We start from the raw sequence: 72089 nt of genomic DNA, 5'->3' as shown, positions 1-72089 counted from the left end.
AACGGCAAAAAAATACCACATATAGGTAGATATAGTGGACTCATGTGGCAAAACTAGCTTAAAGGTTTTTGGATGCACAAGTAGTGATCATACTTAGTGCAAAATGAAGGCTAGCAAAAGATTGAGAAGCGACCAACCAAGAAACGAATAATCCCATAAGCAAGCATTAAGCATAATTAACACCGAATAATGCACCACAAGTAGGATATAATTTCATTGCATAATTATTGACTTTCGTGCTTGCATAGGGAATCACAAACCTTAACACCAATATTCTTACTAAAGCATAATTACTCATCAAGTTGACTCACATATCACATCATCATATCTCAAAACTATTCTAAGAATCAAGTTTATTTCATCCAATGATCTTCATGAAAGTTTTTATTATATCCTTCTTGGATATCTATCACTTTGGAACTAATTTTCATGTGTTTCTTTTGATAAGCTCAAACAAATATAAGTGAAGATCATGAGCATAATATTACTTTCTTTCTCTCAAATTAGTTTATGTGAAGCAAGAGAGAATTTCTTGAAAATTTTACTAACTCTCAAATAAATCTAAGTGAAGCAAGAGAGCATTTCTTCAAAAATACCAAAGCACACTGTGCTCAGAAAGATATAAGTGAAGCACTAGAGCAAGTCCATAGCTCATAAAAATTTAAGTGAAGCATAGAGAGCAATTCTAACAAGTCATGACATAATTTTGGCTCTCTCAAATAGGTGTGTCCAGCAAGGAATCAAGACTTAAAACACAAAATAAAACAAGCAAAGACTCATATCATACAAGACGCTCCAAGCAAAACACATAGTATGTGTCAAATAAAAATATAGTTTCGAGTAAAATACTGATGGTCGTTAGAAGAAAGAGGGGATGCCACTCGGGGCATCCCCAAGCTTAGTTGCTTGCTCTCTTTTGGATAATAGCTTGGGATGCCGGGGCATCCCCAAGCTTAGGTTCTTCTTACTCCTTATTCCTTCATCCATCATAAGATAACCCAAAACTTGAAAACTTCAATCACACAAAACTCAACAAAACCTTCATGAGATCCGTTAGTAAAAGAAAGCAAATCACTACTATAAGTACTATATCAAACCAATTCATATTTTGTTTTTGCATTATATCTACTATATTCCAACTTTTCCATGGGAAAAACTCATCAAAGAAAACCATAGAGCCATCAAAACAAGCACACAACGCAAAGAAAATAGAATCTGTCAAAACAAAACAGTCTGTAGCAATCTGACTATTTCGAATACTTTTGAAACTCTATATATTCTGAAAATTAGGACGACCTGAGCAATTTGTATATTAACCCACTGCAAAAAGAATTGGCATTTTAGCACGCTCTGGTAAAAAATGAGAATTGTTTTCGTGAGAGCAAAAGTTTCTGTTTTCACAAAGATCAAACAACTATCACCCAAGAAGATCCTAAAGGCTTTACTTGGTACAAACACTAATTAAAACACAAAAAACACAATCATAATAGTAGCATAATTGTGCTAACACTCAAGAACAGAAAGCAAAAAGCAAAAAATACATTTTATTCATTGGGTTGCCTCCCTACATGCGCTATAGTTTTACGCCCTTAGCTAGGCATAAAATTTCAACGATGCTCACACGAAACATAATAATTGAGATACAAAGAGAGAGCATCATGAAACATATGAAAAAACACATTTAAGTCTAAAATACTTCCTATGCATAGGAATTTTATAGGAAAACAAATTATCAAGACAAGCAAAAACTAGCATATGCAAGGAAGAAAGAAACAATAGCAATCTCATCATAATGAGAGGTAATTTAGTAACATGAAAATTTCTACAACCATATTTTCCTCTCTCATAATAATTACATGTAGGATCATAATCAAATTCAACAATATAACTATCATGTAAAATATTCTCTTCATGATCCACATGCATGCAAAGTTGACACTCTTCCAAAATAGTGTGATTATCATCAAATAAAGTCATGACCTCTCCGAACCCACTTTCATGAAAAATTTCATAAGATTGAACACTCTCCAAATATGTGGGATTATTTTTACCTAAAGTTGACGCTCTTCCAAACACACTTTCAATATTATTGCAATCATATTCATCACGAGGATTAAATAAACTTTCAAGATCATAAGAGTCATTATCACCCCAATCATGATCATTGCAACAAGTAGTGGAGATGGCAAAATTAGCATCCCCAAGCTTGGGGTTTTGCATATTATTAGCACAATTGACATTAATAGAATTTATTGTAAAATCATTGCAATCATGCTTTTCATTCAAGGAGCTATCATGAATCACTTCATAATTTTCTTCAACACAATTTTTAGATTCACGAATCTCAAGCAAAACCTCATAAAGATAATCTAGTGCACTCAACTCACTAGCAATTGGTTCATCATGATTGGATCTTTTAAAAAGATTAGCAAGTGGATGGGGATCCATATCAATAGATTTTTAGCAAGCGAAGATGCAAGCAAATAGAAGGCACATGACAACATATATAAGCAAACGAAAGATCAAACGAGAAAAGGGCAAACGAAAAAGAGAGCGAATAAAAATGCAGATTTTTGTGAAGTGGGGGGAGGAAAACGGGAGGCAAATGGCAAATAATGTAAATTGCGGGGAGATGAGATTTGTGATTAGGAACCTGGTAGATGTTGATGATCCTCCCCGGCAACGGCGCCAGAAACTGGCACGTGGCCGGGAGACTATCTTGACTTGATCCTCCCCGGCAACAACACCAAAAATTCCTTTTGATGCGGCTTGAAGCTACGTCGGTATTTCGCCAAAGAGGAAGGGATGATGCAGCACATCAGCGGTAGGTATTTCCCTCAGTTGAGACCAAGGTTATCGAACCAGTAGGAGAACCAAGCAACACAACGTAAACAACACCTACACATAAATAACAACTACTCGCAACCCGACGTGTAAAAAGGGTTGTCAATCCATTTCGGGTAGCGGCGCCCCAGATGGCAAATGGACGTGAGATAAAATTGTAGTAGATTGATAGATCGAACACCAAATAAAATAAATAATAATAAAACGCAGCAAGGTATTTTTGTATTTTTTTGTTTAACAGATCTGAAAATAAAAGCAAAGGAAAAGTAGATTGCAAAGGCAAATAATACGAGAAAGAGACCCGGGAGCCGTAGGTTTCACTAGTGGCTTCTCTCGATAAAAATAGCAAACAGTGGGTAAACAAATTACTGTTGGGCAATTGATAGAACTTCAAATAGTCATGACGATATCCAGGCAATGATCATTACATAGGCATCACATCCAAGATTAGTAGACCGACTCCTACCTGCATCTACTACTATTACTCCACACATCGACCGCTATCCAGCATGCATCTAGTGTATTAAGTTCATGGAGAAACGGAGTAATGCAATACGAATGATAACATGATGTAGACAAGATCTATCTATGTAGAGATAGGCCCCCATCTGTGATGGTATCTAGATTGGATCTGGTGGTTCTGGACTCTGCGGCAGCTGGAATTGATTTTCGTTGACTCCCCTAGGGTTTCTGGAATATTGGGGTATTTATAGAGCAAAGAGGCAGTCCGGGGGGCACCCGAGGTGGGCACAACCCACTAGGGCGCGCCTAGGCCTCCTGGCGCACCCTGGTGGGTTGTGCTCTCCTCGGAGCACCCCCAGGCGCAGCCTTGGCCCATTAGGTGTCTTCTGGTCCAAAAAAATCTCCATAAAGTTTCGTTGCATTTGGACTCCGTTTGGTATTGATTTCCTGCGATGTAAAAAACATGCAGAAAACAGCAACTGGCACTTGGCACTATGTCAATAGGTTAGTACCAAAAATTATATAAAATGACTATAAAATGATTATAAAGCATCCAAGATTGATAATATAACAGCATGGAACAATCAAGAATTATAGATACGTTGGAGACGTATCAGGGGCGTGGCCGCCGGGTGGATTCATCATCCCCACGCGAGCCGCCTCGGCTTGTTCGGCCGAGCGCTCTGCCTGCTCCGCCACTGATACGTCCATTTTGCATCATGCTTTTATATCGATATTTATTGCATTATGGGTTGTTATTACACATTATGTCACAATACTTATGCCTTTTCTTTCTTATTTTACAAGTTTACATGAAGAGGGAGAATGCCGGCAGCTGGAATTCTGGGCTGGAAAAGGAGCAAATATTAGAGACCTATTCTGCACAACTCCAAAAGTCCTGAAACTCCACGAAAGCCAGTTTTGGAATATATTAAAATATTGGGTGAAGAAAGCACCAGAGGGGGGCCACCCACTGTCCACGAGGGTGGAGGGCGCGCCCTACCCCCTGGGCGCGCCCCCTGCCTCGTGGGCCACCTGGAAGCCCCCCGATGCCCATCTTCTGGTATAAGGTGTCTTTTGCCCTGGAAAAAATCATAAGGAAGCTTTCGGGACGAAGCGCCGCCTCTCGAGGCGGAACCTGGTGAAACCAATCTAGGGCTCCGGCGGAGCTGTTCTGCCGGGGAAACATCTCTCCGGGAGGGGGAAATCATCACCATCGTCATCAACATCGATCCTCTCATCGGGAGGGGGTCAATCTCCATCAACATCTTCACCATCACCATCTCCTCTCAAACCCTAGTTCATCTCTTGTACCCGATCTTTGTCTCAAAACCATAAATTGGTACCTCTGGGTTGCTAGTAGTGTTGATTACTCCTTGTAGTTGATGCTAGTTGGTTTATTCGGTGGAAGTTTATATGTTCAGATCCTTTATGCACATTAATACCCCTCTGATTATGAACATGAATATGATTTGTGAGTAGTTACGTTTGTTCCTGAGGACATGGGAGAAGTCTTGTTATAAGTAGTCATGTGAATTTGGTATTCGTTCGATATTTTGATGAGATGTATGTTGTCTTTCCTCTAGTGGTGTTATGTGAACGTCGACTACATGAAACTTCACCATTGTTTGGGCCTAGGGGAAGGCATTGGGAAGTAATAAGTAGATGATGGGTTACTAGAGTGACAGAAGCTTAAACCCTAGTTTATGCATTGCTTCGTAAGGGGCTGATTTGGATCCATATATTTCATGTTATGGTTAGGTTTACCTAAATTCTTCTTTCGTAGTTGCGGATGCTTGCGAGGGGGGTTAATCATAAGTGGGATGCTTTTCCAAGTAAGGGCAGTACCCAAGCATCGGTCCACCGACATATCAAATTATCAAAGTAACGAACGTGAATCATATGAGCATGATGAAAACTAGCTTGACGGTAATTCCCATGTGTCCTCGGGAGCGCTTTCCTTTATACAAGAGTTTGTCCAGGCTTGACCTTTGCTACAAAAAGGATTGGGCCACCTTGCTGCACCTTGTTTACTTTTTTTACTTGTTACCCTTACGAATTACCTTATCTAAAACTATCTGTTACCGATAATTTCAGTGCTTGCAGAGAATACCTTACTGAAAACTGCTTGTCATTTCCTTCTACTCCTCGTTGGATTCGACACTCTTACTTATCGAAAGAACTATGATAGATCCCCTATACTTGTGGGTCATCAAGACTCTTTTCTGGCGCCGTTGTCGGGGAGTGAAGTGCCTTTGGTAGGTGGAATTTGGTAGGAAAAATTATATAGTGTGCTGAAATTTACTGTCACTTGTTACTATGGAAAATAATCCTTTGAGGGGCTTGTTCGGGGTATCTTCACCCCGACCAGTAGAGCAAAGATTTGCTCCTCAACCTACTGAAAATGTTTACTTGGAAATTCCTTCGGGTATGATAGAGAAACTGCTAGCTAATCCTTTTACAGGAGATGGAACATTACATCCCGATATGCACCTAATCTATGTGGATGAAGTTTGTGGATTATTTAAGCTTGCAGGTATGCCCAAGGATGTTATGAAGAAGAAGTTCTTCCCCTTATCTTTGAAGGGAAAGGCATTGACATGGTTTAGGCTATGTGATGATATTGGATCATGGAACTACAACTGATTGAAATTGGAATTTCATCAGAAGTTTTACCCTATGTGTCGTGGATTTGTCACGGTAGATGTCCTAGTGTGAGGACTTAGTCGTGAGGCCAACGCATCTATGTGGTAGCTTGAGATGGGTTGATCGGGATGAGATACGCGAGACGGATCAACACACAAGACAAGGGTTTAGACAGCTTCGGGCCCCGGGAAACATAATCCGGTAACAACCCTACATGCTATTTGTGGCTAGGTCTCATTATCATCACGAGGAGTCACCGTAAACCGGCTCTCCTAGTTATGTCTAGCCTTAAGATTATTCCTCTCCCCTCTTGGGGTGCCCTGCTCCTCCTTATATAAGTTGAAGGGGCGGGTTACATGTAGAGTCCATCTCGGACTAAGACTTAAACTATTCTGACTTCTCTTCATGGGCTTCTTAACATCTTGGGCTTCTTAATGTCTCGGGCTTATTAATCCCAGGCGACTCTGTCTGCTGGGTTATGACTGTCTGCCGGGTTACCATCTGACTTACCATCTGGCTTATCATCTGCCGGGTTATGATCTGACTTAACATCTGCCGGGTTATGATCTGACTTAACATCTGCCGGGTTATGATCTGACTTAACATCTTCCTTATCATGTGCCGGGTTATGATCTGACTTAACATCTACCGGGTTATGATCTGACTTAACATCTGCCAGGTTATGATCTGACTTAACTATCCCAGCCGGGTCATAACTCCGGCCGGGTCATACTGCAGGGTATATCCCCGACACTATGCATCTGGTTCATCATGATCGTAATTATATATATAATTTTTGGCCTCGCGAAGGAGAAAGTATCGCTCAAGCTTGGGGGAGGCTTAAGTCAATGTTATATTCATGCCCCAATCATGAGCTCTCAAGAGAAATTATTATTCAAAAATTTTAAGCTCGGCTTTCTCTCAATAATCGCTCCATGCTCGATACTTCTTGTACTGGTTCTTTTATGATGAAGACTATTGAATTCAAATTGGATTTATTGGAAAGAATTAAATGCAACTTTGAAGATTGGGAACTCGACGAAGGTAAGGAGTCAGGTATAACACCTAAGTTTGATTGTGTTAAATCTTTTATGGATACCGATGCTTTTCGTGAATTTAGGACTAAATATGGACTTGACTCTGAGATAGTAGCTTCTTTTTGTGAATCATTTGCTACTCATGTTGATCTCCCTAAGGAGAAGTGGTTTAAATATCATCCTCCCATTGAAGTAAAAGTAGTTGACATATTAAAGTTGAAGAAAAGACTATCACTTAAATGTTGATCCTATTGTTCCTACCGCTTATATTGAGAAACCACCTTTCCCTGTTAGTATAAAGGATCATGCTAAAGCTTCAACTATGATTCGTAAGAGTAATGCTAGAACACCTACATCCCCTGAGCAAATTAAAGTTGAACCTATTATTGCTATGTTTAAAGATCTCTTGGTCGATAATATTGATGGGCATGTTATTTACTTCTGTAATGAAGCTGCTAGAATTGCTAGACCTGATACTAAAAATAAACTTAGACTTGTTGTAGCATGCCTGTTATTTCTGTTAAAATGGGAGATCATTGCTATCATGGCTTATGTGATATGGGTGCTAGTGCGAGTGCAATACCTCATTCCTTATACGAAGAAATTATGCATGATATTACACCTGCCGAGATAGAAGGTATTGATGTTACAATTCAGCTTGCCAATCGAGATACTATTTCACCAATTGAGATTGTTAGAGATGTTGAAGTCTTGTGTGGGAAAGTTAAATATCCTACTGATTTTCTTGTTCTTGGTTCCCCACAAGATGACTTTTGTCCCATTATATTTGGTAGACCCTTCTTGAATACTGTTAATGCTAAGATAGACTGCGAAAAGGATATTGTTACTGTTGGTTTAGGGGATATGTCTCATGATTTTAATTTTGCTAAATTTCGTAGACAACCCCATGATAAAGAATTGCCTAGTAAAGATGAAATTATTGGTCTTGCTTCTATTGCCATGCCTCCTAATGATCCTTTAGAACAGTATTTGCTAGACCATGAAAATGATATGTTTATGAATGAAAGAAGGGAAATAGATGAAGTATTCTTTAAACACGGACCTATTTTGAAACACAACTTGCCTGTTGAAATTTTAGGGGATCCTCCTCCACCTAAGGGTGATCCCGTGTTTGAGCTTAAACCATTACCTGGTACTCTTAAATATGCTTATCTTGATGAAAAGAAGATATATCCTGTTATTATTAGTGCTAGCCTTTCAGAGCAGGAAGAAGAGAAATTATTGAAAACTCTGAATAAGCACCGTGCTGCTATTGGATATACTCTCGGTGATCTTAAGGGCATTAGTCCCACTCCATGGCAGCACAAAATAAAATTGGAGAAATACGCTAAACCGGTTGTTGATCACCAACGACGGTTAAATCCTAAGATGAAAGAAGTGGTAAGAAATGAAATACTAAAGCTTCTGGAGGCAGGTATAATTTATCCCGTTGTTGATAGTCAGTGGGTAAGTCATGTCCATTGCGTCCCTAAGAAGGGAGGTGTTACTGTTGTTCCTAATAATAAAGATGAATTGATCCCACAAAGAATTGTTACAGGTTATAGAATGGCAATTGACTTCCGCAAATTAAATAAAGCTACTAGAAAGGATCATTACCCTTTACCTTTTATTGATCAAATGCTAGAAAGATTATCCAAACATACGCATTTTTTCTTTCTAGACGGTTATTCTGGTTTCTCTCAAATACCTGTGTCAAAAGAGGATCAGGAAAAGACCACTTTTACTTGCCCTTTCGGTACCTTTGCTTATAGACGTATGCCTTTTGGTTTATGTAATGCACCTTCTACCTTTCAAAGATGTATGACTGCTATATTCTTTGACTTTTGTGAAAAGATTGTTGAGGTTTTCATGGATGATTTCTCCGTGTATGGAACTTCTTTTGATGATTGCTTAAGCAACCTTGATCGAGTTTTGCAGAGATGTGAAGAAACTAATATTGTCTTGAATTGGGAGAAGTTCCACTTTATGGTTAATGAAGGTATTGTCTTGGGGATAAAAATTTATGAAAGAGGAATTGAAGTTGATAAAGCTAAAGTTGATGCTATTGAAAAGATGTCGTGTCCTAAAGACATTAAAAGTATAAGAAGTTTCCTTGGTCATGCCGGTTTTTCTAGGAGGTTCATTAAAGACTTCTCAAAAATTTCTAGGCCTCTAACTAATCTCTTACAAAAAGATGTTCCTTTTGTCTTTGATGATGATTGTGTAGAAGCATTTGAAATACTTAAGAAAGCCTTGATTTCTGCACCTATTGTTTAGCCACCTGATTGGAACTTACCCTTTGAAATTATGTGTGATGCTAGTGATTATGCTGTAGGTGATGTTCTAGGACAAAGAGTTGATAAGAAATTAAATGTTATCCAATATGCTAGTAAAACTCTAGACAGTGCCCAGAGAAATTATGCTACTACTGAAAAAGAATTTTTAGCAGTTGTTTTTGCTTGTGATAAGTTCAGACCTTATATAGTTGATTCTAAAGTAACTGTTCACACTGATCATGCTGCTATTAAATATCTTATGGAAAAGAAAGATGCTAAACCTAGACTTATTAGATGGGTTCTCTTGCTACAAGAATTTGATTTGCATATTATTGATAGAAAGGTAGCTGAGAACCCTGTTACAGACAACTTATCTAGGTTAGAGAATGTTCTTGATGACCCACTACCTATTGATGATAGCTTTCCTGATGAACAATTAGCTGTCATAAATGCTTCTCGTACTGCTCCATGGTATGCTGATTATGCTAATTACATTGTTGCTAAATTTATACAACCTAGTTTCACATACCAGCAAAAGAAAACGTTTTTCTATGATTTAAGACATTACTTCTGGGATGACCCACACCTTTATAAAGAAGGAGTAGATGGTATTATTAGACGTTGTGTACCTTAGCATGAACAGGAACAAATGCTACGCAAGTGTCACTCCGAGGCTTATGGAGGACACTACGCTGGTGATAGAACTGCACATAAGGTATTGCAATCCGGTTTTATTGGCCTACTCATTTTAAAGATGCCCGTAAGTTTGTCTTGTCTTGTGATGAATGTCAAAGCATTGGTAATATTAGTAGACGTCAAGAAATGCCTATGAACTATTCACTTGCTATTGAACAATTTGATGTTTGGGGCTTTGATTATATGGGACCGTTTCCTTCCTCTAATGGATATACGCATATTTTAGTTCCCGTTGATTACATTACTAAGTAGGTAGAAGCTATTCCAACTAGTAGTGCTGATCATAACACCTCTATTAAGATGCTTAAAGAAGTTATTTTTCCGAGGTTTGGAGTCCCTAGATACTTAATGACTGATGGTGGTTCACATTTTATTCATGGTGCTTTTCGTAAAATGCTTGCCAAGTATGATGTTAATCATAGAATTGCATCTCCATACCACCCACAGTCTAGTGGTCAAGTATAACTGAGTAATAGGGAGGTTAAATAAATTTTGCAAAAGACTATTAATAGATCTAGAAAGAATTGGTCCAAGAAACTTGATGATGCATTATGGGCCTCTAGCATTGCATATAAAAATGCTATGGGTATGTCTCCGTATAAAATGGTTTATGGAAAATCATCTCACTTACCTCTCGAACTAGAACATAAGGCATATTGGGCCATTAAAGAGCTCAATTATGATTTCAAACTTGCCAGTGAGAAGAGACTATTTAACATTAGCTCACTTGATGACTGGAGAACCCATGCCTATGAGAATGCCAAACTGTTTAAAGAAAAAGTTAAAAGATGGCATGACAAAAGGATACAAAAGCGTGAGTTTAATGTAGCTGATTATGTTTTGTTATACAACTCTCGTTTAAGATTTTTTGCAGGAAAACTCCTCTCTAAATGGGAAGGTCCTTACGTTATCGAGGAGGTCTATCATTCCGGTGCCTGATATGTCTCCAACGTATCTATAATTTTTTATTGTTCCATGCTATTATATTATCCATCTAAGATGTTTTATATGCATTTATATGCTATTTTATATGATTTTTTGGGACTAACCTATTAACCTAGAGCCCAGTGCCAGTTTCTGTTTTTTCCTTGTTTTTGAGTTTTACAGAAAAGGAATACCGAACGGAGTCCAATTGACGTGCCAATTTTTGATGATTTTTGATGGACCAAAAGAAGCCCCGGGAGTAAAAGAGTTGGGCCAAAATAGTCCCGGGCTGCCCACGAGGGTGGGGGCGCGCCCTACCACCCTGGGCGCGCCCCCCTATCTCGTGGACGGCTCGGAGACCCCCTGACGTGAGACCTACGCCAAAAATTCCTATAAATACAGAAACCTCCAGAAAATAACCTAGATCGGGAGTTCTACCGCCGCGAGCCTCTGTAGCCACTAAAAACCAATCGGGGCCCTGTTCCGGCACCCTGCCGGAGGGGGGGTCCCTCACCGGTGGCCATCTTCATCATCCCGGTGCTCTCCATGACGAGGAGGGAGTAGTTCACCCTCGGGGCTGAGGGTATGTACTTGTAGCTATGTGTTTGATCTCTCTCTCTCTCTCGCTCTCTCTCTCTCTCTCGTGTTCTTGATTTGGCACGATCTTGATGTATCGCGAGCTTTGCTATTATAGTTGGATCTTATGATGTTTCTCCCCCTCTACTCTCTTATAATGGATTGAGTTTTCCCTTTGAAGTTATCTTATCGGATTGAGTCTTTAAGGATTTGAGAACACTTGATGTATGTCTTGCATGTGCTTATCTGTGGTGACAATGGGATATTCACGTGATCTACTTCATGTATGTTTTGGTGATCAACTTGCGGGTTCAGTGACCTTGTGAACTTATGCATAGGGGTTGGCACACGTTTTCGTCTTGACTCTCCGGTAGAAACTTTGGGGCACTCTTTGAAGTTCTTTGTGTTGGTTGAATAGATGAATCTGAGATTGTGTGATGCATATCGTATAATCATACCCACGGATACTTTAGGTGACATTGGAGTATCTAGGTGACATTAGGGTTTTGGTTGATTTGTGTCTTAAGGTGTTATTCTAGTACGAACTCTATGATAGATCGAACAGAAAGAATAGCTTTGTGTTATTTTACTACGGACTCTTGAATAGATCGATCAGAAAGGATAACTTTGAGGTGGTTTCGTACCCTACAATAATCACTTCGTTTGTTCTCCGCTATTAGTGACTTTGGAGTGACTCTTTGTTGCATGTTGAGGGATAGTTATATGATCCAATTATGTTATTATTGTTGAGAGAACTTGCACTAGTGAAAGTATGAAACCTAGGCCTTGTTTCGAAGCACTGCAATCCATTTTTGCTCACTTTTGTTACTATTTACCTTGCTGTTTTTATATTTTCAGATTACAGAAACCTATATCTACCATCCATATTACACTTGTATCACCATCTCTTTGCCAAACTAGTGCACCTATACAATTTACCATTGTATTGGGTGTGTTGGGGACACAAGAGACTCTTTGTTATTTGGTTGCAGGGTTGTTTGAGAGAGACCATCTTCATCCTACGCCTCCCACGGATTGATAAACCTTAGGTCATCCACTTGAGGGAAATTTGCTACAGTCCTACAAACCTCTGCACTTGGAGGCCCAACAACGTCTACAAGAAGAAGGTTGCGTAGTGGACATCAAGCAGTTTCTGGCGCCGTTGCCGGGGAGGTGAGTGCTTGAAGGTATATCTTTAGATCTTGCAACCGAATCTTTTAGTTTCTTGTTTTATCACTAGTTTAGTTTATAAAAGAAAACTAAAAAATATGGAATTAAGGTTGCCTCATTTGCTTCATGTTTTTAATGTCTTTCGTGAAAATGATGGAAAGGAAAATTGTGCTCAAGTACTAGAAGAAGAATTACATAGAATGCTTGGCATAAAATATGTGAATGGTGAGCATGATTGCAATGTTGTTAGTATGAATTCTTTGAATACCCATGATGCTAATGATATGCAATGCCACAAGCTTGGGGATGCTATGTTTGATGAAGATGATATGTTTTGTCCCCCAAGTTTTGATGAGCAAATTTATTATGATGAAAGCATGCCTCCTATTTATGATGATTATTGTGATGACACGTATGCTATAAATAATAAAGATAACCATGAAACTTGTCATCATGATTCTAATTTTCAATTGGATTATGCTTCAGATGATAGTTATTTTGTTGAGTTTGCTCCACTACTATTCATGAGAACAAATCTGCTTTTGTGGAGAGTAATAAAATTTCTATGCTTGTAGATCATGAAAAGAATGCTTTATGTGATAGTTATATTGTTGAATTCATTAATGATGCTACTGAAAATTATTATGAGAGAGGATCATATGCTTCTACATATTGCAATAATATCAAGTTTCCTCTCTATGTGTTGAAATTTTTGAAGTCATGCTTGTTTTGGCTTCCTATGCTAGTTGATTCTTGCTCCAATAAATTGTTTGATCAAAAAATCCCAATGCATAGGAAGTGGGTTAGACTTAAATGTGCTATTCATATTCTTCATGATGCTCTCTTTATGTTTCAATTCTTATATTTTATGTGAGCATCATTGAAATCATCATGCCTAGCTAGGGGCGTTCAACGTTAGCGCTTGTTGGGAGGCAACCCAATTTTATTTTTGTTCTTTGCTTTTTGCTCCTGTTTAGTAATAAATAATTCATCTATCCTCTGTTTAGATGTGGTTTTATGCTTTAATTAGTGTTTGTGCCAAGTAGAACCTTTGGGAAGACTTGGGTGAAGTCTTTGCGATCTTGCTGTAAAAAACAGAAACTTTTGCACTCACGAGATTAGCTGCCATTTTTTACTTGAGAGTGCTTTTAGGTTGATTATTTTTGAAGATTATTAATAGACAAATTCCTCAGGTCCACCAATTTATTTCAGAATTTTTGGAGTTACAGAAGTATTCGAATGATACAGATTACTACAGACTGTTCTGTTTTTGACAGATTCTGTTTTCTTTGTGTTGTTTGCTTATTTTGATGAATCTATGAGTAGTATCGGAGGGTATGAACCATAGAGAAGTTGGAATACAGTAGATATTACATCAATATGAATTTAGAATGAGTTCACAACAGTACCTAAGTGGTGGTTTTATTTTCTTATACTAACGGAGCTTACGAGTTTTCTGTTGGGTTTTGTGTTGTGAAGTTTTCAAGTTTTGGGTAACAATTCGATGGACTATGGAATAAGGAATGGCAAGAGCCTAAGATTGGGGATGCCCAAGGCACCCCAAGGTAATATTCAAGGACAACCAAGAGCCTAATCTTGGGGATGCCCCGGATGGCATCCCCTCTTTCGTCTTCGTTCATCGGTAACTTTACTTGGAGCTATATTTTTATTCACCACATGATATGTGTTTTGCTTGGAGCGTCATTTTATTTTATTTTGTTTTGCTTGCTGTTTGAATAAAATACCAAGATCTGAAATTCTTAAATGTTAGAGAGTCTTCACATAGTTACATAATTATTCGGCTACTCATTGATCTTCACTTATATCTATTGGAGTAGTTTGTCATTTGCTCTATTGCTTCACTTATATCTTTTTAGAGTACGACGGTGGTTTTATTTTGAAGAAATTGATGAACTCTCATGCTTCACTTATATTATTTTGAGAGTCTTAAACAGCATGGTAATTTGCTTTGGTTATGAATTTAGTCCTAATATGATGGGCATCCAAGATGGGTATAATAAAAACTTTCATATAGAGTGCATTGAATACTATGAGAAGTTTGATTCCTTATGATTGTTTTGAGATATGAAGATGGTGATATTAGAGTCATGCTAGTTGAGTAGTTGTCAATTTGAGAGATACTTGTGTTCAAGTTTGTGATTCCCGTAGCATGCACGTACGGTGAACCGTTATGTGATGAAGTCAGAGCATGATTTATTTATTTGATTGTCTTCCTTATGAGTGGCGGTCGGGGATGAGCGATGGTCTTTTCCTACCAATCTATCCCCCTAGGAGCATGCGTGTAGTACTTCGTTTCAATAACAAATAGATTTTTGCAATAAGTATGTGAGTTCTTTATGACTAATGTTGAGTCCATGGATTATACGCACTCTCACCCTTCCACCATTGCTAGCCTCTCTTGTGCCGCGCAACTTTCGCCGGTACCATAACACCCACCATTAACTTCCTCAAAACAGCCACCATACCTACCTATTATGGCATTTTCATAGCCACTCCGAGATATATTGCCATGCAACTTTCCACCGTTCTGTTTATTATGACACGCTCCATCATTGTCATATTGCTTTGCATGATCATGTAGTTGACATCGTATTTGTGGCAAAGCCACCGTTCATAATTCTTTCATACATGTCACTCTTGATTCATTGCACATTCCGGTACACCGCCGAAGGCATTCACATAGATTTATATTTTGTTCTAAGTATTGAGTTGTAAGTAAATAAAAGTGTGATGATCATCATTATTAGAGCATTGTCCCAGTGAGGAAAGGATGATGGAGACTATGATTCCCCCACAAGTTGGGATGAGACTCAGGACGAAAATAATAATAAAAGAGGTCAAAGAAGCCCAAATAAAAAACAGGCCAAAGAAGCCCACCAAAAAAAGAAAAAAAAGAAAAAATGAGAGAAAAAGAGAGAAGGGGCAATTCTACTATCCTTTTACCACACTTGTGCTTCAAAGTAGCACCATGATCTTCATGATAGAGAGTTTCCTATGTTGTCACTTTCATATACTAGCGGGAATTTTACATTATAGAACTTGGCTTGTATATTCCAATGATGGGCTTCCTCAAAATGCCCTAGGTCTTTGTGAGCAAGCGAGTTGGATGCACACCCACTCAGCTCCTTTTGTTGAGCTTTCATACACTTATAGCTCTAGTGCATCCGTTGCATGGCAATACCTACTCACTCACATTGATATCTATTGATGGGCATCTCCATAGCCCGTTGATACGCCTAGTTGATGTGAGACTATCTTCTCCTTTTTGTCTTCTCCACAACCAGCATTCTATTCCACATATAGTGCTATGTCCATGGCTCACGCTCATGTATTGCGTGAAGATTGAAAAAGTTTGAGAACATCAAAAGTATGAAACAATTACTTGGCTTGTCATCGGGGTTGTGCATGATTTAAATATTTTGTGTGATGAAGATAGAGCATAGATAGACTATATGATTTTGTAGGGATAGCTTGCTTTGGCCATGTTATTTTGAGAAGACATGATTGCTTTGTTAGTATGCTTGAAGTATTATTGTTTTCATGTCAATATTAAACTTTTGTTTTGAATCTTATGGATCTTAATATTCTTGCTACAATAAAGAAGATTACATTGATAAATATGTTAGGTAGCATTCCACATCAAAAATTCTGTTTTTATCATTTACCTACTCGATGACGAGCAGGAATTAAGCTTGGGGATGCTTGATACGTCTCCAACGTATCTATAATTTTTTATTGTTCCATGCTATTATATTATCCATCTAAGATGTTTTATATGCATTTATATGCTATTTTATATGATTTTTGGGACTAACCTATTAACCTAGAGCCTAGTGCCAGTTTCTGTTTTTTCCCTTGTTTTTGAGTTTTACAAAAAAGGAATACCAAACGGAGTCCAACTCACGTGCCAATTTTTGATGATTTTTTATAGACCAAAAGAAGCCCCCGGAGTAAAAGAGTTGGGCCAGAAGAGTCCCGGGCTGCCCACGAGGGTGGGGGCGCGCCCTACCCCCTGGGCACGCCCCCCTATCTCGTGGACGGCTCGGAGACCCCCCTGACGTGAGACCTACGCTCCTATAAATACAGAAACCTCCAGAAAGTAACCTAGATCGGGAGTTCCGCCGCCGCAAGCCTCTGTAGCCACTAAAAACCAATCGGGACCCTGTTCTGGCACCCTGCCGGAGGGGCGATCCCTCACCGGTGGCCATCTTCATCATCACGGCACTCTCCATGACGAGGAGGGAGTAGTTCACCCTCGGGGCTGAGGGTATGTACCAGTAGCTATGTGTTTGCACTCTCTCTCGTGTTCTTGATTTGGCACGATCTTGATGTATCGCGAGCTTTGCTATTATAGTTGGATCTTATGATGTTTCTCCCCCTCTACTCTCTTGTAATGGATTGAGTTTTCCCTTTGAAGTTATCTTATCGGATTGAGTCTTTAAGGATTTGAGAACACTTGATGTATGTCTTGCATGTGCTTATCTTTGGTGACAATGGGATATTCACGTGATCTACTTGATTTATGTTTCGGTGATCAACTTGCGGGTTCAGTGACCTTGTGAACTTATGCATAGGGGTTGGCACACGTTTTCGTCTTGACTCTCCCGTAGAAACTTTGGGGCACTCTTTGAAGTTCTTTGTGTTGGTTGAATAGATGAATCTAAGATTGTGTGATGCATATCGTATAATCATACCCACAGATACTTGAGGTGACATTGGAGTACCTAGGTGACATTAGGGTTTTGGTTGATTTGTGTCTTAAGGTGTTATTCTAGTACGAACTCTATGATAGATCGAACGGAAAGAATAGCTTCGTGTTATTTTACTACGGACTCTTGAATAGATCGATCAGAAAGGATAACTTTGAGGTGGTTTCGTACCCTACAATAATCACTTCGTTTGTTCTCCGTTATTAGTGACTTTGGAGTGACTCTTTGTTGCATGTTGAGGGATAGTTATATGATCCAATTATGTTATTATTGTTGAGAGAACTTGCACTAGTGAAAGTATGAACCCTAGGCCTTGTTTCCTAGCATTGCAATACCGTTTACGCTCACTTTTATCATTAGTTACCTTGCTGTTTTTATATTCAGATTACAAAAACCTATATCTACCATCCATATTGCACTTGTCTCACAGCTCTTCGCCGAACTAGTGCACCTATACAATTTACCATTGTATTGGATGTGTTGGGGACACAAGAGACTCTTTGTTATTTGGTTGCAGGGTTGTTTGAGAGAGACCATCTTCATCCTACGCCTCCCACAGATTGATAAACCTTAGGTCATCCACTTGAGGGAAATTTGCTACTGTCCTACAAACCTTTGCACTTGGAGGCCCAACAACGTCTACAAGAAGAAGGTTGCGTAGTAGACATCAGTGTCATAAATATCAACAACTTCGAAGGCACAAATCCAAAGGTGGTGAACGGTCAAAGAATCAAACATTGTATCTCAGGTAATCCCATAAATGTTGAAACCAATGTTATTGACACTGTAACCCTGGAGGAGTACATAAGGGACACTTTCCAGAACGTTTCAGACTCCGAAAAGGAATAGGTATGTGGTACGGTAAGTAAACCGACTCCAAAACAGTTCTAATAGCAATTTTTCTCCATTTTGGAATATTTAAGAAAATAGGAAAATAAGAAGTAGTCCGAAAGGGACACGAGGCATCCACGAGGGTGGAGGGGGCGCCCTACCCCCCTGGGCGCGCCCCCCTGTCTCGTGGGCACCTCGTGTGCCCTCCGGACTCCGTTTTCTTGCACGATACTTCTTTTGGTCGGCAAAAATTCACTATATAATCTCCCGAAGGTTTTGACCACCGTACCATGCAAATATCTCCTATTTTTGTCCCGAGCTGTTTTCTGCCAGAGTTTTCAAGGCCAGGCATCATGTCGTCCCCCTCCTCCAACAACGCGAGCGACGATGCTTGGCTAAGGAAGCAGAATTTCATATTGAAATACATCAGAGTACAACATGATATAGCTTCAACACTCAGCTACCCCATTACACAACTACACCAGCAGCAAGTTCCACATGCAACATGTAGAAACTTTCGAAATTAGCATCATAGACGGTATATAGACAGATGCATCTCATTTGGAAAACTGCTGAAGCAGAAGGCGAATATTGAGACTTTAGGCCAGTGCCTGTGGATGATTGACCGTCCGTCCTACGTCCTCTTCAGGAACACTTCAATATTGAACCGTGGGTGCTGTATGAAAACCTTCCTCGCCTCCTGACCATAGAGGTGGTTTGAGAGGTAATCATCAATGAACTGCTTTGGAAAGGCCTGAAAACAAGGATGTACATAAATATCTTCTCTATATTGGAAATGGGGCAAAGGAATAAAAAAAAGGCAAGGTATAATAGTTAGTACCATCTTGTAGTGAATTGATGTCTTCTTCATTGTGCAGACAAAGATCTTGTTGTTTTTTGTCGCTAATTTCTTTATCCTAACAATCTTTCTGAGTTTCTTGATTTGATTTATATTAATGGACAACTCATTTCCCCATATGCAAAAAGGGTCGAACTGTGGGTCAAAACCTCTGACAGCAGGACCTACATGTGCAAGACCAAATTGTTAAAAATCAAAATATTAGAATGGTTCCTGCAATTGCACAATAATGTGCTATTAGACAACAGACCATGCACGTGCTAACCTCGATTGTAAACCTCAGTGCTTCCCATTGTTTCCCTGCAACACATATAAGGTAGTTAGTCATCAGGTTAAGTAAGGGTTCGCATGCTATCAGTAAAATATCTTGATGAAAAATAAGCACATTGCAGATTCATCAGATTAATTCAAGCCACACGGAAAACCCATTTACCCAAACCAAGCATGATTAAGAACTAGGAAATATAGCACTTGTATACGTTTCTCATGTATTAAGTGCAGCCAAATTCGATTTATTCCTCACATGCACAACAATACAAAATTCTACCCACGACAATTGGACATTGCATTGCAGAATTGAACCAAGCAGTTAACTAAAAACCACAACAAATGAACCAAACATTAACTGAGCACCACATTGCACAATATAACATACTCCTAATAGAAGATCAGACAGTTAACCAAACAGTTAACTACAGCCAATTGTAGCAATTGTATTTGTTTCTCATGTATTTACTACAACCAAATTCAATTTATTCCTCACATGGTATACAATAACAGAATGCACCCACAATTTTGTAAAGATAAATTCGATTTATTTCTCACATGGAAGACAATACAAAATTGCAGCCTGAAGAATTGAACATCACATTTGCAGAATTGAGCCAAACAGTTAACTGAAGATGACAACTAATTAACAAAACAGTTAATAAGTGAGCACCACACTGCAGGACATATAGAACATATACACTAGAGCAACAGATTGCATGGTAAAATTAGATAGCACAATTCACTAAATTTGTGAAGGAAAGGCAGGAGCAGCACATGCAACGGGTAAACAGAGCATGCATAACCGGCGTAGCTAGCAAATGTCAAGGTGCTCCTTCAAGATCTGGGGGTCGGCACGAATGGCAGCCATTGCGACCTCATCCGCGTGTGCGGCCGCAACTCTGCTGCCAAATGCTCCTTGAGGTCCTGGCTATACTGCGTGCACCATGGCTTAGGCCGGCGCTATTTTGGTGGAGGGGTCGGTGATTTGGGTGGAAGGTGTCGCGCTCGCGCCGGCGGTCGGGGCATGTGGGATGTGGAAGGAGGAGGAGGATGGGGGTCGGGTGTGGATTACCTACCTGGATAGAGGAGGCCGGGCAGCGTGAAGGAGGGTCGCCGACGAGGAGGCGGCGCTGCAAGCAAGGAGTGAAGGTTTCAACTTGGAAAGGAAGGCGGAAAGAGGGGAAATGTGGCTTTTGGTAAGGAGGAGGGGGTGGGGAGGTAGATATTTCCGCGGAAGCCGAAAATTTGGAATCGCTTCAGCGAAAAAACTGGCGCTCAAAGTGTCATCAGACATGGTCCCTTATTCAGAACTGTGTACGATATATGGACATCACAAACGATTCAGATAGCTTAACCTGTGTGTGATGAGTTTGAACGTCAAAAGTTTTGGTTCGAATTTCCATGGTTACAGTGGCCATCCACGTCATTGCATAATTTGTGTACACAAAGGAGACTACAGCACACCCACACTTCTTAATCGAGCAAGTTCAGCAATTAAACAGAGCTAGCTGACCTAAACATTACTCTAACAAATTAAAGACCGGCTCTCTTAATTAAACAAAACAAAGAGTACTACTACGGCTGGTGCTCATCGATCTCCGCCGCCGCCTCCATGTCCAGCTCGCGCCCGACGGTCTCCTGGGGAAGGGGCTTCATGGCATCCATCGCACCATACTCGGCAAGCATCTTGCCATCCGCGTCCGCCATCTCTTTGGAAAAGGCCGCCACGAGCTGGGCATGGGCGGACGCGATCTGGGCTTGGTCGGGCTTCGTCGTTGCAAGGTATGCGGCGGAGGAACGGGCGGCTGCTCGAACGCTCTCAGTGATTGCCAGCTTTTCGGCCGTGGGTTGCCGACCGTTGTCGGAGAAGCTTCGTTCGATTTGTGCGGAGACCGCCGGGAGCTGGGCGTGGGCGGCCTCGACATGGTCATGGGCGGCCTCCATCAGGGCTAAGGCCGCCGCTGCTGAACGGACAGCTGTTGTGCCGCTCTCGCCAGTTTCTCTCCCCAAGGCAGATGTTGCTGCCGCCACCTGAGAAGCAATAGCGGCCATTTGGGCTGCCTTTGCCGCCCGGTCGCAGATTGCGGCCGCGCTCATGCACCTTGTTAGCACGCGCATGGCGGCTGCGGTCGCGCTCTCGTCGGAGTGGGCCACCGAAGTTGCCCTCATGACACGAGTCCACGTGCCCATCTTTCACCGGCGACGATTGAACAGTGAAATGATATTTGGGGAGTGAGCTAGTGTACTTGAGACGCCGGCTATGGACTGTAGCCGACGCACCTTCTCACGTAAGCCATAGGCGTACTATACACCGACGGTGCTCCAGGATATTTTGTGCTGCATCTCAGACAGTTGCTGATAATAAACTGTGTGCGATCTACTTGATTTTTCATCTTGATTTGAATTACATAATGGGGTCACAGCGGCAATGGACGGTGTTTGAATTGCTAGACCTTTTATCTGCAGTGAACATGCAACTATATGTGTGTCGTAAAAGAATTGGAATTATTCAGGGTTCGTTTGAACATTTTATACATTAAATTGGTTTTCTAGCCATTTCAGGTGAACAATTCAAATTTGAACTACATGCACATGCTCCAGTGCATATAAATTGGTTGAAAAATCAAATCTATGTCCTTGGGTGCATGCTTAGGTCCCATGCAAGAAATGGGAATGAATTTCAAACACCAGGGCACCGTTGATTGCCGGCAAAACATTGAGATGCCTAGTTTTTAAATTCTAGTAAATCAAAAACTCGTCTGAAATTCATGAAACTTGGCATGCTATCATGGAGCAGCATCAACATGCCGTGGTAAAATTGTTGTCCCATTTGGGGCAGGTTTGGGTATATGCTTCTCACAAACCGGAGCTTCTCACAACAAGCATGATGGTTTTCGGTAGGGAACGTCCCACCTTTGGGGACGAAACGATATCCATTGCCTCTTATTGCTTTCAAATTTTTTCTCGTGTCAACATAGAACAACAAGAGTGTTGTGTGAATTTTTTTTATTTTTCGGGGTTCGTTTGGACATTTTTATGCATTAACTGAGTTTTCAATGCATTTATGTGCATAATTCAAATTTGAACTACATGCACATGCTCCAGTGCATATAAATTGGTGGAAAATCAAATATGTGCCCTTGGGTGCATGCTTAGGTCCCATGCAAGAAATGGGAATGAATTTCAAACACCAGGGCACCGCTGATTGCCGGCAAAACATTGAGATGCCTGGTTTCTAAATTATAGTAAATCCAAAACTCGTCTGAAATTCATGAAACTTGGCATGCTATCATGGAGCGGCATCAACATGCCATGGTAAAAAAAATTGACCCATATGGGGTAGGTTTGGGTATATGCTTCTCACAAACCAGAGCATCTCACAACAAGCATGATGGTTTTCGGTAGGGAAGGTCCCACCTTTGGGGACGAAACGATATCCATTGCCTCTTATTGCTTTCAATTTTTTTCTCGTGTCAACATAGAACAACAGGAGTGTTGTGTGAATTTTTGTGATTTTTCAGGGTTTGTTTGGACATTTTTATGCATTAACTGAGTTTTCAATGCATTTATGTGCATAATTCAAATTTGAACTACATGCACATGCTCCAGTGCATATAAATTGGTTGAAAAAACAAATATGTGTCCTTGGATGCATGCTTAGGTCCCATGCAAGAAATGGGAATGAATTTCAAACACCAGGGAAATGTTAATTGCCGGCAAAACATTGAGATGCCTGGTTTTTAAATTATAGTAAATCCAAAACTCATCTGGAATTCATGAAACTTTGAATGCTATCATGGAGCGGCATCAACATGCCATGGTAAAAAATTTGTCCCATTTGGGGCAGGTTTGGGTATATGCTTCTCACAAACTGGAGCTTCTCACAACAAGCATGATGGTTTTCGGTAGGGAACGTCCCACCTTTGGGGACGAAATGATATCCATTGCCTCTTATTGCTTTCAAATTTTTTTTCTCATGTCAACATAGAACAACAAGAGTGTTGTGTGAATTTTTGTGATTTTTCGGGGTTCGTTTGGACATTTTTATGCATTAAATGAGTTTTCAATGCATTTATGTGCATAATTCAAGTTTGAACTACATGCACATGCTCCAGTGCATATAAATTGGTTGAAAAATCAAATCTGTGTCCTTGGGTGCATGCTTAGGTCCCATGCAAGAAATGGGAATGAGTTTCAAACACCAGGGCACCGTTGATTGCCGATAAAACATTGAGATGCCTGGTTTTTAAATTCTAGTAAATCCAAAATTCTGTTGACCATTCAGGTGACACCACATGTATTGGTTTTAATGGTTGTAGGAGGTGTCGTGGAGACAGCTGCTTGACCTTGACTGAACGGGAGGCGTGCGAGCGCCGTCTGGTGCGCAGGCTGACCGAGAAGTGTGCAAGCTGTCCTCGAGTGCGCAGGCTCATCGGGAAGCATGCGAGCTGTACGCTGCATAGGCTCACTGGGAAGCAAGCCCTTTGACTTCCATGGCCGCCCGCCTTGATCGCATCCTCTCCATTAATGGCGCCCAAGCTGCAGTTTAATTTGCTTTTTAAATATAAAACACTCATCGCAAACGTTTTAGTTAGAACATCCGTATGCAAACCGACAGCTTCCCCTTGATGCCAAGAGAAAATGTGTCGAGCAGGATTTCTGCAGCTCTTGATCACAAACGTTTTAGATAGAACACCCGTATGCAAAGTGAGAGCAGCGCGGTATTTGTGCATCCCATCAACGCAAACGGTTGTTTTGGATGACCCGTGTGCAACCACGTACAAACAATTTGGTAAGATTTGTCAATCCTTGTAACACTGCGATTTGTCAAAATATGAAGTTAAAAATCAATAGCAGTATCTAATTTTTGCAACTAAAATTCAGTAATTAAGCATAGATTTCATTCATAGATTAAGCAGTCATTCTTAATTTATACAAACAGTTCAACTCGACAGCTGAACCGACCAAACTTTTCCCCAATTGTTGCCAACCACGTACTGAAATAGCTAGTTCGACTATATATACTAGCTAATTTTAAGTACATTGTACAGTTCCACCACATCTATAGTCAGATGAACTGAACAAAATAGACCCTAAATACTACTACTACTGCGGAGGGGCTTTGTACTACTTCCGGCTGCCTCTCCTTTGTCGAGCGCGCTCAGTAAGAGGCAGAGGAGGAGGAGCCTACCGACGAGCTGGGCAACCGCAATGCGGTGCCTGCCGCTAATGCAGCTTCAGCGACGCTCACCTCGAACACCCTCTGTCGCCCCAGACGACCCCTCTCGAAGTGGTGGTTCTCCTCGTAGATCTCCTGATTCCTCGCCTCTGAGGCGGCGTGTGTCGCGGCCACGGCGGCGGTAAGGCTCTTTGCGTGCTCGACGAGGCGCTCCTCCTCCTCCCGCAGGAACTCGATGTAGCGCGCAAGGTCGCTGACGCACGTGTGGGCATCCACCTCCGCCTCCCGCCTTCGGGCGGCGGTGGCGGAGCGGGTGATGACCCCGGCGGTTGACGGTTGGCTGGCGGCCACGGCGGCCGACGACGGGGTGGCGGCCACGACCACCACCTCCCTCCTTCGGGCCGCGGTGGCGGAGCGGGTGATGGCCACAGTGGCCGGCAGTGGGATGGCGGCCACGACGGCCACCTCCCGCCTTCGGGCCGCGGCGGCGGAGCGGGCGATGGCCCTGGCTTTCAATGGTGGTGTGGCGGTAACGGCGGCCGGCAACAGCTGCCGACGGGCACCGGCGGCGGAGCGTGTGGTGGGTGTTCCACGGACACCCAACATGGACGCCACACGCACTACACTACGCTGGGGACTGCGCCGCCGCTGCGGTGTAGCCCCCCAGCTGGAGCTGGTCTCTGATGACGGCGGAGTGGCTGAGCGACGACGACGGACCGGTGCCATTGGCGATTGTGGGAGAAGCAGACGAGATGAGCTACAGGGATGGAGGGGAAAATGCGACGCAGGACTCACCGGCCATGAGGGTTTTTATAGCAGGCCGGTAAGCATTGGGATTTTGGGGGATTTCACCGAGTCGGGCGGGAAGCTTGCGCGGGAACCTGCGAGGTTGCGCGAGAACGGGCTCACCGGCGATTCATTAGCTCCACCGTTTGGAAAAAAGAACGCCTCCGCGCGCTACGCAAGCTTGCGTTGTAAGCCGTCTGCGGCAGCGGGGTGACAAGACGTGTGAGAGGAGGACGAAAGGCCACGTACACATACGGTTAATAAACAAACGTTTGCGATTTAATTACCTACTATACCACCATCCTGGTTTATAAGTATGATTTAACTAATAAAATACGAATGCATGTCGCCAAAGATTATATAGTTGGATTTGTATTTGAACATAGTTTCCAATTATATAATTTTTAAAACATGCATTAACATTTTGTTGGTTAAATTTGAGGGCAAAGTATGGGACGGAATATAAAGGAGACTATAGACTAGACGGAGGTGGTACCACACAGCCGCTCTCTACGCAGCGACGCAACTATCGGCCGGCTTGTAGGCGACCATTTCCTGCGTGTTCAACTGCTCTATGCGTGTGGTTGCTTGCGGTTCAGGCGGCTGCCAGTGTTTGGGGCCGGCGCACGATCACGCACATTCGTGTGCAAGCGGTTGCACCGGGCGCGGCACGACGCAGTCACGCGCTGCAAAAACTGGCATGCGGACGCGCCGAGAATCCACGCCGCTCGGCCCCCTTTTATTCCTGCGGCCATTTAACTTCGTCTCTCATCTCACACGACACAATAAGCACACCCACGAGGACACATACAGAGAGGACATCCAGCGGTTCCAATGGCGCTCCCCGTGGCTCCAATGGCGCTCCCAACGGCCGACGATGACAATGGCGGGCAGTTCACCACGCATCACGTAGTGGACACCCACGTGATGGGGAAGGCCCTCTCGGTGGTGTACACGAACAATCCGGTCTCGGTGGAGAGCTCCATCGAAACTATGGAGCAGTTCCTTGCCGAGGACAAGTACCGAGTGGTCGGCTTCGACCTCGAGTACACCATCGGTCGTGCCGGGCACGATCAGAAGGTTGTCGTCGCCCAGTTGTGCATGCGACATGACGTCCTCGTCTACCACTTCCACCTTGCCACAAGGCCTTGCGAGCATTTCTCTAGGTTTATCAACAGTTCCGACTATAGTTTCGCTACGGTGGACACCACCAACGATCTAAAAGCGCTCAAGGTTTCGGACTTGAAATGCACGAATCTTGTCAACATCCAGCACCACTACAAGGTCTGGGGCAGCGACAAAAACAAACTAAACTCCCTAGTTGACCTCGCCTCGGCCATCATCGACCCCTACTACGCGAAGATGAAGGAAGAGAGCAATAAGGACAAGAACACATGGCACACTGTGTGGCATAAGAGACTGGATGAACAACATGTCAAGTACGCGGCCATGGATGCGTACACAAGCTAGGAGATGTACAGGCGGATCGTTGACATGAAGAATTGTCTTCTTCCTGACAAAGATGAGGGATCGAGCCACATAGCAGTGGCGGGAGCGTCACAAGAAGTAGATGACTAGATGATCATTTCTCCTACTTTAGAATGCATGCAATTGTTTATTGAGGTGTGTGCGAATGATCTGTATAGTCACTTATGTAATTGGATGTTTATTTTAGTTATATATATATATATACATGTTATTCTACTGTAGACAGAGCAATTCACACAGCTTATTAGCAGCAATCGTCTGTGTTATTATTGGTCTTCGCACACATTTCAGATTACGGACCTGTTTGCCGCGTATCACACACATCTTGTTCAGTAGAACCGTTTCCATTGTGTTGCCTAATCACACACAGTTCATCCCAGTGAACTGTATGTTGTATATCACACACGCCTTCATCTGGCTGCCCGTTTCTTTTGTGCCTCCTCATCCCAAACAGTTAATTGAGTTGAACCGTATGCCCTGCATCGCACACGCAACTAAATTCTGAACTATGTTTGATGCATCTGTCATCGCAAACGTTTTGCACCTTTTTTACGGGTTTTTTACACCACCGCTTGCGATTATGGCATTGCACACAGTTTCGTCGAAGGGCCTCAGATCATAGTGTCGCGTTTGGACTATCCTGCAGTAGTGAACCTTGATCGAGTTTTGCAGAGATGGGAAGAAACTAATCTTGTCTTGAATTGGGAGAAGTGCCACTTTATGGTTAATGAAGGTATTGTCTTGGGGCATAAAATTTCTGAAAGAGGTATTGAGGTTGATAAAGCTAAAGTTGATGCTATTGAAAAAATGTCGTGTCCTAAGGACATTAAAGGTATAAGAAGTTTCCTTGGTCATGCCGGGTTTTATAGGAGGTTCATTAAAGACTTCTCAAAAATTTCTAGGCCTCTGACTAATCTCTTACAAAAAGATGTTCCTTTTGTCTTTGATGATGATTGTGTAGAAGCATTTGAAATACTTAAGAAAGCCTTGATTTCTGCACGTATTGTTCAGCCACCTGATTGGAACTTAACCTTTGAAATTATGTGTGATGCTAGTGATTATGTTGTAGGTGTTGTTCTAGGACAAAGATTTGATAAGAAATTAAATGTTATCCAATATGCTAGTAAAACTCTAGACAGTGCCCAGAGAAATTATGCTACTACTGAAAAAGAATTTTTAGCAGTTGTATTTGCTTGTGATAAGTTTAGACCTTATATAGTTGATTCTAAAGTAACTATTCATACTGATCATGCTGCTATTAAATGTCTTATGGAAAAGAAAGATGCTAAACCTAGACTTATTAGATGGGTTCTCTTGCTACAAGAATTTGATTTGCATATTATTGATAGAAAGGGAGCTGAGAACCCCGTTGCACACAACTTATCTAGGTTAGAGAATGTTCTTGATGACCCACTACCTATTGATGATAGCTTTCCTGATGAACAATTAGCTATCATAAATGCTTCTCGTACTGCTCCATGGTATGCTGATTATGCTAATTACATTGTTGCTAAATTTATACCACCTAGTTTCACATACCAGCAAAAGAAAAAGTTTTTCTATGATTTAAGACATTACTTCTGGGATGACCCACACCTTTATAAAGAAGGAGTAGATGGTGTTATTAGACATTCTGTACCTGAGCATGACAGGAACAGATCCTACGCAAGTGTCACTCTGAGGCTTATGGAGGACACCACGTTGGAGATAGAACTGCACATAAGGTATTGCAATCTGGTTTTTATTGGCCTACTCTCTTCAAAGATGCCTATGAATTATTCACTTGTTATTGAACCATCTGATGTTTGGGGCTTTGATTATATGGGACCGTTTCCTTCCTCTAATGGGTATACACATATTTTAGTTGTTGTTGATTACGTTACTAAGTGGGTAGAAGCTATTCCAACTAGTAGTGCTGATCATAACACCTCTATTAAGATGCTTAAAGAAGTTATTTTTCCGAGGTTTGGAGTCCCTAGATACTTAATGACTGATGGTGGTTCACATTTTATTCATGGTGCTTTTCGTAAAATGCTTGCTAAGTATGATGTTAATCATAGAATTGCATCTCCGTACCACCCACAGTCTAGTGGTCAAGTAGAACTGGGTAATAGGGAGATTAAATTAATTTTGCAAAAGACTGTTAATAGATCTAGAAAGAATTGGTCCAAGAAACTTGATGATGCATTATGGGCCTATAGAACTGCATATAAAAATCCTATGGGTATGCCTCCGTATAAAATGGTTTATGAAAAGCATGTCACTTACCTCTCGAACTAGAACACAAGGCATATTGGGACATTAAAGATCTCAATTATGATTTCAAACTTGCCGGTGAGAAGAGACTATTTGACATTAGCTCACTCTATGTGTGGAGAACCCAGGCCTATGAGAATGCCATATTGTTTAAAGAAAAGGTTAAAAGATGGCATGACGAAAGGATACAAAAGCGTGAGTTTAATGTAGCTGACTATGTTTTGTTATACAACTCTCATTTAAGATTTTTTGCAGGAAAACTCCTCTCTACATGGGAAGGTCCTTACATTACCGAGGAGGTCTATCGTTCTGGTTCCATAAAAATCAACAACTTCGAAGGCACAAATCCAAAGGTGGTGAACGGTCAAAGAATCAAACATGATATCTCAGGTAATCCCATAAATGTTGAAACCAATGTTATTGACACCGTAACCCCGGAGGAGTACATAAGGGACACTTTCCAGAACGTTTCAGACTCATAAAAGGAATAGGTATGTGGTACGGTAAGTAAACCGACTCCAAAACAGTTCTAATAGCAATTTTTTCTCCGTTTTGGAATATTTAAGAAAATAGGAAAATAAGAAGTAGTCCGAAAGGGACACGAGGCATTCACTGTGGAGGGTGTGCCCTACCCCCTGGGCGCGCCCCCTGCCTCGTGGGCACCTCGTGTGCCCTTCGGACTCCGTTTTCTTGCACGATGCGTCTTTTGGTCGGCAAAAATTCGCTATATAATCTCCCGAAGGTTTTGACCATCGTACCACGCAAATATCTCCTGTTTTTGTCCCGAGCTGTTTTCTGCCAGAGTATTCAAGGCCAGGCATCATGTCGTCCCCCTCCTCCAACAACGCGGGCGATGATGCTTGGCTAATGAAGATAGAGATGAAGAGAGAAGAACTTGGGGAGGTAAACAAGGGTGATAGGATCAAGAAGGCCATGGAGGATCAAGATCCGGCACTAGAAGAAGAAGACACCCTTCAACCTTGATATAACCATCTTACCCCTACTGAAATAGAAGCTTTCGAGATGATTGAAATAGTTTGGGTGCAAAAAAAGTATCTCACTCGTGAGAATATTTTGTTGCAAGAATACATCACCGCACTCAAGGGCATTATTCGCAAGTTGGAGAATATCCTACGCTCGATGTGTGACATGACTTCATCAACAACTCCATCAAAGAAAGATACATAAATACATGGCTATGGGCACTCCCCTTGGCAACTGCCAAGCTTGGGGGAGGTGCCCCGGTATCGTATCACCATCACACTTCTATCTTTATCGTTTTTCTTAGTTCGATCCTTTTGGTTATATCTTGATCTAGTAGAATAAAGTTTAGTATGATCTAGATTTGAGTTTTTGTGTTGATCCTTATCTATGTAATCGAGTCCGTGAGCTATATATAATAAAGATTAGTCTTGATTCGAGGGCTTGGTTATCTTGCTATGATCTTGAGGGAATAAAAGAAAAAAGAAAGAATAAAAAGAAATAAAGAGATCATATTGATCTTATGGAGAGTAACGACTTCACATATAAAGAGTATGATGAATAAAAGTTGTTGGGAGTTAACAAACATAGTTTTGGTCATCGTTGCAATTAATAGAAAGTAATAAAGAAAGAGAGGTTTTCACATATAAATATACTATCTTGGACATCTTTTATGATTGTGAGCACTCATTAAAATATGACATACTAAAAAGTTGATGTTGGGCAAGGAAGACAACGTAATGGGTTATGTTTTCTTATATCCGAAATAAATATATTGTCATGGATCATCCAACATGTTGAGCTTGCATTTCCCCCTCATGCTAGCCAAATTCTTTGCACCAAGTAGGGAACTACTTGTGCTTCCAAATATCCTTAAACTCAGTTTTGCCATGAGAGTCCACCATATCTACCTATGGATTGAGTAAGATCCTTCAAGTAAGTTGTCATTGTTGCAAGCAATAAAAATTGCTCTCTAAATATGTATGATGTATTAGTGTGGAGAAAATAAGCTTTATACGAGCTTGTGATATGGAAGAAATAAAAGTGACGGACTGCATAATAAAGGTCCCTATCACAAGTGGCAATATAAAGTGACGTTCTTTTGCATTAAGATTTTGTGCATCCAACCATAAAAGCACATGACAGCCTCTGCTTCCCTCTGCGAAGGGCCTATCTTTTTTTATCTTATACCTTATACAAGAGTCAAGGTGATCTTCACCTTTCCTTTTTACACTTTATCCTTTGGCAAGCACTATGTGTTGGAAAGATCCTGATATATATATCCAATTGGATGTGGGTTTTCATAAAGCATTATTGTTGACGTTACCCTTGAGGTAAAAGGTTGGGAGGCAAAACTATAAGCCCCTATCTTTCTCTGTGTTCGATTAAAACTTCATACCCATAAGTATTGCGTGAGTGTTAGCAATTTTGAAAGACTTAATGATAGTTGAGTATGTGGACTTGCTGAAAAGCTCTTATATTGACCCTTTCCGATGTTATGATAAATTGCAATTGCTTCATTGACTGAGATTATAGTTTGCTAGTTTTTCAGTGAAGTTTCTGATTCATACTTTACATTGTGAATAGATTGTTACTTCAGCATAATAAATCATATGACAATATAAATATGTTGCTATTCTAAGAATGATCATGATGCCCTCATGTCCGTATTTTATTTTATCGACACCTCTATCTCTAAACATCTGGACATATTTTTTGATATCGGCTTCCGCTTGAGGACAAGCGAGGTCTAAGCTTGGGGGAGTTGATACGTCCATTTTGCATCATGCTTTTATATCGATATTTATTGCATTATGGGCTGTTATTACACATTATGTCACAATACTTATGCCTTTTCTTTCTTATTTTACAAGGTTTACATGAAGAGGGAGAATGCCGGCAGCTGGAATTTTGGGCTGGAAAAGGAGCAAATATTAGAGACTTATTCTTCACAACTCCAAAAGTCCTGAAACTCCACGAAAATCAGTTTTGGAATATATTAAAATTATTGGGCGAAGAAAGCACCAGAGGGGGGCCACCCACTGTCCACGAGGGTGGAGGGTGCGCCCTACCCCCCTGGGCGCGCCCCCTGCCTCGTGGGCCACCTGGAAGCCCCCCGATGCCCATCTTCTGGTATAAGGTGTCTTTTGCCCTCGAAAAATTCATAAGGAAGCTTTCGGGATGAAGCGCCGCCGTCTCGAGGCGGAACCTGGCGAAACCAATCTAGGGCTCCGGCGGAGCTGTTCTGCCGGGGAAACATCCCTCCGGGAGGGGGAAATCGTCAGCATCGATCCTCTCATCGGGAGGGGGTCAATCTCCATCAACATCTTCACCAGCACCATCTCCTTTCAAACCCTAGTTCATGTCTGGTACCTGTGGGTTGCTAGTAGTGTTGATTACTCCTTGTAGTTGATGCTAGTTGGTTTATTTGGTGGAAGATTATATGTTCAGATCCTTTATGCACATTAATACCCCTCTGATTATGAACATGAATATGATTTGTGAGTAGTTACATTTGTTCCTGGGGACATGGGAGAAGTCTTGTTATAAGTAGTCATGTGAATTTGGTATTCGTTCGATATTTTGATGAGATGTTTGTTGTCTTTCCTCTAGTGGTGTTATGTGAACGTCGACTACATGACACTTCACCATTGTTTGGGCCTAGGGGAAGGCATTGGGAAGTAATAAGTAGATGATGGGTTGCTTGAGTGACAGAAGCTTAAACCCTAGTTTATGCGTTGCTTCGTAAGGGGCTGATTTGGATCCATATGTTCCATGCTATGATTAGGTTTACCTTAATTCTTCTTACGTAGTTGCGGATGCTTGCGAGGGGGGTTAATCATAAGTGGGATGCTTGTCCAAGGAAGGGCAGTACCCAAGCACCGGTCCACCCACATATCAAATTATCAAAGTAACGAACGCGAATCATATGAGCATGATGAAAACTAGCTTGACGATAATTCCCATGTGTCCTCGGGAGCGCTTTCCTTTATATAAGAGTTTGTCCAGGCTTGTCCTTTGCTACAAAAAGGATTGGGCCACCTTGCTGCACCTTGTTTACTTTTGTTACTTGTTACCCGTTATGAATTACCTTATCATAAAACTATCTGTTACCAATAATTTCAGTGCTTGCAGAGAATACCTTACTGAAAACTGCTTGTCATTTCCTTCTGCTCCTCGTTGGGTTCGACACTCTTACTTATCGAAAGGACTACGATATATCCCCTATACTTGTGGGTCATCAGCCACCACCGCAGCCGCGAGCGCCGCCCCGTCCCTGGCCTTCTTGGTGTTCGCCCTGTTCCGCCGGTCGGTAGTGATAGCCTCCCGACGCTGAACTTCCGTCCTCCAGTCGGCGTTGGACATGCCCGGGGGCTTGGACGACGGCGCCCTCGGCTTCCTCTGCTTCTGTTGGGTGGCGGCGGCGGTGGCATCCGCCGCGGCGCGGGGGGCCACGTACTTCTTCGGCGCCATGGCGGCCGGCTGGGAGTGGAGGAGGAGGAGATTGGCAGGAGGAATGGAGAATGATAGGGAAGCTAAGGGGGAAAGCGGGAGGAAACGGGGGGAAGGGCCTCCTCTCGCCGACAGAGCGGCCCCACGCCCCTTTTCGCTTCTGCCGGCGCCCCCGGGCGATCCACGGGCGCTTGGGTTCGGCTCGGGTTCGCCGGCTGTTATTTCGGCCCAAACCGGCGCTAAATGAGATCCTGGGGGCGCGACTGGTGAAAGGATCGATAAGTTGACTAGAGGGGGTGGTGAATAGGCAACTAACAATTTTTAGCTTTTCTTTACCAATTTAAACTTTGCATCAAAGTAGGTTGTCTAGATATGCAACTAGGTGAGCAACCTATATGATGCAACAACAACAAGCACACAAGCAAGCAAGAGATATAACACAAATAAGCTTGCACAAGTAAAGGCACGAGATAACCAAGAGTGGAGCCGGTGAAGACGAGGATGTGTTGCCGAAGTTCCTTCCCTTTGAAGGGAAGTACGTCTCCGTTGGAGCGGTGTGGAGGCACAATGCTCCCCAAGAAGCCACCAGGGCCACTGTATTCTCCTCACGCCCTCACACAATGCGAGATGCCGTGATTCCACTATTGGTTCCCTTGGAGGCGGCGACCGAACCTTTACAAACAAGGTTGGGGAAATCTCCACAACTTAATTGGAGGCTCCCAACGACACCACGAAGCTTCACCACAATGGACTATGGCTCCGCGGTGACCTCAACCATCTAGGGTGCTCAAACACCCAAGAGTAACAAAATCCGCAAGGGACTAGTGTGGGGAATCAAATTTCTGTTGGTGGAAGTGTAGATCGGGGCCTTCTCAACCACTCCCGAGCAAATCAACAAGTTTGATTGGCTAGGGAGAGAGATCGGGCGAAAATGGAGCTTGGGGCAACAATGGAGCTTGGGGTTGGAAGAGGTGGTCAACTCGGGAAGAAGACACCCCTTTTATAGTGGAGAGACAAATCCAACCGTTATCCACCAACCCATTCTACGCAGCACGGTACTACCGCGCTTGAGCTGCGGTACTACCGCAGGCCCAAGCGGTACTACCGTGGGACCATGCGGTACTACCGCCTGAACGGCACAGACCTGGCCAGCCCAACCGCACTGAAGTGGAGAGCGGTAGAACCGCACGAGCGGTACTACCGCATCACCTTGCGGTACTACCGCAAGGCAGGGAAGGTCCAGAGAACGGGGAGGCACGGACATAAAAAAATTACATCCGTAGCAACTTCCACTAAGTTGGAGTCGATGCACAAATCCAACACGGTAGTACAGCAGGAGGAGCGGTACTACCGCGTGGCGGCTGAGCCAGGCCAGGGTGCGCGGTACTACCGCGCACAAGGAGCGGTACTACCGCGGAGGGCGCGGATGTAAAAAAATACATCCGCCCCTACTACCGCGGCGCAGCAGCACTTGGCCTGGGGGCCACGGTACTACAGCTCCTGAGGAGCGGTACTACCATGGGCTCCTGCGATACTACCGCACCAAGGTCCGGTACTACCGCAAGTGCCTGCGGTACTACTGCTCCAGGGAGCAGTACTACCGCAAGCCCAATTTCAGCAACCAAGACAGAATGCATATAGGATAAAACGGAGGATGCTCCAAAGGGCTAAAGGAAAGGCGGTGCAAAGGAGTAGATGTGTACGTGATGATTCCACCCAAACCTTTCCAAAGCGGACCCCCTCTTAATAGTACGGCTTTCCTACGACTCAAGTCCACCGAAAAGAAACGTAGAAAAACGCCGTCTTCAATAGTCTTCGAGGGGCTCTAAACCGTCTTGTGCCTACTGACGAAACGTCTGAAATACTAAAGGCACACGATTAGTCCGTAAAAACATTGTCATCAATCACCAAAACAACTTAGGGATAAATAAGCCCTTACAACTGGGCCAATTTTTGGCCGACGGCGCTAAAAAAACGCCTTGGGGAGGTTGTTGGGGGCGCGGCTAGAGATGCTCTAAGACCCTCAATCTATTATTCTATTTACCTAAAAAATGAAGCCATGCCAACCCTCATCCTACTTAGGCCAACTCCACCGCGCGACCCCGTCCGTTTGGGGTAAAAGGGAGAAACCAGACGGCCTGGACCCATCTGGTCCGTTTTGTGTCCGGGCCGACCCATTTCGAGCGCAAAATGCGCTGGGTTTGGGTCGCGGCGGACAGCAAATGGACGCGTCTCTCGTCCGCGTCAGGGCCGCGTGGCAGGCGGCCACCTACCTCCCACCACCCGACATAAATGCGCACGCGCGGTCGGCCCCACCTGTCATCCGCCCAGGCGAACGGTCGTCGTCCTTCTTAAATGGGGAAGCCATGGACCGGTCGTCGTCCACACTCCCCACTCCAGCCCGCTGCCTCCTCGAAACCCGACACACCCAAACCCTAGCCTCTCCCCGTCCTCGAACTCATCGGTCGGCCGCCTCGCAGCCATGGGGCTCTGGAACTACGACCGCAAGGCTGGCTCGTCCAAGGGCCGCCGACGCCGCGGCGTGAAGGAGGAGCCCGCATCACCACCGCGTCAGGCCCCCGCGCCGCCCTCGTTCTCCATCGCCCCCACGGCCGCCGGCGAGCGCGACCGGCACTACATCCACGCGGATGTATGCCGCCGCTATTGGGAGACGAGGACGCCGCTCCCCCTGGAGCGGCGTCCACCTCCCCAACAACTGGCCTTTGTCCGCCGACCGCGTGCCGATCCCGCCGGTCCCGGTGAGCGGCCGTGCACGCCGCGAGGAGATCGAGTGCCGCCGCCGACTCCTCCCGGACGACCTCTACTACGACCCCAGGTACGCCCCTGACTCGGACCTGTGGGACACGTGGTTCCGGGATGAGCACGACACGCGACGGGCGTCCTTCATCGCCAGCACTTCGACGGGGCCGCGGCGGCCACGTCCAGAGCGCCGAGCGGCCGCTCCCCAAGTGCGCGGGCGTACGCGGGTGCGCGGCCTCACGCCCACGCCGTCGCCTTCACCCTCTCCGTCGCCACCACCACCTCCTCGCATGACAGCGAAGGAGGAGGCCCGTCTCATGGCGCGTGTCATGGAGAACTCCATGAAGACGCACGATGAGCGCCAATGGGAGGGCCTCGAGGAGATGATGGCCCTCTCTGCGGGCGGCGACGTCGCCATCCCCGAGCTGGAGATGGTGGGCGCGGAGGAGGTGGTGGAGGAGGAGCCAGTGGCCGCGTTCCACCCGGGCCTGGTGGGCCAGCAGTGGAGCTGGTCGTGCATGGCTCCGAAGATGGCCGACGCCGTAGGAGGCGTGAACTGGTGCCCCACGCCGCCGCGGTCACCGGAGCGGGATGCGTCGCCACGGGAGGAGGTGGTGCGGGCACCTACCGCCTTCCAGCCCGCCCCCGCGTACCACTGACCGCCGGCCCACCTCTGGACGCCGCCGGACTACGTCGATCTCGTCAGCGATGACGGCGACACCGGCGGCCACTGAAGACGGTGACGGCCATGACATCGACAGGCACGGCAGGAGCGCGCGGGCTGCGTTTTTTTTAATGTTAACTAGATCATGGTGACGCGCGTTGCAGCGCTCGCCCTTATTTTTTTGACAACACATCGTGATTCACAGCATGGGTCAGGGACTCCGGGTAGAATCCTAATAAGGAAAAAAAAAACAATGCTTATCTCAGTTATTGTCTCTATGTACCATTTAAATAACTTTTAGTCTGATGCATCAAGGGGGCATTCATGGAATAATTTTTACTCCATCGGCCACTCTCTTCTCCAACCCAGTACAGAATATGTACGATGGCGCATAAGGCCACAAACTGAAGACTCAAACTATCACATTGAAAGGATAACTTATTAGAAAACACTTGGAAGAACGAATGTAAATGTCACATTATCTATGTCATGCAAAATACTACTTCATGACTACAGAATTTTACATCCATGCAGTGCTTCCCTGCAACTGAACTTGCCTGCATGGTTCCTGTCAAATTATTGTCAGAAACTGTCTCATTAATCTTCTGCATGGCTAGGCTTCAAGCTGGATACTTGTGGAAGATTAAGAAATGCTTCAGTTCACCTGTAGAGGCTCGGCTGATATGAAAACTACAACAAAGGTGGGGAGAAGGTCTACCTTATCCTTGAATTCAGATCAAGATTCAGAGTCGGGTCGCGGTACAGCTGCAAGGGCATGGAGGCAGATTAAGGAGGAGGACAGCCAGTGATGGACGCCGACGGCTTGTTGAGCGACCATCACAGCCACCAGGGAGGAACGCTGCAAGACACGACATTAAAAAACACCGCGGAGGAAGAGTGCATCACGGGAGGAGGGCACCGACACAGAGGACAAGCTTGCAGGTGAGACGGAATACGACCGCGACGCTTCGCGAATGAGCGAACGAACAGAGCAGCACAGACGGGACGGAGGGCGGCAGCGGCGCATCGCAGACGAACAAAAAGAGGGATGGAGTGCTGAGCAGCCGAAAACCTTGGAGGACCAGGCCTGTTAACATGTCAACGAAGAAGTGTTTGCACGTTTAACTGACCTGGGCCTCTGATTTTATGGGCCCGATTATGGAGAGAAGCCCGAGCTCATTCCGCGGAGCAGCGGCCCGTGAAACGGCCTGAGTACGTGAACGACCTGGGCGAGCGCGTCAATGACCTGGGAAAATCTTGTGCGTACATAACAGCGATCCGATGGCTAAAAGCATCAAATCGCTGTGGAGGCTCCTAGCTAGCTGAGTTATACTGTTTAGTATAATTATGGCAATGTAACTGTGAAACTGGGCCGTTTTGTGGCCGTGAACCCTAACTTATGTTTTATGTTTTTTTATTTGAGTTTATTTTTTTAGGCATTTTATTTAAGGTTTTTTATTTTTTAATCACGTCCAATACGGACATGATTTGGGGTGCGGCCGTGCGTTGGACGCACCCACGACCCAACGGACAGAAGCGGACATGGGCGAACCCATTGCCGCCCCAAAAGGACGAAATCCGGCAAAATCGGACGTCCGTTTGGGTTCGTGCGGTGGAGTTGGCCTTAAATGGATGAGGTGGTGCACAGTATTCATCAGCATTTTTTGAGTTAAAAGCCCCAGGGGTCCTACAACTTGCATCGAATGTGATAGTTTGGTCCTAGAACTTGCATTTTGACCCTACCCAGTCTCAGAACTTGCATCAAATGTGCAAATTTGGTCCTGACGAATCACATAGCGCCATATGGACGCGTGGGTGCCGACCCGGTCAGCGCGCGGCATTTTGCAAAGAGGCCCCTGCCTTTCGTTGGAATCAAGTTGCGCCCGCACGCTGTATTGATTGCATTTGTAGAACAGTAGCACAAGCATAAAATTGGAATCATCTGTTGTTTTGAACTTAGTAGGTTTCTAGAGCGGTAACGGGAAGCTATGCGATAGGGGAGATATCTGATGGTGTGTCATTTGGCAGACCGCTAACGTGACGGGATAGCTACCGAGGAGCAGCATGCAGCGGTCAGAGTGAGTAGCTTCAGTATCTCGTATATCTATTTTTTTGTTTGCATGCAAACTAATTAAATAATGTTTCCCTGAATATGCTTCAGATTGACAGCTAGCGAGGAGCAGCACGCAGATCCGTCCCTGTGAAAAAAAGGCTCACAATTTGTTAGGCAAAAATATGACATGCCCAGTCGCTTGCGTTGGGTGAGCCGAGAATACCATTTTCTTGTTCTTCGCACAACTTCATCGCGGATCATCAAATCTCTCGAAAATGATACGATCGAATGGTTCTTGCCATGGGAACTTTCATCACAATGCATATCTTTTGAAAATGAGTTTCGCCATGGCAATTACCCCTCCGTCTGAAAATACTTGTTAAAGAAATGGATATAAATGGATGTGTCTAGAATTGAAATACGTCTATATACATCTATTTCTCCGACAAGTATTTCTGGACAAAGGGAGTATATGTTACAAGATAGGTCTTGAAACGAATTTTTCCATTGCACCTATTATTAGAGGCATATGTTTCAAAAATTAATATTTCCATGGCAACTGTTTATTACTTTGTATATGTTTTCAAAATGAAATTTTGCCATCGAAACTTCACATATGTTTTATAAATGTATGTTTGCCAAGATGCGGATTTTGTGAACATGGTTCCATACGTGCCCCTTATTGAATAGTAAGTTCAGAAGAAAAAAAAAGAAAAAAACACTTTTTATCTAATATGTATAGTCAACCGGTATACTCGCGTACGAAGTTTCACCAATAAATCACAACGGTGGTAATCTAGGCAAAAAGAGAAAATCGAAGCTATATAAAAAACACTGTTTTATTTACCCCAAAAAGACACTGTTGATGAATAGTATTGTCCCAATTGTATTTTCTTCACCAACAATACCATGGGATTTAATACTTTACTTAACTTCACACATGAGTAGAATAGTCGACTAGGTTTGATACATCACAATTTTCGATTTTTTATAATATTCTACTATTTTTGTGAAAATTACTATTCACCTGTGTGTGTAACCATATTTCACCTTTGTATTGTACAATGACAATTTTTTGTGTGTAGTTTTTTTTTCTATTTGACCATGGCAAATTTATTGTGTACACCATGGAAACTTAAAATTTGATGCCATGTCAGCTTAAATTATGTCGCCATGGCAAAACAATACAAATGTTTTTTTGGTGTGTATCCATACGTATGAAGTTCCTATACATGCGATACATTTTGAATTTAGAATCACATCCACTTTTATATGTTATCCCTAAAATTTTGCAATCATGTATGCGTGGTGGGTTTATTATTTATAGTATGGTGAATTCATCAATTAACGCATGACAATTTTGTTATTTAGAGCATGACAACTTACATGTGTTAACTACGTACGTGAAACCATAGATATGCAGTACTTGTACTTTTTTGTAACATGGGAGCTATTTGGTGTTAGATATATATAAATATATGAAATGAGTTTTACATGTTTTTTTGTGGCAATATTTATCATCTAGACATGGCAATTTTTGTGGTAGTTTATTTATTTTAGAGCATAGCTAAAAAAATGTGCTAGAGAGATATAAATATATGAAAAAAGTATATGTTTGTGGCAAATTTTATCATATAGACATGTCTATTTCTTTTTTTTTCCATGCATATGTATTTTGAAATCCTGACTATGTGGTACTTTTATTTTTAAAAGGGCGACAGTTTTCTAGCTAATTAAGTCAAATGCAAAATATCAGCTTGTGAAGACCTGGTACTTATGATGCTCAAGTTAGGCCTCTTTTGGCCCATTTTAGGGAGAGGACTGGATTTGGGGTCGCGCTGGGAGATATTCGAGCTTGAACAAAAGCGTATTCGCGTCTAATGATAATTATTTACTACTAACTCTATCTGGGTTTATTAGCACCCTCTCATATTTTGAGTCAATATTTGAATACAGATTTAGCTAGCAAGATATAATTTACATGTAACAAATAATAATATCATCGAAAACTACTTAAATATGAATCTATCAATATAATTTTTATGGCATATAATTTCTGTTTCAATAAAATTTAAGGTCAAACTTTAGTAGTTCGTGTTGTAGTGTATCAGTGTGCGTGACAGATCGGTGGGTCCCTGTAAAAAAAGACAGATCAGTGGGGTTACCGTGATTGTAACCATGTGTCTCAGCCCAACACGCGTAGTTGAGTATTAAAATATTGGATAGAACTGTATTAACCAAGCCTTGCTAATTACTCCTACTAGTAGTAGGTGTCATGAGTGGTGGGTCGCACGTAGGCCACATGACCACGGATCCGTCATGTGCCAAACGGACGTTTGCTGTTGCGGTGGGTCCCCCAGCACACTATATGGTTTAAAATACGTTTCTTCCTACCTTTTATACACCTGACAATACCTGTCGTGTACCCGCAAAAAAAAGACAATACCTGTCGTGTACCGCAAAAAAAGGCAATACCTGTCGTGACTCTCATCCCAGTACGACGATGTGGTTGCTGATAACGAGAGCGGGCGAGCTCGTCCGCTCCTCTAAATTTCCGCATTTTTTAGTGTATCATTGATGCACATCTATTAAGGTAACCATGTCATTCACTCTTTGCAGCAACTACAATGTGGCACACCACGCAGTGAGCAGAGAAGTGACTACCGTTTACTAAGTGACAGTTATGGGCCGAAAAGAAACTTACCATAGAAGCAACCTGTAGTGCGGGTTGATTCAGACGAAAGGCAGGGGCCTCTTTGCAAAATGCCGCGCACTGACCGGGTCGGCACCCACGCGTCCACATGGCGCTATGTGATTCGTCGGGACCAAATTTGCACATTTGATGCAAGTTCTGGGATTGGGTAGGGTCAAAATGCAAGTTCTAAGACCAAATCATCACATTCGGTGCAAGTTGTAGGACTCCCGGTGCTTTTAACTCCATTCTTTTTTGTCTCTGGCGAGCTGCCAAAGTTTGTTTGATTTCAGCGCAGTATCTTGTCACTTTCCTTAAGAGCATCTCCAACATGCGCGCTAAACAATCGCCGCGCCGCAAATTTAGCCAGTTTAGCGCGCGCGCAACCCGGCGGGTGGCTTCAGCGGGCGTGCAATAACCGCGCGCGCGATATAAGGAGTTGGGCGCGCGGTCGGATTCGCTATCTCGCGCGGTGTATTTTGGGTGCCCGCTCCCGCGCGCTGGACTCTCGCGCGCTCGCTTGCAACTCCCACCCCCCATCCCCCCATCCAGTCGCGCCGCCGCCGCTGACCGCGCCACCCGGCGACCGTTCCAGCGCTTCCCCGGCCTATCCCCGCCCCGCGGCGGCTTCTCCGCCCCCCCTCTAGTCCCGCCGCCCCTCGCGCGCGTCCGTCCTCCGACGAACAGCGCCCGCGCGCTCGGCGCCCGCAAGGTGTTCGACAAAACGCCTAGAAGGTATGTATTGCTCAAAAGCCATGAATTTCGTGCATGTTGATTGCAGTTTTTATAGCATAGTATTGAACATTGTAGATGAGTTCGTCGTATGATTCTTCCGATGAAGAATTTAATATGGAAGAGGAGGAGGATCTTGCAATGATCCTAGCTATGCATATCAATAAAAAACCGAAGCACGGTGGTTGGGTTATGGGTCGGCAGAAAATTTGGAGGATAGGATCGATGCCCACAACAGATTGATCAGGCATTATTTTGCGGAAAATCCCACATACCCCGAGTCGTATTTTCGTCGCCGGTTTAGGATGAGCACCGAGTTGTTCAGGCGCATTGCAGAGAAACTAGCGAGCCATGACCGCTTTTTTCAGCAAAGGAGGAATGCCGCCGGAGAGCTCGGGCATAGCACCTTTCAGAAGGTGACAGCCGCTTTGCGTATGTTGGCATACGGTATACCGGCTGATCTAGTTGATGATCACTTGGCTATGGGTGAGAGCCAAGCCATCATGTGTGTCAAGCGTTTCGCAGTCGGAATTGTGCAAGTGTTTGGCGAGGAGTATTTGAGATCTCCCAATGCTGAAGACGCCGCAAGGCTATTGGCAATGAACAAAGCTCGCGGCTTTCCTGGCATGCTTGGCTCAATAGATTGCATGCATTGGAGTTGGAAGAATTGTCCAAAGGCATGGCATGAGCAATTCCACGGCCAAAAAAAGGGTTCCACTATAATCCTTGAAGCGGTGGCCGATCAAGAGACTTGGATTTGGCATGCATTCTTTGAAATGCCTGGATCTTTGAATGACATCAATGTTGTCAACCGGTCACCACTGATGAATAAGATTGCAAATGGTGAGTTGCCACCGGTGCAGTTTGTAGCAAATGACCGTACATACAACTATGGCTATTATCTAGCGGATGGCATCTATCCAAAGTGGCAAACCTTTGTCAAGCTGTTGAAAAAGCCAGAAGGTAAGAAAAATCTTGATTTTCACAATGCTCAGGCGGCGGCTAGAAAAGATGTGGAGAGAGCTTTTGAGATTTTGCAAGCCCAATTTGCTATTGTGACAGGACCGGCTAGATTTTGGGATCAGAAAATGCTTTGGTACATCATGCACGCTTGTGTGATCATGCATAACATGATCATCGAGAATGAGCGTGGGCAAGATGTAGACTACTCTCAGTATGAGCTCTTGGGACATCCCGTGCGAGTGCGACGGAAGGCTGAAAGGGTGGCCCGTTTTGTTGCCTCCTATCATGCCATTCGACGTCCCGCAGCGCATAATGATCTTCAGAAGGATCTCATTGAGGAGTGGTAGGCATGGAATGGACGACAAAGAGCATCATGATTTGTGCGTTCGATATTGTATTGTTGAACTATTTGTTGTGTTTACTATTTGTTATATTGAACGATAAACTGTTTGTTTGAGTTGTAATAACGAAATTGAACTATTTATTTTGATTTGTTTTTGTTTGTGTTTGATCTTTTTGCTTCTGTTTTGGAATGCATATGTTGTTTGTGCCAGAGTCGCGCGCGCTGCATTTTTGCGCACTGCTGAAGCTGCGCGCGCTACTTTTAGCGCGGCTGCTGGAGCCAGCGCTGCGCGCCGCGCCAAACCAGACGATGGGCGCGCGACAAAGCAGTTTTTAGCGCGCGGTGCGTTCGGCGCCTGTTGGAGATGCTCTAACCGTACGACGGTAGGAGACCGTTTGGCCCTCACTCTTTTTCGAGGATGCCACGCTACCACTTCTGTATGCCAATAAATAAATAAATTGCCGTCACTTTCTTTCTTTTCCTAAAATAATACAAGGAGATCCCCTACGACACGCTTCGGCTCGTAATAAGCAGACAAAAGAGGTTCGCAGTAAGAAATGACCAGTGGCTGGCGCGTCGCGCGTGAGCAGTAGCAAAGAAAAGCGCCGTGCGGAACCCAGCCGTTGACGAAACCGAGTACCCTACGCCTTCCTTCCTCGGCGCCCTTTCCTTCACCGCTAATGCACCGCCACTCCTCCGCCCAAGAGGCGCAGGCGATGGGCAGCAACGGAGGCGGCGCCAAGCCGCCGGCGTGGGAGTTCCACGCCACGGGGCCTCGCAACCTCTCCAGCCCCGGCCGCTCTGCCTGGTTCGCTCCCACTCCCACTCCCTCCTCCCTTCCCCTCCCCCCTAGAACGCATGGCACGATAGCGCGTACTGTCCGCCGCCGCCGCCGCGTACTGTTGGTAACAATCTGCGTGCGGGTTATTCCAAATCTGAACTATGTCGTCTTGATTTGCAAGTCTAGGTTTGGGGATTCTTAGCGTAGTCTGTCTGAGCACGCCGTCAAAGCCACCCTCGCTGTCTGCCGTCCGCTGAAATGCCCACTCATGTTATCCCTATTTCTCGCCTCGCCCTCTGTCGAAGCTGAAATACTGTCTTGGCCGTGGCTGTCTATCTTGCCTGTTGTTTTGTTTGAGTCAGCTGGGATGCAAAAGGCGTTGTTTCATATGACACTGGTTGGCATCGATATGGGGAATGGGGCGTAAAGAGTTTTCACAACAAACTAGCAGGGCCGATGGCCAATGGGCAGGTAATCCTGTAGAATTCAGGCCCTATGAGTGTGATATCGGATCCTGTTCAAAGGATTACAAGTGGAAGCAGTACCTATTGTTGGTGATAAGGGACAGTGTACTTGATCAAAATAGATGCGACATGTTATACTACTCAGAATAGGGCCCAACCACACCTTTTCATAGGACCCAAGCCCTATAGGATTTCTTTTGTGCCCAGTGTATGTTGTCAGTGTCGATGTTTTACTCTAAATTTCCATCATCTAAGTGTCATGAGTGTAGAAAGCATGTTTTTCTCACTGGTCAAGGCTGCCAACACGTTGACTGAAGGAGAATCAGTATTAATGCATTATATAAGTTTTAACTTTTTGCCACGTTAGACTTTATTAGTTGTGTGACAGGGAATTGTGTCATGAGCGTGTCATGAGCTTTTAAGGCCTTAGTATCACTTGTTAAGAAAAAATAAGATTAGTAAATAAAAGGATGGCATGGTTCTTGCTCTCCATATAATTTGTTGTAGATGTTATGTAAATAAATGCTGTTGAAATATACCTAAACTTAGTGTTTAATCTAAGGAGTGTTATTCTTCCGATATCTTACTCTGCTTGTATTTTTGGTCACTTCAGCCATTGCTGGAGGCCATGCCTTTTTACAACAAGGCTAGTGATGTGTGTAGTACTGATGAGCAAATATAATGACTCCGCAGGAAAAATCCCAACTACAGAAGAATTGCAATTTCATGTTTAGTGCAGGCAGCGTACGTATTGGAGTTTGACAGGCAAGAGAACAGAACTGGTGAAACTGCCATTGCTCCTAACTGGTGGAAGCCATTTAAATACAAGCTGGTGCGCCTTCTAATTGATTCCAGAGACGGATCCATATATGGGGCACTTCTAGAATGGGACCAGGTTGCTGCACTATCAGACTGGATAATGCGGAGACCTGTTGGTGCTCCAAAGGCTGTCCTGGCACTGAGGGGAACTGTCCTGAAGCAGTCAACTGTTGCGAGAGACTTGGAGGATGACCTCAGGTACTTTGCTCAGGAGAGCTTGAGGGGTTCTGTCAGGTTCGCTGGAGCACTGGAGGTGCTCAAGTCGGCAATCGATAAGCATGGAAGCAACAATGTGTGCGTTGCTGGGCATTCCCTAGGGGCCGGATATGCGATGCAGGTTGGTAAGACTTTGGCGAAGGACGGAGTCTTCGTAGAATGCCACTTGTTTAACCCACCATCAGTGTCACTCGGCCTGGGCCTGAGGAAGCTTCAGGATAAAGTCGACAAGGTGTTGAAGCGATACATCAGCGGCAGCTCTTCGAACGCCGGTGAAATTTCTCACCCGGGAGAGAAGGGGGAAACTGTCTCTGAAATTGGAGAAGAGAATCTGATCAAGGAGGTGAAGAGATGGGTGCCCAACCTGTACATCAACAACAGCGACTACATTTGCTGCTTCTACGTTGACCGTAGTGGCGTACCCACTGTTACTGCAGAGAAGCGTGGCGATGGTCACCCTGAGGCACGTGCCAAGGTTTTTGTGATTGCTAAAGGTCCTCAGAAATTTCTAAAAGCTCATGGGCTGCAGCAATGGTGGATGGATGATTCCGAGCTCCATCTGGCTGTGAATGAGAGCAAGCTCATGTATAAGCACCTCAAGTCCCTGTATGTGAAAGAAACGTAGCGAAACCAATATCATTGTGATCTCTGTCTCCTGTTGTCTCCTGTTCTGTAGCCAAGTAAACTTTTAAAGCTCTCATGAAGCTATCCAGTTCCTGCAAACCTTTTAGTCAGTTAACTCGTATCCAAATTAACTGTCAGTATGAAATGTGAGTATTACATTATCTACTACTACCTTCAACTGAAGGATCAGGCGTTCTACTGTTGTGTTGATTTGCCTCTGGCGAGACATGCGATGCAAGTTCTCTTTATCGCTGAACCAGAAAAACATATGATATATTCAGAACCATAATACAAGGAAACATAGAATGTTACTCCCTCCGTTCACAAATCATAGGATGTTCTAACCTTTTTTCTGAATCAGATGTATATAGGCCCATTTTAGTGTGCTTGTTCACTCATTTCTGTCCGCATGTAGTTCATATTGAAATACCCTGAACATTTTATATATGTGAGTGGAGGGAGTAGAACCGTAAGAACTGTAATTTGTGGCATCGATCCCCCAATCACATTTCAACACTTGAATAATGCCTAATGCAGATGTACAAGTGCGTGGAATGGCGTTGAGCAGAGAGCAACCACAATGGTGGTTCCTTTGGCAAATCGCCCTGCTGCCTGAACCAGAACCTGGGGCTTATTATTCAGAAGATAAGTACAGTACAAGGAAGCCATTGCTAGTACAGTATAAGAAAGCCGTTGCTCGCCAAGCGAAGCTACATCATTTGTTTTCAAAATCAAGGTTATTTGAGCATTCACAAGGCAAGGTAGTCCCAAGCATGCACAAGGCAAGGTAGTCTCAATCTGATTTATTTGTGACCATAACAAGGACTTGGTTCTCCTTGTCATGCATTGAATATTCAAAGTTAATAATCAAATACAGTGCAGAAGACGCGACATGACATCTTTCTTCATCCATGAAATGTACAATATGTACAGTGACACAATGTAGACTGACATCAATAAACGTGAGCTCCAGCAGTTGCCCCGATGATGACGGCAATTGTAGCAAGGACAGCCTGTTACAGCAAATGGTTCTCATTAGGATCTTCAGAATTTGAAAAATAAAGGTGGCAAGTCACTGACAGAAAAGTGGTCTACTCTGGACTTCACCAGAAGGTTTCTACATGAAGACTTTACATAACATAAAACTATACTAACTAGTACTGTATATGACACTACCATCATGCATGTTTTTATCAAGTGTGCTTACTCTCTGGATCAGTCTTTGTTATTGTAATAACACAGATATACCCTAGCTGCATATATGCCAACATTTAATGCATTCTTTGATGAGGGTGCCCATGTTCTCTGAATCACTCCATAGATATGCTTCAGCTACTTAAGTGTCCAAAAGTTCATGCAGAACTTAAAATGATATGTTGTGCAACAGCTGAAGTATGCCGAAACACCCACCTAATTAGATACCCTATATGTGACTGGATTAGCTATACTTTATCATTTGAATCTGATATTTAAATACTTCTGAATAATCAGATCCAACTTCATTGTACTAAACTAATTATTCTCATTAGCCTTTTCTGTTTGAGCTAACATGAACATCAATATGATTCTTTATTCACTAAGTGCTCCTGATACATGATTCAAACTTACACATGAAAAAGTTCATAAATCATGCAAGAATAATAGTGACATAATAGGCAATATGTTATGCTCAACAATTCTTGGTTTTCTGGTATAATATTGTTTCTGAAAACAGATAAATGAGGTACAAAGAAGACAACATGCAGAAATTTCATATATAATCCTGAGCTCCATATGTTTGGACCATTGTTAAGAGTCACATCAGCATGTCATAAAAACATTTCAAAACGCAAAAACAACAACATGAAAATAGCACCTTCTCATAGCCTGTACATTCCTAGATACTGACAATCATAGCACAAGTTCAGTGACACATGGTATAGAAAGCACAAGCGCCATATCAGCAATTGGAACAAGCAAGGCTTGTTTTTAACTCGACACTAAATTCTTTACTCACCGCTATTGTGCATGCCACATATCCTGGTTTCTCCCTGTAATCCACTCTGGAACACCACAACAGAAATGCTCCGACATACCAGGGGATGGCACCAAGAAAGAAACCGAGTACGAATCTTCAGAACAAGAAATTTGTCGTTAGGATTACTCGGATATAGCTAAAGCAACAGCATAGTTCACAATAATCTATGTCAGAGTAATTATTCAGGTACAATGCTGCTGTACATGAAACTAAGATCAGAAGACAAAATTTAAAACAATGATCACTTACAGAAACCATCCCATGCCAATACCAAAGCATGGAAGGCGGTCATGTTTATGTCCACGGGCACCTGCTTCGTAATCTTGAGCTGAAAACAGAAATAGCAAGATTAAGTGTGCGCGTAAAATTCTTATAAACAGCAAGTGAAACAACTAGGAAAAATTACGATCGTCATATTCAGCCTCGGTGCAATTAGAAGCTGCAACAACCAACGTAAGCATGGGGACTCCCTAAAATCATCAAGGACAAAGACAAGAACATGAGTAGTAGACTGCTACATCCATTACTTCTGTATATTTGCCAAATGGTCAATGCAATCAAAAGGGCAGAACTATCTTATATCAGATTTTCAGATCTATCAAACATTCAAACCCCATGTTGTGCTAAGAAATGCATCAATGCTAACCGGGGGAAGCTGATGAGACAATTGATCTCCATGCCATGCTAAGAAATGCATGCTAGCTTTAGCACCACTTATTACACAATCTAGCCAGGGTGGCTCAGTCATAGTTGATCCTTTATTTTTCAGATTTGATATAGAGCAACTGGGTAGAAATCATTTGGTAATGAAACAACCAGCATACGACGGAAGGACATCACCTACATCAAACAGGACTGCACGATACATGCCAATTTGGATCAAGACATCATCAAGAAACTGAAAGAAACATTGCAGGGTCGTAACAGGAATTCTGATTCCATCAGTCACGGCAATCAGAGTTTTGACACCAAAAGACGAAACAGAATTAGATCAAACATCACAAAATTGTGACCCCTATTGCATCCTGCTAGAGATCTCGCAGGGGAATTCCGCCTTTGATCCCACCGGTTCCACGCCCAACTCCGATCGGCATTCAACGACCCGCGTCGGATCAACTAAATCCCGAGGGATTCGATCCCGATCACAACACCAAAATTCTACTTCCTAACCCCGATATCTCCCTCCTCCGCGCCTCCCTCCCCAAGAGAACCGCCGATTAGAAGCAAGGATCGGGAAATTTACCGTTCCCGGCCTGGTACCCGCCGCGGTGGCGCGAGTTGGGCTCGCGCTGGCCGTGGAGGCCGGGCGGCGGGGCGGGCTGCGGGTGCCCGACGGGCGGGCGCGGGGGCGGGTAGCTGGGCGGACCATGGAACGTCCCGTACTCCCCTACGCCGCCGACGCCGGCGGCGGCAGCCTTGGCCTTCGCAACCTCGTCCCCGCTCATCTCTCCTCCTGCCTCGCCTCACTCCGCTCGTAACTGCTCACTCCGTTCGTATCAACAGTTATTACGGGTCAAGGAGGAGAAGGAAGATTGGCGCGCTGTGGTCCGTCTGATGGAAACGTGGACGCGTGCGATCGACGGAGAGAAAATATTGGTTTCAGTTTCTCGCGACAAGGAACAGTGCGTCGCTTGATCCGCGGTCGATCCTTTCTTTACCGGAGCATAATCCATGAAATTCGTGCTTAGCTACGTAATCGTGGATATTTGACGCTGCGAGCCGGCCAATTTACCCCTGAAGTCTAAAACCGGGTAAATAATAACCCCTGATCTTTTGTAAACTATGTGAATCACCTCCTAACCCTGGTTAGAAAAAAAAATTGTATGAGACCGGGTCTCATAGACCAACTTGTGAGACCCTATCGGATGAGTGACATGTGGCATCGACAATCTCAGAGCATCCTAATCTCACTTTACGTCTGATCTCAATCCCAACAGCTGATTCCCGATTCCAGAACCCCACGTACGTACGTACATACTTCATCGCTCTAATAGGTACGCAGGACTAGGGTTTTCTTTATTTTCCTCGCGTCTATGGCGGCCACGCCCAAGGGCTTCGACGGCGGCGGCCAACCGGCACGACGCAGCAGCGACGACCTCTCTTCCATGACCTCGCCGAAGAAGCTCGTCGCCGGCGGCCTGTCGGACGGCTCGTTCATGGCAGATGCATGCCACGATGTTGGCCCGGCGGACACCACGTTCACGGCGGCCGTGCAGCAAGATGCATCCAGCTGCTATGTGATACCGCAGTCCTCCACGGCGGCGAACTCCCGGCCGGTGGTTCCAATGTTAGCTAAGGCGCCACATCCATCTATAACTCTTCCTGTCCCGGTAAGTGATCCATGCGGCCAAGCTGGCTGAGTGATTGCACTAGTCCAGTGCTTGGCAACTATCTGATTGCTTACACTGAAACTCGTGAACTATGAAGCTTATGCAACCCGGAAGCCAAGAAGAACAGATGGTGGGTGTGCGTCAAGACATCGTTCTGGCCGGCCGGACAAACTCGTCAACCGCGGCGACGCGTCAAGGCGCGTCCAGCAGCTCCGTCATGCATTCAGTCAGGCCGGCGCCAGCGGCAGCGACGGCGATCTGTCGGTCTAGGACTTGTCCTATCACGGTGCGTGTGAGATGCATGGGTACATAAGTATTCAGAATATACATGTGCATAGTTCTGTGCTAGCTTGGTTCATACATTCGATGCTAGCCACTGTTATATATAGCATTAGTTGTAGAACTGAACTTGAAAATATGTAAATTAATAATGTTGAATTATGTTGTTCGAACGCCAGGAGGAAAATATGGAATTCTGTAAATCGACAAACAGTGCAATGGGCGAGTCGATCCGTGAGCCTATGACGCCGAGAAATATGTTTACCCATGATACTGGCTTGGAGTTTGTGGGAGTTGATAAAGGAGAAGAAAATTGTGTAACTAAGGTAAATAATACAATATGAACCTATCTTTTAATATAAAATATGTATCGATTGATTTTACAATAATTATAGTACAATGCTGATGGTGTTGGTGTATTTCATGTGTGTAACAGGATAATCCGAATGCATCTTCAAAGCAGATTGTGCCAAAGAAGGGAATGAGTTTTGATTCTGAAGAAGAGGCATACAAGTTCTATAACGTGTATGCCAAAAGTAAAGGATTTAGTGTCAGATGGACACATAGAAAAGCAAGAGCAGATGATACCTTATCTGCTAGGTATTTAGTTTGCAGTAAGGAAGGAGTAAAGGGTAAACATAGCACACATGAGACGAGGAAAGAACGGGCTTCTACGAGGACATCTTGCAAAGCTCGTGTTCAGTTCCATATTACTCCGGCGGGTGTTTGGTTGATTCAGAAGGCTGTCAATGAGCACAATCATCACATGGTATCTCCGGACATAATTTATTATATTCATTCTATTTAAACAGGGGTCATTGGAACTTAGATCAGAGACGGGTATGTTTATTATTTATTTTCCCTGTAATCTCGCATTTTTGTATACAAACACATAAAAAACACAATGTGCAGGGAGAGGTATAGGACATTCGTCAGTGTCACGTACAAGGGAATTAACAACACATCCGATTGGACCTTCGATATTCCCCATAAGCATATCAGTAAAAGTTTATACTATATGATTCATATTTGACATGGCGACATAATTTATCCCATTAATTTATTTATAATAGGGGTCATTCGATCATACAACGGAATTAACAACAAATCTGATTGGACATTCAGAATTTCCCGTAAGCATATGAATAATGTTTTATACTATGCGGTTCATATTTTTGACATGGTCAAATAATTTATTTTATTCCTCTTACTGAAACAGGGGTCATCGAATCCGAATGCTTGTTTTCAAAATATAGCTCCATCATTGGCGACATCCATGTCATTTGGTGATTATTCTGCTTTCCATGCTCCACCACGTATTCCAGGGGAATTTACAAGTTTGTTGCTTCAAGCTGATGAACAAAACCCAACACTGTCTACCGTTCGGCGATTGGATTTCAACGAAGGTACAAGTACAAGCAGGTTTCAGTGGTGACATCTGTTCTAGTCATCACATAAACCACAAGAACAGGAGGCAACGAGCTCATGTGTCCTTTTCATTTTTATTGTCTGGGTTTTTCTTACGGACCTGTAAACAAATATATTAATTTTAGTGGTTGTTCTTTGGACCATCAGGCCAACAAAACACACCGAGATGAACATATATTTGTTTCTCATGCTTCGAAAACCATTCTATGCATTTCAGTTGTGCCAAATGAGCTCATGCGTCCTTTTCTTTTTCATGTGTGGATTGTACCTTATAAAGATGTAAACAGATATTGTACATCCACACTTAGATCAAAGCATAGGTTCATTGAGGAGAGCAAACCAAATTTGTGTAGTACTTCATTGAAAAAATCATCATGGCAATAAATGTATTTGTTTCACAAAATCATCATGGAGTTTGGGCAATGAACAATATAATTTCATGGGAATCAGTACATGGGATCGATCGGTGGGCACGAACTTGTGATATACAAGCACGTAACGGAATCCAGCTTGATACGTCTCGGCGCTGCTGTGGACAAAACGAGTTGCTACGACCACTCACGGCGTCTTAGTGTGCAGCAACATGACCGTCGAGTCCGGCCAGAAAGCAATCATGGCATACGGCCGCCATGGTCGAGCCCAAGCAGTCTGTCTCGCCGCGACGATGGAGACAAGCAAGTGCACCGGCAAGGAGCAGTTAGACGCGTCTCTACGAGGAGTCAGTCCGGCCGTCCCCAACGACGCCTTGGCGCACGGCCGCCATGAACGTGCTGTCCGCCCGGCCAACATCGTGGCATGCATCCGCCATGGACGAGCCGTCCGACAGGCCGCCGGCGACGAGCTTCTTCGGCGAGGTCATGGAAGAGAGGTCGTCGCTGCTGCGTCATGCCGGTTGGCCGCCGCCGTCAAGGCCCTTGGGGTTTTGGAACGCGGCGACGGAGACAAGCAAGTGCACTGGCAAGGAGCAGTTAGACGCGTCTCTACGAGGAGTCGGTCCGGCCGTCCGCAACGACGCCTTGGCGCACGGCCTCCATGAACGTGGTGTCCGCCGGGCCAACGTCGTGGCATGCATCCGCCATGGACGAGTCGTCCGACAGGCCGCCGGCGACAAGCTTCTTCGGCGAGGTCATGGAAGAGAGGTCGTCGCTGCTGCGTCGTGCCGGTTGGCCGCCGCCGTCGAAGCCCTTGGGCGTGGCCGCCATAGACGCAAGGAAAATAAAGAAAACCCTAGTCCCACGTACCTATTAGAGCGATGAAGTATGTACGTGCGTACGTGGGGTTCTGGAATCGGGAATCAGCTGTTGGGATTGAGATCAGACGTGAAGTGGGATTAGGGTGCTCTAAGATTGTCGATGCCACATGTCGCTCATCCGATAGGGTCTCACAAGTTGGTCTATGAGACCCGGTCTCATACAATTTTTTTCCCCTGGTTAGAGTGGGTTTCGAGGTGGTTTTGATGACGTGGTGTGGTGCTCCTCGTTCCTGACATGCACCTGGCCTCGCTGAGTCCCACACTTCTAACTTTGTGAGCTTGGCGGTGAGCCTTCCCATCTCCAGGTCCTGCTGCCTGCATTGCACGAAGCCAGCAGCGTCTTGCATCCAAAGGCATCCCCTCGACCAGGCAGGCCAACGTCGTTGAACCTGCCGCTCCGGCCCAGTGCATGCACCCAAAGGTCTGAGGGATCCTTATGGCCGTCTGCGCCAGCGCTCCGGCTGCGCACCCGCGCGGGTATAACCCGCCGATGGACGCAAGTCCTAGCAAGCGCCACGAGTGACCAGTGGATGGTACAGTCATACTCAAGCTCTCCGAGGCGGACGGTGGTCGAGCTATCCAGGTCGTCTCTACGACGGTGACGAGCAGGACATGAGCGCCCGAAGCGACGAGGCGCGTGCTCTTGTGGACGTAGGCATGAGGTCCCAATGGCACGTGATCGTGAACTCAAGCTCCGCCGGAGACAATACACACGTACATACTGCTGTTGGATCGATTCCCTCCTGGACAAGTACACACACACGTACACACATGAAGTACGTGCCACCATGTACAAGCTGTACATGAGTACTACATGACTATTCTAATCGTGATTAGCTCTAATGGTGGACGTCGTCACCTGCCGGCGGCAGCCCCAGCCGCAGGTGGCATGGGCGCGAGCTCGGTATGTGGTGAAGGCGTGAGCTGTTGTCGACTTGAGGACAAAGCGAACGCCGCACGAGCGACACGATGGCTAGCCGGGATTTGCATGAGGCCTAGATGGCGGATACTCCCTCCGTTCGGAAATACTTGTCCTAGAAATATAATACATCCATTTCTAGGACAAGTATTTCCGAACGGAGGGAGTACTTGCTAGGAGCCGGGAGCCTTTGCTATCCGGTTGACGCATCAATTTTTGTACAGAGGCGGACGGAGCTCGAGAAGCCATCCCATCGGGGTTCAAGGAGAGGACAAAGGGGAGGGGTCACGCAGAGTGGGCGCAACCGTAGCACATCATGCGACACAAGGTGCTTCATGTACCATGCTGGGCTTGGCTCCCTCGTGGCCGGCTGCTAGTTCGTGCTGCCGTGAAGTCAACGAGTGCTTTGGGCACGACGCGCGATGGCAGAAGGATCAGAGGAGGACAGTAACCGTGCCGAACTGGCATCTGAAATCTGCCCAGTCACGAAAACCGCTTGAAAAACCAGTCTAAAAGGTGTGAGGGGGTGATTCACCTGGTTTGGGAAAGATTAGGGGGTTATTTACCCGGTTTTAGACTTCGGGGGGTAAATTGTCCGTTTCGTGAAACGCCAGGGGGTTATGTGAACTTCTTTCGCATGCGACCACACGAACAAGAAGTTTGGTGTTGCATGTATTGATGCAAAAACTTGCGAGCTTAGACTTATGTAATCCTAATGAAAGTGTCCTAGTGTGCATTAAAACTTGGCCTATGTGGAAGACGATCTTTTTACTTTTGTTAACACATTACAAACGTGGATGCTCATATACACATACATGCACACCATACCTCCATGAGCGTTTTCGAGATGCTAATTCAAAAAATTATGACCAGTCGGGCAGGGTCTAGAACTTAAATCTTGAAGGAGCGGTTCAGACACAAAAAATAAAATCATCTGAGCTATGCTTATCTCTGTAACAGCGAGTACTCCCTCTGTTCCTAAATGTATGTCGCTGGGGAACATGTTCCGACCAGGTGAAATTGTGCAAATGGACCTTAATACCCCCAATTCATAATTTGAATCAGCCCGTCTTCCACCTCCGCCCTGCCCTCCAGGCGCTCCACTCCAGAGCTCCAGGCGCCACAGCTCGAGGGGTGCTCCACCTCCGTCCAGACCAACGTAGGCGCCCAGGCGCTCCTCCTCTCCACGCCCAGGTGCTCCTCCTCTCCACGCCCAGGGACTCCTCTCCATCTCCAGGGACTCCTCCTCCTCTTCAAGTCCACCCAGGTTGAGGCGAGTTGGAGCTGGGCTCGGCTGCTGCCCAGGCTCTCCTCACCCCAGGTTCATCTCCTCTCCCCAGGCTCCGCTGCTGTCGCTGAAAACAGTTTGATGATCATACTGCAGACATGAACACAAACAAACAAATTGATGATTACTGCAAACACAAATTGAGGATATCATCTCCAGGAGTACATAGATATGCTGTCATCGGAACCATATTGTCATGATTACTGCAAACATACTGTCATCAGATGTCATCAGAAACACATTGGGGACAGTATTTGAGTCATCTCCAGGAGATTATAGATATGTTGTCCCTAGTATACTAAAGATCTACTCCTGACGATAGATATGCTGAAGATGGATATGTTAAAGTTGTCATCAGGAGTAGGAGTGATTCTTTTGATATGCTGAAGTTGATAAAGATATGCAGACAGAGAGAGTACTGCAAGAGAATATTGCCTAATTCTGAAATATCTATGTCAGCATACCTTTATCAACTCCTGGAGATCAGATTGTCTAGAAATAATTAAATGATCATTTGAGTACTGACAAAGATATGATGTACCACTGACTTGGAGTACACTGAAGATGATTGAAATAATTAAATGTACTGAAATTACAGTACCATTTTGCTTTTTACTCCAACAATTTGCATCATGTCGATATGTTTATCTACGAGTGGAGTAATGGAGTACTTACTCTGCTTAAGAGGAAAGCAGACCCATGTTTTAGTACTTGGCTCCATGGCCAGGAGAGAACCTGCATCATTTAACAATATTTCAGGCCTTTCAGGCAAACCTTTGCTGGAAAAAAGAGAGTACTGCATTAAATCTGATGACAACATTTCACGCATTTTCAGGCAAATCTAAGCATTTAACTGCTACTCATAGACTTTCACTGTAGCATTTCAGGTATTTTCAGGCATGCTCCTAGACTTCACTATAGCATTTCAGGCAAATCATACTCCTAGATTGAGTAGATGGAGTAGATGAAAAAGAGAGAACTTATAACTAAGAGCTCCTACTTCAAAATCAGTCATCAAATGTACTCCTAGTCTTGCATTTTGAAGCATTTAACAACAAATAATACTTCAAAATGGTTGTTGTCACTGTAGCATTTTGAAGCATTTAACAGAAAATCATACTCCTAGACCTATAACTAAGAGCTCCAAGTGCTCTACTAAAACTACTCCTGGTTCAACACTAAACTACTGAAACTACTCCAATTATAGTGCAAGCAAAAGAATACTGCAAACAAGCAGTACCATCCTCATATCCACAATGTATGCAAGAATGTTTGTACTACTCCATTTGATCATTTTCATTTCCAAAATGTACTGTTGTGCATCTTGAAAGTTCAACCTCTTACCTCGAAAGTTCTTTTCAGTTGCCTGGAGAACATGGATCTCCCAGACCTCAACTACACCCCACCTGCAGAAGATGGAGATGAAATGGACGAAGATGTAAGAGATGAAATGGACGAAGATATAGGAGATGAAATTGTTCAACATGCAGGTAAATGACTCAAATGATCATGAGTAGAGAGTAAACGACCCAAATGACTTGTGTAAATGCATTGTTGTACTCCATTTGATCAAAAATTTTCTTTGTGCAGGTGTTGAGCAAGCAGTTCAGAAAAGGGATATCCTAGATGACAAGCAAAGATATGTTGCTTATGTTGCAATGCATACATTGTGCATGAGTAGAGGGGGGAAGTTTAAGAGAGATGACAAGAAAAATATTGCTGATTTCTTTGGAGTGGGTGTCTGGAATATACAAAGAATTTGGAAGAAAGCCATGGAGCAAATTGCTAAAGGTCTGGAGGTAGATGTTTCAAGTCAGAGGAAAGGAAACTGTGGAAGAAAGCCGAAAGACATCAATCTAGAGCAAACACCTAACATCCCACTGAACAGGAGGTCTACTATCAGGTCACTTGCTTGGCAACTCGGGTGCAGCCCTACGACACTCCACCGGAAGTTCATGCTGAAGTTGATAAAGAGGCATACAAACTGTTTGAAGCCAGTTTTGAAAGAAAAGAACAAGAAGGATAGAATGAAATTTTGCTTGTCAATGCTCGATGAGACAACAACACAAACGGAAAGGCCAAAATTCAAGCCATGCACAACATTATTCATATTCACGAGAAATGGTTCTATATGACCAAGAAAAAAAGGAACTATTATCTGTTGTATGGGGAGGAAGAGCCTACGAGAAGTATACAAAACAATAGTTGTATTGGAAAGGTCATGTTCTTGATAGCTGTTGCTAGGCCGAGGTGGGATAGTGAAGGAAATGTGACCTTCTCTGGAAAAATTGGAATTTGGTCGTTTGTGAAAGAAATTCCGGCTCAGAGGAGAAACGACAACAGGCCAAGAGGAACATTGGAGACAAAGTCCATAAAAGTCAACAGGCAAGTAATGAGAGAGTTCATGATAGAGAACCTACTGCCAGCAATACAAGCATCTTGGCCTGAGAATGATGCTGGGCAAATCATCTACATATAACAAGACAACGCTAAGCCCCATATCTTGCTTAATGACCCAGAATTTGTAGCAGCTATCAAAAGAACCGGACTCGACATCAGAATAATCCAACAGCCCACCAATAGCCCTGATTTGAATGGGCTTGACCTTGGGTTCTTCAACTCGTTACAATCTTTGACATATTTTTTAAGCCCTAGAACGCTTCAGGATCTTATCAAGGGTGTGCTTGATGAATTTGAAAACTATGAGGTTTACAAGCTGAACAGAGTTTTCCTATCTCTACAAGCTTGCATGATTGAAATCTTGAAGCATGCAGGGGCAATGGGTATAAAATACCCCATGCGAACAAGGAAAGGCTAGAGAAACTTGGGATGCTACCTCCAAGACTTACATGCCCTCAAGAGGTATATGCAAATGCCCTGCACAATCTTGGGATAATGGAGAGAGTTGCTTGTTGAGATGCTAGTTGAGATGCTTGAGGAGTTGCTTGTTGAGATGCTAGTTGAGATGCTTGAGGAGTTGCTTGTTGAGATGCTAGTTGAGATGCTTGAGGAGTTGCTTGTTGAGATGCTTGATGATATGCTTGTCGAGATTCTTGTTGAGATGCTTGAGGAGTTGCTTGTTGAGATTCTTGTCGAGATGCTTGAGGAGTTGCTTGTTGAGATGCTTGAGGAGTTGCTTGTCGAGATGCTTGTTGAGATGCTTGAGGAGTTGCTTGTTGAGATGCTTGAGGAGTTACTTGTTAAGATGCTTGTGTGGAGTATATGTAACTCCTCGAGAAGAGACATGTGTGGAGTGCATCATCTGTATGATCATTTTCGGAAAACCCCATGTGAAATTACTCCATATGTTTGCAAAAGGCTTCTATGGACTGGATTTTACTCCATATATATGATCATTTTTGTTTGAAAAGTTTCATTTAATTTTGTGTGGAGTGCATCATTTGTGTGATCATTTTTGTTTAATTAAGAGAGAAGAGGATAGGGCACTGGAAGAGAGAGAGAGAAAGAAGAGAGGGCAACACACACACACACACACACAGAGAGAGAGAGAGAGAGGAGAAGAGAGGGAACTAGAAGATAATCAAGCACTCCAAGAAGAAAGAAAGAAGAGAAAAGAAGAGAGAAAGAGGAGTACTCCATTAGGGAACTGAAAGTTTCATTTGATTTAGGTATGCAAGATAACTTTAACAACAATGAGACCGAGTAAAAGGGAAGACAGAAGAAAGAGAAGAGAAAAGAAAAAGAAGAGAGCAAGAATATGGAGGGCACTACAGTAGCTCTCCTCTTATTGCAAGTCCTACACTAAATTACTAAAACTACTGTTTGCAAACTTGAACCCGAGGAGCGCGCCAAGGGGTATGCCGATGAAGTAATAGCATCCAATGTTGATGTATACAGCCAAAAAAATTAAGTCAATGGTATACTGTAACTGAAACTTTTTCAGTTAAGTTGATTGACTGAAACTGAACAGCATCAGCAATCATCATCAACAAGTTTGTGTGTGTTAATGTTTCAGTTAATGTGTGTGCAAGCATGCAATCAGAAAAGAAAGCAGGTACTCCTTGGTTCAGAAATGAATTTGTGTTAATTTTAACTAAAGGAAAAGGTTTCAATTAATTTAAATTAGAGGAAATTAAAGGTTTTAGTCAATTTTAATTTTAACTAAAGTACTACTACACTTACTACTGCAAATTTTGCTGGCAAGTTCAGAAGACAATTTAACATCCCACAGTACCACCAAACTTTTTCAGTTTACTACTGCACTTACTACTGCAAATTTTGGTGGCAAGTTCAAAAAACAAACAAGATGAACACATTTAGTCTGATTGTGCTATTGATAGTTTAAAGCATTTTGGCTACACACATTGTGAATGATGGCATGGTCTTACAGTAGTTGGATCTTCCAAGACACTCAGGGCATTCCTCTGCAACTTCACATCCACACCATTCTTCAGAACCTGCTTTTATGATAATATCTCACGAATTACTCCTTCCACATTTGGTTGCTTGGCTACCTACTTTCTGAAAAGAAAAGTGAAGTCAAAAGATCCTTTCACTCCATTGCAACTGTCAATCATTATAGAGAACCAACCACTAGCTAAGTAGAGTTTCGGTACATTTATAAGTAGAGTTTCAGTACATTTGATGCTGGGCAAATCATTGTAATTTGAATCAAGAATCACTTTACAAGCAGAGTTTCAGTACATTTGATGCAGTTACATAAATCGAAAGCTATACCAAGTTACCAGCAGCAAGAATCACTTTATAACAAAAATTGCAGCACAAGGTAACTAGGTGAAGCTGCAGATTCATGATCAAGACTAGGGAACAGAAGCTACAAAAGTTCATGAGAAGATTAACAAAGACACAAAATTAGCTCCACTACAGGAAAGAACAGTACAGGAATCTACTCCTGGCACAACACAATAAAGTTTACCATCAAGTTTGTGATGCTGCGCTGCATCAGGCTCTATAGGAATGAAGTTTGTGATGCTGCATTGTCCATGGCTCTGTCATGCGCTGTCCATGGCTCCTGTCCAAGGCTCTTGCCTACTCTAGGCTCTCTACTCCATCCATCTGGCCAAATCGAAGCGGAAAACAAATCAGGGAAGTTTAACTAATAACTGCAGTTGACTCAGCCCCATGGTAAGAGGAAAACAAGCCGCAGTTACCATGCACCCAAATTCAACCAATCTACAGTTTAACTAATAACTGCTCCGGCCGGCAGGTTATCAAGTTCAAAGGTCTTGTTCAAAGGGAAGAAGAAGAAGAATATGTTCCATCAAAGAGGAGACATGGTCAGACCTTGATGCAGTACAAGGTCCAGATGCGGTTCCACCTCCACCTGCTCGGGCTCCAGATCCTCACGCCGTCGTCTTCATGCCCGCGCCGGCGCCGCTCTGGCTCTGCTTCAGCGCCTTGATACGTCTCCGTCGTATCTACTTTTCCAAACACTTTTGCCCTTGTTTTGGACTCTAACTTGCATGATTTGAATGGAACTAACCCAGACTGACGTTGTTTTCAGCAGAATTGCCATGGTGTTATTTTTGTGCAGAAACAAAACTTCTCGGAATGACCTGAAACTTCACGGAGATTATTTTTGGAAATAATAAAAAATACTGGCGAAAGAATCAAGGCTAGGGGGCCCACACCCTAGCCACGAGGGTGGGGGCGTGCCTGCCCCTCTGCCTCGTGGGCCCCCTGGAGCTCCACCGACCTCAACTCCAACTCTATATATTCGTGCTCAGGGAGAAAAAAATCAGAGAGAAAGATTCATCGTGTTTTACGATACGGAGCCGCCGCCAAGCCCTAAACTCTCTCGGGAGGGCTGATCTGGAGTCTGTTCGGAGCTCCGGAGAGGGGAATCCGTCGCCATCGTCATCATCAACCATCCTCCATCACCAATTTTATGGTGCTCACGGCCGTGCGTGAGTAATTCCATCGTAGGCTTGGTGGACGGTGATGGGTTGGATGAGATTTATCATGTAATCGAGTTAGTTTTGTTAGGGTTTGATCCCTAGTATCCACTATGTTCTGAGATTGATGTTGCTATGACTTTGCTATGCTTAATGCTTGTCACTAGGGCCCGAGTGCCATGATTTCAGATCTGAACCTATTATGTTTTCATGAATATATCTGAGTTCTTGATCCTATCTTGCAAGTCTATAGTCACCTACTATGTGTTATGATCCGGCAACCCCGAAGTGACAATAATCGGGACCACTCCCGGTGATGACCGTAGTTTGAGGAGTTCATGTATTCACTATGTGTTAATGCTTTGGTCCGGTACTCTATTAAAAGGAGGCCTTAATATCCCTTAGTTTCCGCTAGGACCCCGCTGCCACGGGAGGGTAGGACAAAAGATGTCATGCAAGTTCTTTTCCATAAGCACGTATGACTATATTCGGAATACATATCTACATTACATTGATGAATTGGAGCTAGTTCTGTGTCACCCTATGTTATAACTGTTGCATGAATAATCGCATCCGGCATAATTCTCCATCACCGATCCAATGCCTATGAGCTTTTCACATATTGTTCTTCACTTATTTACTTTTCCATTGCTACTGTTACAATCACTACAAAACCCAAAAATATTACTTTTGCTACCGTTACCGTTACTTCCATATTACTTTGCTACTAAATACTTTGCTGCAGATACTAAGTTATCCAGGTGTGGTTGAATTGACAACTCAACTGCTAATACTTGAGAATATTCTTTGGCTCCCCTTGTGTCGAATCAATAAATTTGGGTTGAATAATCTACCCTCGAAAACTGTTGCGATCCCCTATACTTGTGGGTTATCAAGACTATTTTCTGGCGCCGTTGCCGGGGAGCATAGCTCTATTCTTTGAGTCACTTGGGATTTATATCTGCTGGTCACTATGAGGAACTTGAAAGACGAGAAAACCAAAATTTATCCCTCAACTACGAGGGGAGGTAAGGAACTGCCATCTAGATCTGCACTTGATTCACCTTTTGTTTTGAGTAAGCTTGCGACACCTAAACCTGCTTCTGCTATTAATTCTGATATGTCGCATGTTATTGATGATGCCACTTCTGCTATGCATGATACTTATGATGAAACTACTTCTATGCTTGATACTACTGTGCCACTTGGTGAATTTCTTGATGAACAACCTGCTAGGGCTAGAGAGAATGAAATTATTGAAACTGATAATATTGATGAAAGTGATGATGAAGATTCTCCCCCTAAATATGAATTTCCTGTTGTGCCTGAGGGCTATGTTATGGATGAAGAAACTGCTAGAAACTTTCTTGCTTGCAATGATAGAAGTGATCTTAAGAAATTATTAGCTAAGCTTAAAGAAAAAACTCTGAATGATAGAATGAAATATGATCCTGCTTATGCTACTTCACCTATCTTTGTTACTGATAAGGATTATGAATTCTCTGTCGACCCTGATATAATTACTTTGGTTGAATCTGATCCTTTTTATGGCTATGAATCTGAAACTGTTGTGGCACATCTTACTAAATTAAATGATTAGCCACCCTATTCACTAATGATGAGAAAACTCGCTACTATTATATCCTTAAAATATTTCCGTTCTCATTAAAGGGTGATGCTAAGATATGGTTTAATTCTCTTGATCCTGGTTGTGTGCGTAGTCCCCAGGATATGATTTATTACTTCTCTACTAAATATTTCCCTGCTCATAAGAAATAAGCTGCTTTAAGGGATATATATATAATTTTGTGCAAATTGAAGAAGAGAGTCTCCCACAAGCTTGGGGAGGCTTCTCCAATTACTTAATGCTTTTCCTGATCATCCTCTCAAGAAAAATGAAATACTTGATATCTTTTATAATGGACTAACCGATGCTTCCAGAGACCACCTGGATAGTTGTGCTGGTTGTGTTTCCATGAAAAGAACTGTTGATCAAGCTGAAATTCTATTGAATAATATGTTGGCTAATGAAAATAATTGGACACTCCCTGAGCCAACTCCTAAGCCAACTCCGAAGAAAAGGGGTGTTCTATTTCTCAGTCCTGAAGATATGCAAGAGGCAAAGAAATCTATGAAAGAAAAGGGTATTAAAGCTGAAGATGTTAAGAATTTACCTCCTATTGAAGAAATATATGGACTTAATTCATCATCTATTGAAGAAACACGTGGTCTTGATAACCCGACACAGGTAGTAAAGGTAAATTCTCTCTATAGATTTGATGAAGGTGATATTCCTCGTTATAAGTGTGCTAGCCAATGCTTAGATGAGTTTGATAATTTTATTGTCAAACAAGAAAACTTCAATGCTTATGTTGGTAGGCAATTGAAACACAATTCTTATATGATTGAACACCTGGGTGATTATATGTCTAGAGTTAAAGGTGAACTTAAACTCATTAGTAAACATGCTTCTATGGTTACCACTCAAGTAGAACAAGTACTTAAAGCTCAGAATGATTTGCTCAATGAATTAAATAGTAAGAATAATGACTTTGCTGTTAGAGTTATGACTAGATGGGGTAAAATAACTCAGGAACCTTTGTATCCTGAGGGCCACCCTAAGAGAATTGAGCAAGATTCTCAAAAAATTAATGTTGATGCACCTAGTCCTTCTAAAAGGAAGAAAAAGAAAAACGATAGGACTTTGCATTCTTCTAGTGAACCTGTTGTAGACACACATGAGAATCCCAATGATATTTCTATTTCTGATGCTGAAACACAATCCGACAATGAGCATGAACCTAGTGATAATGTTAATGATGATGTTCATGTTGATGCTCAACCTAGTAATAACAATGATGTAGAAATTGAACCTTGATACGTCTCCGTCGTATCTATAATTTTTGATTGTTCCATGCCAATATTATTCAACTTTCGTATACTTTTGGAAATTTTTATATTATTTTTGGGACTAACATATTGATCCAGTGCCCAGTGCCAGTTCCTGTTTGTTGCATGTTTTATGTTTCGCAGAAACCCCATATCAAATGGAATCCAAACGGGATAAAAACGGACGGAGAATATTTTTGGAATATTTGGAGAATATGGGAAGAAAAATCAATGCGAGACGGTGCCCGAGGTGGCCATGAGGTAGGGGGCGCGCCCCTGACCCTCGTGGGCCACCCATAAGGCAGTTGCTGCTCTTCTTTGGCCGCAAGAAAGCTAATTTTCGAAAAAAAATCACGGCGAAGGTTTCAGTCCAATCGGAGTTACGGATCTCCATATATATACGAAACGGTGAAAGGGCAGAATACCAGAACGCAGAAACAGAGAGAGACAGAGAGACATATCCAATCTCGGAGGAGCTCTCGCCCCTCCCATGCCATGGAGGCCAAGCACCAGAGGGGAAACGCTTCTCCCATCTAGGGAGGAGGTCAAGGAAGAAGAAGAAGAAGAAGAAGAAGGGGGGCCCTCTCCCCCTCTCTTCCGGTGGCGCCGGAACACCGCTGTGGCCATCATCATCATCACCGCGATCTACACCAACACCTCCACCATCTTCACCAACATCTACATCACCTTCCCCCTCTATCTACAGCGATCCACTCTCCCGCAACCCGCTGTACCCTCTACTTGAACATGGTGCTTTATGCTTCATATTATTATCCAATGATGTGTTGCCATCCTATGATGTCTGAGTAGATTTTCATTGTCCTATCGGTGGTTGATGAATTGCTATGATTGATTTAATTTTCTTGTGGTTATGTTGTTGTCCTTTGGTGCCCATCATATGAGCGCGCGCGTGGATCACACCATATGGTTAGTTGTATGTTGATAGGACTATGTATTGGAGGGCAAGAGTGACAGAAGCTTCTACCTAGCATAGAAATTGATGCATACGGGATTGAAGGGGGGCCAATATATCTTAATGCTATGGTTGGGTTTTACCTTAATGAACGTTAGTAGTTGCAGATGCTTGCTAATAGTTCCAATCATAAGTGCATAGAATTCCAAGTCAGGGATGACATGCTAGCAGTGGCCTCTCCCACATAAAACTTGATATCGGTCTAGTAAAGTAGTCAATTGCTTAGGGACAATTTCGCAACTCCTACCACCACTTTTCCACACTTGCTATATTTACTTTATTGCTTCTTTACCTAAACAGCCCCTAGTTTTTATTTACGCGCTCTTTATTATCTTGCAAACCTATCCAAAAACACCTACAAAGTACTTCTAGTTTTATACTTGTTTTAGGTAAAGCGAACGTTAAGCATGCGTAGAGTTGTATCGGTGGTCGCTATAACTTGAGGGAATATTTGTTCTACCTTTAGCTCCTCGTTGGGTTCGGCACTAAGTAATTTTTATTTGCTGTTCTTAGTTGTTCTTTATCTTTAGTTATGGATATGGAACACGAAATACCAAAAAAATTAGGTGTACTTGCTACTCATGGAGATGGGGAACCTCCTAAAACCCTCGATGCTCGTTATGTGACAAATATTATGTACTACTTTGATAATCCCGAGAAAACCCCATTCAATTATGTAATGGGAGACACGTTGGATCAACGTGAATACTTTAGGTATTATCGCTTGACTCAAAAAGGAAAACTATTATGGGATCAAATTCATATGTTGAAGTGGTATGCTAGGCAACTATGCTTGAGATATGATTATACTTGTTGCTCTAGGATGAAGTCTCCACACCTTCCCTTTTCATGCAAATTTAATGATAATAAAACCTTAGCTTCTTATGCTAATGGTATATATGATTACTATGGTGTGGAACAAATAGAAGAATTTGTTGCTTTTATGGGTGCTTATGAAATTGAATCTATGTTTAAAGAGTTTGAAGATTTTGATGATTCACTTTATAGACCTGAAAATTTAGCTATCCTTAAATATTGCTATAAGAATTATGAATTCAATTCCGATATTAATGAATTTATTGAGAAAGTCTCCGCTGTCCAAGAAGAGACTAACATTTTGCAGGAGTCTATGGAAGAAGAAATTGATGAAACTGTGAGCTCATTGGATGAAAAAGATGAGGAGGAGAGCGAAGAACAACAGGAGGAAGAGCGGATTGATCACCCGTGCCCACCTTCTAATGAGAGTAACTCTTCAACTCATACATTGTCTAATTTCCCTTCGTACTTACCGAAGGATGATTGTTATGATGATTGTTATGATCCCGTTGATTCTCTTGAAATATCCCTTTTTGATGATGCTTGCTATGCTTGTGGCCAAGATGAAGGAAATATGCCCTAGAGGCAATAATAAAGTTATTATTTATTTCCTTATTTCATGATAAATGTTTATTATTCATGCTAGAATTGTATTAACCGGAAACATAATACATGTGTGAATACATAGACAAACATAGTGTCACTAGTATGCCTCTACTTGACTAGCTCGTTGAATCAAAGATGGTTAAGTTTCCTAGCCATAGACATGAGTTGTCATTTGATTAACGGGATCACATCATTAGAGAATGATGTGATTGACTTGACCCATTCTGTTAGCTTAGCACTTGATCGTTTAGTATGTTGCTATTGCTTTCTTCATGACTTATATATGTTCCTATGACTATGAGATTATGCAACTCCTGTTTACCGGAGGAACACTTTATGTGCTACCAAACGTCACAACGTAACTGGGTGATTATAAAGGTGCTCTACAGGTGTCTCCGAAGGTACTTGCTGAGTTGGCGTATTTCGAGATCAGGATTTGTCACTCCGATTGTCGGAGAGGTATCTCTGGGCCCTCTCGGTAATGTACATCACTATAAACCTTGCAAGCAATGTGACTAATGAGTTAGTTGCGGGATGATGCATTACATAACGAGTAAAGAGACTTGCGGTAACGAGATTGAACTAGGTATTGACATACCGACGATCGAATCTCGGGCAAGTAACATACCGATGACAAAGGGAACAACGTATGTTGTTATGCGGTTTGACCGATAAAGATCTTCGTAGAATATGTGGGAGCCAATATAAGCATCTAGGTTACGCTATTGCTTATTGACCGGAGATGTGTCTCGTTCATGTCTACATAGTTCTTGAACCCGTAGGGTCCGCACGCTTAACGTTCGGTGACGATTTATATTATGAGTTATGTGTTTTGATGTATCGAAGGTAGTTCGGAGTCCCGGTTGAGATCGGGGACATGACGAGGAGTCTCGAAATGGTCGAGACATAAAGATCGATATATTGGACGACTATATTCGGACATCGGAAAGGTTCCGAGTGATTCGGGTATTTATCGGAGTACCGGAGAGTTACGGGAATTCGCCGGGGAGTATATGGGCCTTATTGGGCTTTAGGGGAAAGAGAGAGGGGAGGCTGCGCCCCCCCCCCCCCAAGGCCTAGTCCGAATTGGACTAGGGGGAGGGGCTGCGCCCCCTCCTTCCTTCTCTTCTCTTTTCCCTTTCCTTGACTCCTAGTCCAACTACTTGGAAGGGGGGGAATCCTATTCCCGGTGGGAGTAGGACTCCTCCAGGGCGCGCCATAGGATGGCCGGCCCTCCCCCTCCTCCACTCCTTTATATACGGGGGCAAGGGGCACCTCTAGGGACAACAATTGATCTCTTGATCTCTTAGCCGTGTGCGGTGCCCCCCTCCACCATATTCCACCTCGATCATATCGTACCGGTGCTTAGGCGAAGCCCTGCGTCGGTAGCATCATCATTACCGTCGCCACGTCGTCATGCTGATGGAACTCTCTCGTGAAGCTCTGCTGGATCAGAGTTCACGGGACGTCATCGAGCTGAACGTGTGCTGAACTCGGAGGTGACGTACGTTCGGTACTTGGATCGGTCGGATCGTGAAAACGTACGACTACATCAACCGCGTTGTCATAACGCTTCTGCTTTCGGTCTACGAGGGTGCGTGGACACACTCTCCCCTCTCGTTGCTATGCATCACCATGATCCTGTGTGTGCGTAGGATTTTTTTTGAAATTACTACGTTCCCCAATAGTGGCATCTGAGCCAGGTTTATGCGTAGATGTTATATGCACGAGTAGAACACAAGTGAGTTGTGGGCGATACAAGTCATACTGCTTACCAGCATGTCATACTTTGGTTTGGCGGTATAGTTGGATGAAGCGGCCCGGACCGACATTACGTGTATGCTTACGCGAGAGTGGTTCTACCGACGTGCTTTGCACACAGGTGGCTGGCGGGTGTCAGTTTCTCCAACTTTAGTTGAATCGAGTGTGGCTACGCCCAGTCCTTGTTGAAGGTTAAAACAGGACTAACTTGACGAAATATCGTTGTGGTTTTGATGCGTAGGTAAGAACGGTTCTTGCTCAGCCCGTAGCAGCCGCGTAAAACTTGCAACAACAAAGTAGAGGACGTCTAACTTGTTTTTGCAGGGCATGTTGTGATGTGATATGGTCAAGACGTGATGAGATATAAGTTGGTGTATGAGATGATCATGTTTTGTTGAAGTTATCCTCAACTGGCAGAAACCTTATGGTTGTCTCTTTATTGCATAAGATGCAAGCGCCAAATAATTGCTTTACTTTATCGCTATGCGATAGCAATAGTTGCAAGAGCAATAGTTGGCGAGACGACCATGTGACGACACATTGATATAGATCAAGATGATGGAGATCATGGTGTCATGCCGGTGACGACGGAGATCATGACGATGCTTTGGAGATGGAGATCAAAGGCACAAGATGATGATGCCCATATCATGTCACATATTTTGATTGCATGTGATGTTTATCTTTTATACATCTTATTTTGCTTAGTTCGACGGTAGCTTTATATCTCTCACTAAATTTCAAGGTATAAATGTTCTCCCTGAGTATGCACCGTTGCCAAAGTTCGTCGTGCGGAGACACCACGTGATGATCGGGTGTGATAAGCTCAACGTTAATCTACAATGGGTGCAAGCCAGTTTTGCACATTCAGAATACTCGGGTTAAAGTTGACGAGCCTAGCATATGCAGATATGGCCTCGGAACACTGGAGACCGAAAGGTCGAGCGTGGATCATATAGTAGATATGATCAACATAGTGATGTTCACCATTGGAAACTACTCCATCTCACGTGATGATCGGACATGGTTTAGTTGATTTGGATCACGTGATCACTTAGATGATTAGAGGGATGTCTATCTAAGTGGGAGTTCTTAAGTAATATGATTAATTAAACTTTAATTTATCATGAACTTAGTCCTGATAGTATTTTGCAAATTATGTTGTACATCAATAGCTCGCGTTGTCGCTTCCCTATGTTTTATATGTGTTCCTAGAGAAAACTAAGTTGAAAGATGATAGTAGCAATGATGCGGACTGGATCCGTGATCTAAGGTTTATCCTCATTGCTGCACAGAAGAATTATGTCCTTGATGCACCGCTAGGTGACAGGCCTATTGCAGGAGCACATGCAGACGTTATGAACGTTTGGCTAGCTTAATATGATGACTACTTGATAGTTTAGTGCACCATGCTTAACGGCTTAGAATCGGGACTTCAAAGACGTTTTGAACGTCATGGACCATATGAGATGTTCCAGGAGTTGAAGTTAATATTTCAAGCAAATACCCGAGTTGAGAGATACGAAGTCTCCAACAAGTTCTATAGCTAAAAGATGGAGGAGAATAGCGCAAGCAGTGAGCATGTGCTCAGATTGTCTGGGTACTACAATCGCTTGAATCAAGTGGGAGTTAATCTTCCAGATAATATAGTGATTGACAGAGTTCTCTAGTCACCATCACCAAGTTAATAGAACTTCGTGATGAACTATAGTATGCAAGGGATGACGAAAACGATTCCTGAGCTTTTCATGATGCTGAAATCGACGAAGGTAGAAATCAAGAAAGAGCATCAAAGTGTTGATGATTGACAAGACCACTAGTTTCAAGAAAAGGGCAAAGGGAAAGAAAGGGAACTTCAAGTAGAATGGCAAGCAAGTTGTCACTCCCGTGAAGAAGCCCAAAGCTGGACCAAAGCCTGAAACTGATTGCTTATACTGCAAAGGAAATGGTCACTGGAAGCGGAAATGCCGTGAATATTTGGTGGATAAGAAGGATGGCAAAGTGAACAAGGGTATATTTGATATACAGTTTACTTATGTGTACCTTACTAGTGTTTATAGTAGCCCCTGGGTATTTGATACTTGTTTCGTTGCTAAATATTAGTAACTTGAAACAGGAGTTACAGAACAAACAGAGACTAGTTGAGGGTGAAGTGACGATGTCTATTGGAAGTGGTTCCAAGATTGATATGATCATCATCGCACACTCCCTATACTTTCGGGATTAGTGTTAGACCTAAATAAATGTTATTTGGCGTTTGCGTTGAGCATGAATATGATTTGATCATGTTTATTGCAATACAGTTATTCATTTAAAGTCAGAGAATAATTGTTGTTCTGATTATATGAATAAAACCTTCGATGGTCATACACCCAATGAAAATAGTTTGTTGGATCTCGATCGTAGTGATACACATATTCATAATATTGATGCCAAAAGATGCAAAGTTGATAATGATAGTGCAACTTATTTGTGGCACTGCCGTTTGGGTCATATCGGTGTAAAGCGCATGAAGAAACTCCATAAAGATGGACTTTTGGAATCACTTGGTTATGAATCATTTGATGCTTGCAAACAGTGCATTTTGGGCAAGATGACTAAAACTCCGTTCTCCGGAACAATGGAACGAGCTACTGACTTGATGGAAATAATACATACCGATGTATGCGGTCCAATGAGTGTTGATGCTCGTGGCGGGTATCGTTATTTTCTGACCTTCACAGATGATTTGAGCAGATATGAGTATATCTACTTAATGAAGCACAAGTCTGAAACATTTGAAAAGTTCAAAGAATTTCAGAGTGAAGTGGAGAATCATCGTAACAAGAAAATAAAGTTTCTACGATCTGATCGTGGAGGAGAATATTTGAGTTACGAGTTTGGCCTTCATTTAAAAACAATGTGGAATAGTTTCACAGCTCACGCCACATGAAACACCACAGCGTAATGGTGTGTCCGACCGTCGTAACCGCACTTTATTGGATATGGTGCGATCTATGATGTATCTTACCGATTTATCACTATCGTTTTGGGGTTATGCATTAGAGACAGCTACATTCACTTTAAATAGGGCACCATCA

At 43.5% G+C, this 72089-nt stretch overlaps 2 protein-coding genes across 2 annotated transcripts; one reads left to right on the top strand and one right to left on the bottom strand.

Moving 5' to 3' along the window:
* Positions 1 to 44210: 44210 nt before the first annotated feature.
* Positions 44211 to 46740, top strand: LOC109756796 (GDSL esterase/lipase At4g10955). Its single transcript, XM_020315631.4, has 2 exons — positions 44211 to 44479; positions 45610 to 46740. The coding sequence occupies exons 1-2, from the start codon at positions 44352 to 44354 to the stop codon at positions 46574 to 46576; spliced, it is 1095 nt and encodes a 364-aa protein (XP_020171220.1). The 5' UTR covers positions 44211 to 44351; the 3' UTR covers positions 46577 to 46740.
* A 517-nt stretch (positions 46741 to 47257) lies between these two features.
* LOC109756798 (uncharacterized) lies at positions 47258 to 50132 on the bottom strand. Its single transcript, XM_020315632.3, has 4 exons — positions 49836 to 50132; positions 48842 to 48920; positions 48572 to 48686; positions 47258 to 47588 (listed from the first exon to the last, which is right to left on the bottom strand). The coding sequence occupies exons 1-4, from the start codon at positions 50035 to 50037 to the stop codon at positions 47529 to 47531; spliced, it is 456 nt and encodes a 151-aa protein (XP_020171221.1). The 5' UTR covers positions 50038 to 50132; the 3' UTR covers positions 47258 to 47528.
* Positions 50133 to 72089: the final 21957 nt, after the last annotated feature.

The sequence above is a fragment of the Aegilops tauschii genome, chromosome 3, assembly GCF_002575655.3.
Source record: "Aegilops tauschii subsp. strangulata cultivar AL8/78 chromosome 3, Aet v6.0, whole genome shotgun sequence".
In the NCBI taxonomy this organism is placed as follows: domain Eukaryota; kingdom Viridiplantae; phylum Streptophyta; class Magnoliopsida; order Poales; family Poaceae; genus Aegilops; species Aegilops tauschii.
This window is presented reverse-complemented; position numbering and strand designations above follow the sequence as displayed.

Coding starts and splice junctions, on each gene's coding strand:
- LOC109756796 (XM_020315631.4), top strand. CDS start 44,352: ATGCACCGCCACTCCTCCGCCCAAGAGGCGCAGGCGATGGGCAGCAAC. Junction 44,480..45,609: donor AGCCCCGGCCGCTCTGCCTG/GTTCGCTCCCAC, acceptor ATGACTCCGCAG/GAAAAATCCCAACTACAGAA.
- LOC109756798 (XM_020315632.3), bottom strand. CDS start 50,037: ATGAGCGGGGACGAGGTTGCGAAGGCCAAGGCTGCCGCCGCCGGCGTC. Junction 48,921..49,835: donor CGGGTACCAGGCCGGGAACG/GTAAATTTCCCG, acceptor TTCTGTTTTCAG/CTCAAGATTACGAAGCAGGT. Junction 47,589..48,571: donor ATGTGGCATGCACAATAGCG/GTGAGTAAAGAA, acceptor TTGCTGTAACAG/GCTGTCCTTGCTACAATTGC.